Source organism: Zingiber officinale, chromosome 11B (assembly GCF_018446385.1).
Source record: "Zingiber officinale cultivar Zhangliang chromosome 11B, Zo_v1.1, whole genome shotgun sequence".
NCBI classification, from domain to species: Eukaryota; Viridiplantae; Streptophyta; class Magnoliopsida; order Zingiberales; family Zingiberaceae; genus Zingiber; species Zingiber officinale.
In genome coordinates this window covers 66,764,917-66,837,005 of record NC_056007.1, presented here as the reverse complement: position 1 = coordinate 66,837,005, position 72,089 = coordinate 66,764,917, and the positions used below count along the sequence as shown (strand labels likewise).

The following is a 72,089-nucleotide window of genomic DNA, read 5'->3' as shown; positions in this document are numbered from 1 at the left end:
CTATTTGAGGTGGGTACCCTTTGACTTATCTTTTGATACTGTCTTATGATATGTATAGTTTATATATACTTACTAGTGGTAGATAGTAGATTACTCTCTCTCTTGGTCTTAGCTAGTTGATACCTATCACATGCCTCATCTGCTAGTTGCTTTACTTCAGGATTGAATATTTTATCTCTTGCCATGTGTATATATGTTCATAGAGATGCATATCTATAGTGCTCTACTCTACTGGATTAGTTGCTTTATATGTGTGATACATGCTCTTGGATTCATGATACTTACATCATTGTTATATGTGATGTCTTTGGATTTATGCTGTTTATATCATGGTTATATATATGCGTTTACCTTTTTGGCACACACATATATGGAGGAGGCTATGTTCAAGTATGACATACTTAGCATCATGCACCATCCCGCATGATTGCATGCTGGGCGATTGACGACTCCATTATTGTTGAGCTCGTCGGCCGGCTACACGGGCCTACACACAACGTGACCACTGCATGGGTAGTGGCACAGCACCCAGGGTGTGTATGGCAGTTGCTCTGTAGTGATCCGCTGGTCCGCTCATGGGTAGTGTGACTGCAGCGTGGTAGCAGACAGGGATCCCTCCCCGTCATTGCGTACCGGGAGTTGAGAGCGTTACGCTCCCTCACTATGTTTGAGGTAGGAGGATAGGTGTACTCCGACAACATCCCGTCCATTCGATCACTCATCAGGGGTAGTGACGACAGAGTGCACGGTGTCACAACCCTACCTACTCGGTCTCGCCATCGTATGTGAGACGGCTGACTAGCGTCAGGGGTGACCATGTCATATTGCATCATATGCACATATTGCATTTATTGTGATTGTTGCATATTGGATTATGCACTTGGGTGACTGCATATGATTGACATGCATACAGGATACATGCTTATTTGCTCTGACTAGCTTTGTCTGTGTATGTCCACAGTCATTTGCCCAAGCCTCGCAGGTGAGTACAGTTTATTACAGTTATGCATTTTCTTATTATTCTTGCTATAGATTGTGCTTTATGCCTATTGTTAGTTATTACAGTTTATTTCATCTCTGCATATCTGTTGAACTATTAGGAGACTATACCGTAGGTTGTATGGTTAGAGAACTGTACTATTGATCCTATGGTTTAGGAGACTGTACCTTAGGTTATTACTGGTGGATGTATATTGCTGTACATGTCTATTGGTTTACCTGCTGAGTTCTTTGAACTCACTCCGTTGTTACTATTTTTCAGGTTGAGGCCGTCAGGAGAGATTCCAGTCGCTAGCCCCTTGGTCGCGAGGATTTCTAGATATCGTCAGATTTGCTTTTATCTTATATACTTGTGATGTGGGTTTGTATTGTGGACTTTATGACGAACATTGGGTTTACTACTTTTGGTTTTCCGCTGCGGATATTTTCATTACTTCGTGGATTTCGTTTCTTCGTTGTAGTGGAGTAGGATGTGTACGTATATCTTCGTTGATTTCTATATCATCTTTTCTTTATATAACTGTGTGGATTGTTCATATTATATCTGTGTAGAAATGTTGAATATAACTGCGTGGATTGTTTACTATTTGTGTGTATTGTTCCGGCCGAGTGTGGCCGAGGTATAGATATATGTATACTGAGATTCATATTGTCACCCGTACAGGGGAGATGCTGTCGAAATTTCTTCGGACAGGGACTACCTGGGGCGTGATAATTTATTTGGTATCAGAGCAGGTCACGAGACTTGCTAGGTATTCTGGATTTTCGGGATTTTATCTGATACCAATTTATTTGGTATCAGAGCCCTGTTCCGATTTCGGATTTTTGTGTCCTGGAGTTTGCGAGCGTATCTGGTATTTTTGGATTGTACGGATTTCGTCGATTTTATCGTTTCGGAATTCCGAGGTATTTTGACGAGGTTCTATTGGGGGCTAAGCAGCGACAGGACATCTCCATACGACAATTAAGGTAAATTTGGTGATTTTATAGTTCTTATGCCTATAGTGTATCTTGGTAACATTTTGTTTACAGATATGACACATACATGTGTTCTAGTACTTAGACGTGGTCGCACACGTAAGAGGTCGATAGATTCTCCGGAGACAGAGTCTTCATAGAGATCTGCTCGGGTCGAGCTTGTCCGTTAGGGACAAACTCGTCAGGATATTATAGGCACGTCGGATTATTAGATCCCGACGGTTCCGACTTCAGAGGTACATACCTCGACTGTACCACTAGTGGTATCACCTTTAGTATACCTGACACCCCCTCGAGTCGTGCCTACTATTGCGTACTTAAGGTACGAGATGAGGTAGAGATCTGGTGGGACACGCAGCACTCGATTATAGGCGAGCAGCATATTACCTGGATGAGATTTAGGGAGGCATTCGAGAGTCAGTATTTTCCACGGGCGTATCAGATGACACGTCGGCAGGATTTCCTTAGTCTTCGACAGAATAACCGCTCAGTAATGGAATACAATGTCAAATTTAACCGATTGGCCAGATTCTGTCCTGAGTTGGTTGCCGATGACAAATCTCGTATGCTTCAGTTTGTCCAGGGACTGGACCGGCATCTTCAGGTGAAAATTGTTGATTTTGGTAGTTCATCATACATAGAGGCACTGGATAGGGCTCTTATGATTGAGTCAGCTTAGCAGAGAGCAAATGCGGACAAGAAGAGAAAACAGACTGATCGGACTTTCGGATAGATCTAGCAGCCACAGACTACGGGATAGCAGCAGAGCAGTCACACCCAGACAGGTCAGGGTACTTCTGAGTCATCGGGACGACCCTAGAGGTCAGGACAATCTTCATCTGGACATTTTCGGTCTTCTAACAAGAACCGGAACAGTCCACCGGTGACACTGCACCAGATGCGGATCCCGAGATCACATCACCTCTGCATGCTTCCTGGGATAGTCAGTTTGCTCTTATTGTAAACTGCCTGGGCACATCAGCCGAGATTGTTCGCTGAAGGCCCAGCAAGTATCTTCCGGAGTTCTGTTCCGGGAGGACAGTTTGGTCAGTCTGGGACTCAGCGAGGCGGGCCGAAAGGCCAATCTTCGTATCGTCAGCAGAGGATAGCTCCCCCTATAGCAGCTGCATATGGCATGCACGGGCAGGAGCATTCCGGTGTCCTTGTGGAGAACCCCACGGTATTCCGCCTTCGTATTCTCCTGTACTATTCGTCAAGAAGAAGGATGGTACTATGAGGTTGTGCATCGATTATAGGCAGTTGAATGCAGTGACTATCAGAAATAAGTACCCCTTGCCACGGATTGAGGATTTATTTGATCAGCTTAGAGATACATCAGTGTATTCTAAGATTGATCTGCGGTCTGGATATCATCAGCTGAGAGTTAGAGATTCTGATATTCAGAAGACAGCATTTCGCACCAGATACGGACATTACGAGTTTTTGGTAATGCCATTTGGGCTTACCAATGCTCCAGTTGTATTTATGGATCTGATGAACCGTATCTTTCTGGAGTATCTGGATCAGTTTGTGATTGTATTTATCGATGACATATTGATCTATTCGCGTTCCGAGGAAGAACATGCGCAGTACCTTCGCATAGTCTTGGAGACTCTGCGACGACATCATCTGTATGCGAAGTTCAGCAAGTATGCATTTTGGCTTCCCTCAGTTGGTTTTCTAGGACATGTGGTTTCTAGCCGAGGTATCTCAGTAGATCCTCAGAAGATCGAGGCTATCACTAGTTGGGAGCAGTCGAAGTCAGTCCAGGAGATTCGCAGTTTCTTGGGCTTGGCTGGATATTACCGACGATTCGTTGAGGGGTTCCAAAGATTGCTATCGTTGACACGTCCGACCGGAAGGCGTGAAATTCACGTGGTCGAGGCTTGTGAGACCAGCTTCCGGAGTCAAGGAGATTAGTATCAGCACCAGTTTTGGTTTTACCTTCTGGTGATGACGGATTCGTACTTTACACAGACGCATCTCTTCAGGGCTTGGACGCTGTTTTGATACAGCACGGTAGGGTAGTCTCCTATGCTTCTCGTCAGTTGAAGGAGCATGAGAAGAACTACCCAGTACATGATTTAGAGCTAGCCGCTATTATCTTTGCTTTAAAGATTTGGCGACATCATCTTTATGGTATTACTTTTGAGATTCTTACTGATCATAAGAGTCTCAAATATATTTTCACACAGAAGGAACTCAATCTGCGACAGAGGAGATGGATTGAGTTCTTGAAGGATTATGATTGTACTATTAGCTACCATCCGGGTAAAGCTAATGTGGTTGCTGATGCACTTAGCAGGAAGTCCAGAGGGACTTTAGCTTGTCACCGAGTTTTAGTCACGAACTTGATTCAGGGATTCTCCGAGTTGGGCCTTGAGGAGCAGGGACTGACAGAGCAGGGTATTATTGTTACCATGGTTGCTCAGTCGTCGATTAGGATGAGGATTCGAGAGGCTCAGGCCGGAGATCAGCATTTACAGTTCATTGGCAGCCAGATAGCTTTCGGACAGCAGACCGAGTTTACACGAGATGACGAGGGTATTGTTTATTTCCGAGGTAGATTATGTGTACCTCAGTCTCACCCGGTCATGGAGGAGTTACTTCAGGAGGCTCATCGTTCTAGATTTGCTATCCACCCAGGTGGGACCCGTATGTATCGGGATTTGAGGCGTTCCTATTGGTGGAACGGCATGAAGAAAGACATCGCGGAGTTTGTAGCTAGATGTCTTGTCTGTCAGCAGGTGAAGGTTGAGCACCAGAGACCTGCTGGTTTACTTCAGAGGATCCCTATTCCAGAGTGGAAGTGGGAGCATATTACTATGGATTTTGTGGTAGGATTGCCTAGGACTCGACGAGGCCATGATGCGATTTGGGTAATCATTGATCGATTAACCAAATCCGCACACTTTTTAGCGATCCGGAAGACTGATTCTCTAGATCGATTAGCAGAGTTATACTGTCGTGAGATTATTAGATTACATGGTGTTCCTTTGAGCATCATATCAGATAGAGACCCACAGTTCACGTCCCGATTCTGGCAGAGTCTGCAGCAGGCTTTGGGCACACAGCTCCGTTTCAGTACGATATTCCATCCGCAGACAGATGGACAGTCAGAGCGAACCATTCAGACTTTGGAGGACTTGCTGAGGTCTTGTGTTATGGATTTCGGAGGCAGTTGGGAGGACCACCTGCCATTAGTGGAGTTCGCCTACAACAACAGCTATCATTCGACTATCCAGATGGCACCATTTGAGGCGTTGTATGGTAGGCCTTGTCGGACACCCATCCTCTGGGAAGAGGTTGGGGAGGCCCAGCTGTTAGGACCTCAGAGAGCTCAGCAGGAGGCAGAGTTAGTTCGCACTATCAGACGGAGGATGTCAGAGGCTCAGGACCGTCAGAAGAGTTATGCTGATCAGAGACGGAGACCCCTGGAGTTCTCCATTGGTGATCATGTGTTTCTGAGAGTTTCACCCACGAAAGGGGTGAAGAGATTTGGTCTCCGAGGTAAGCTAGCTCCCCGATATATTGGGCCATTCCAGATCTTGGAGAGGATTGGAGCAGTAGCTTACCGTCTGGCGCTACCACCATCTCTAGCAGACATTCACGATGTATTCCATGTATCTATGCTGAGGAGATACGTATCCGATCCGACACATGTTCTGTCAGATATATCAGTTCCTATTCAGCCTGATGTTACTTACGAGGAGATTCCAGTACGGATTCTGGACCATAGGGAGCGTCAGTTGCGAAACAAGACTGTCCGGCTGGTTAAAGTCGGATGGCAGCATCATTCAGACGAGGAGGCTACTTGGGAGTTGGAGGATACGATCCGAGCCCGATACCCTCATCTTTTTACTTGAGGTATGTGGGTTAGAGTTTTCTTTCAGCATTTATACTGTTTGGTTATGTTATAGTGTTGGCTATTGGTTATAGCGAAATTTGGGGACCAAATTTTTATTAGTAGGGGAGGATGTGAGATCTCGGAAAATTTAAATAAATAGGGTTATTTCAGAAATAGCCTTATAGATTTTTTCCGGAATTTTTAGAAATTTTCTAGGAATTTTTCGGAACTCGTAAGACGAATTTTGAGGGGATCAATTTCGGGTTCGAATAAAGCCTGTTTGGGATACCCGTTTAAGTGAGGAAATGTTTTTAAATATAATTTCTTTTCTTTTATTTCCTGTTTCCTCCCCAAACGCCGAACCCGTGCTCTTCTCCTCTCCTTGCGATTTCCTCTCCTTCCCCGACCCTTTCCTCTCTCTGTTCACTCTCGCGGACAAGCGACGGCGACGGGAGCAAGGCTCCAGCTCCGGCGATCTTCCTTCACCAGCGTCGGCGGCCGTTGAGCACAGATCCAGGCGGCGCTGTTCCTCTCCAGATCGCAGACATGGCGTCGCATCTCCTCTAGCCGACCTTTCTTCCCCGATTCGACGCCACTGGATTGATCCAGATCCACCCGATCGTCGGCGTGGAAGGGTCTTTAGGGATTCGATGGTAAGAAACCTCGACCGATCCTTTCTTCTTTACTTTCTTGTCTCTGCCCTAGATTACCGACGCACCTCCTTTTCTTTGAGGTTGATTTAGGTCACGGATTGGAGATGTTGGGATCATTGAGGTGTCGGATAGGGGCTAGAAGGATTGTTGCTTGATTTGTGATCTACACTGGTTGATCACTTCTCTTCATCCGATCAGTGAGGTGAGTTTTGATTACTATGATGTTCTGGTGTTGTTGTGATTCGATTGAATCCAGTAAGGTGAGGTTCTGTTCTGTTCTAAGATTGATTTAGGATATTGAGATGATTGTGTGATCGATTCTTCCTTTCCCTTGCTCACCAGAGGTATCCAGTTGGTGGACAGCAGCTACATTAGGGCTGTGAGGTTCTGTTCTATTCTTGCTGTGGTGTTTCCTTGCCGGCAGCACTCAAACCAGCATCAATAGTAGCTTGATTGAGGTATCTGTAGGAGTATTTGATACATGAGCAGGTTATGGATGGATTATACTAGTTGTTGATTGTGTGTAGGTTTTTGATCTTGTTGTAGAATGGTTAATTTAGGTTTATGTGTTGAATTAGGGATAATTAGATTACATGACTACTAGATGGTTAGTGATTATGTTTAGATTTAATTGTTTAGATTAATCTAATGGAATGATTAGGGTTAAGGTTATTAATCCTAGTCAACCGTTAGATTTCTAATCTAACGGGTGATTAGGGATTAGGTAATTAACCTTAATTGACCATTAGATTTGATTAGGTAGGATGAGCTGGATATGATTAGGGTTTTACCCTAATTTAGTTTTAGGGATTTTATTTAGCTATTCATTTGATTTAGCTAAATAAAACTGTTTGTTTGACACAGGACTCTGATTCGAGACGGGCATCTCGACTTCGGATTTGGATTGTACCTTCTATTTGAGGTGGGTACCCTTTGACTTATCTTTTGATACTGTCTTATGATATGTATAGTTTATATATACTTATTAGTGGTAGATAGTAGATTACTCTCTCTCTTGGTCTTAGCTAGTTGATACCTATCACATGCCTCATCTGCTAGTTGCTTTACTTCAGGATTGAATATTTTATCTCTTGCCATGTGTATATATGTTCATAGAGATGCATATCTATAGTGCTCTACTCTACTGGATTAGTTGCTTTATATGTGTGATACATGCTCTTGGATTCATGATACTTACATCATTGTTATATGTGATGTCTTTGGATTTATGCTGTTTATATCATGGTTATATATATGCGTTTACCTTTTTGGCACACACATATATGGAGGAGGCTATGTTCAAGTATGACATACTTAGCATCATGCACCATCCCGCATGATTGCATGCTGGGCGATTGACGACTCCATTATTGTTGAGCTCGTCGGCCGGCTACACGGGCCTACACACAACGTGACCACTGCATGGGTAGTGGCACAACACCCAGGGTGTGTATGGCAGTTGCTCTGTAGTGATCCGCTGGTCCGCTCATGGGTAGTGTGACTGCAGCGTGGTAGCAGACAGGGATCCCTCCCCGTCATTGCGTACCGGGAGTTGAGAGCGTTACGCTCCCTCTCTATGTTTGAGGTAGGAGGATAGGTGTACTCCGACAACATCCCGTCCATTCGATCACTCATCAGGGGTAGTGACGACAGAGTGCACGGTGTCACAACCCTACCTACTCGGTCTCGCCATCGCGTGTGAGACGGCTGACTAGCGTCAGGGGTGACCATGTCATATTGCATCATATGCACATATTGCATTTATTGCGATTGTTGCATATTGGATGATGCACTTGGGTGACTGCATATGATTGACATGCATACAGGATACATGCTTATTTGCTCTGACTAGCTTTGTCTGTGTATGTCCACAGTCATTTGCCCAAGCCTCGCAGGTGAGTACAGTTTATTACAGTTATGCATTTTCTTATTATTCTTGCTATAGATTGTGCTTTATGCCTATTCTTGGTTATTACAGTTTATTTCAGCTTTGCATATCTGTTGAACTGTTAGGAGACTATACCGTAGGTTGTATGGTTAGAGAACTGTACTATTGATCCTATGGTTTAGGAGACTGTACCTTAGGTTATTACTGGTGGATGTATATTGCTGTACATGTCTATTGGTTTACCTGCTGAGTTCTTTGAACTCACCCCGTTGTTACTATTTTTCAGGTTGAGGCCGTCAGGAGAGATTCCAGTCGCTAGCCCCTTGGTCGCGAGGATTTCTAGATATCGTTTTCTGTATTCGCTTTTATACGTATACTTGTGATGTGGGTTTGTATTGTGGACTTTATGACGAACATTGGGTTTACTACTTTTGGTTTTCTGCTGCGGATATTTTCATTACTTCGTGGATTTCGTTTCTTCGTTGTAGTGGAGTAGGATGTGTACGTATATCTTCGTTGATTTCTATATCATCTTTTCTTTATATAACTGTGTGGATTGTTCATATTATATCTGTGTAGAAATGTTGAATATAACTGCGTGGATTATTTACTATTTGTGTGTATTGTTCCGGCCGAGTGTGGCCGAGGTATAGATATATGTATACTGAGATTCATATTGCCACCCGTACAGGGGAGATGCTGCCGAAATTTCTTCGGACAGGGACTACCTGGGGCGTGACAACTTGAGTTATCCAAGTTAGGGTTGGTCAATCGATTAGTCGATCGATTGAACCAGAGCTTAATCGATCAGTTGATCGATGGGAGAGCTTCGCGAGAAACGACAACCCAATCGCTCAGCCGATCGACTGCGGATACGCTAATTGATCAGACAATCTATTGGAGGTCATTCGGGCGAAGAGCACAGTGTGCTCCCCAATCAATCAATCGATCGATTGGGATACTCCAATCGATCGGTCGATCGATTAGGCATTATTTTCTCGCAAGATTACGAGACAACTTAAATCAATCAGTTAATCGATGCTAGGTTTATTTGCGAAAGCACAAAGGTGCTCTGAATCGATCAGTCGATTGATCAAAGCCTCCCCAATCGATCAACCGATCGATTGAGATGTGACCGTTATGCAGGATGCAGGGTTTGGACTACTAAGATTGTTGGGATCTAACGTGGCAATCAATTGGGAGTAGGCCCAATCGATTGGGATCCCTAAAAATGCAGATATAAAGGTGACGACGAGTTCAAATGACATAAGTTTTTTTTTTACACAACACTTCTCCCATTCTTCCGCCATTTCTTGAAGTTGCTTGGAGCAAGGTGATGCTGCATTTTCAAGCATCAAGAGGCAATCTTCATCAACAAGATCAAGCAAGAAGAAGGTTTTATCTGTATTCTTGTGTATTTACTTCTTGTTTGAGTTGTATCTTGTTGTTATGTCTTGTACGAGGTTTCTCTACCTCCAGTTGTTCCGAGAAGGAGAGTTTACATAGTGGGGAGTGTGCTCGGTGTGTGGATCCTTGGATTAGTCACCTCTTCTTGAGGTGGATACCAAATAAATCCTTGTGTTAACATTGGGAGCTTGCTTCAAGTCTATTCCACTACAAATCATCATCATCGAAGCACGAGAAGCTATTCACCCCCCTCTAGCTCCGAAGTGACCCAACAATTGGTATCAGAGTGAGATCGCTCTTTATCGGACTCATCGTCGGAAGGGTAACGAGCTAGAGGAAGAAGAAGTTGAAGCACTAAAGCCAACAAGTCAAAGATTTCAACAAGCTCAACTTCAAGATGAATTTTCGAGATGGACTTGGATTTGACACAAAGGTGCCTCCACCATTCACAATGACGAGCTTCGATTCTTGGAAATTAAGGATTGAAAACTTTTTTATGATACAGATAGAGCAATGATTTGCTCTAATGAAAGATTTTCAAGATTCAACAAATGATAAAGGCAAGATTATCAAAAGGAGCAAATGGAGTCAAGAGTAAATCCAAATATGTGAGGTCAATGATAAAGTGACCAAGCTATTGGTCAATTTATTGCCTAGCAACATCTTGAGCAAGATAAGAGAATTTGAGGATGCCAAGGAGCTTTGGATAAAATTGGCAAGAATCCATGAAGATCCCTCCACTATACAAAATCAAGAAGAATCCAAAGAGGGCAACTCATTGGATCAAGAAGAAGAAGAGTCCGAAGTTAAGAGATGCTCAACATCGAAAGAAGAAGAAGGTTCATCCTCTAGAGAGAATGAACACAAAGGCAAATGAGCATACTCCTTATTTCATGTTCATGAGGATGAAGATGAAGAGGCCTCCACCTTAAGGATTGAGGGGGAGCGTGGAACATCAATGTCAAATCAAGAAGAAGTCTCTTCATCCGGATTAAATGGAGAAAGTGTCACCCCTATAAGTAAAGGTATAGAAATTTCAATTGTAAATAATAAATATCATATCATTTATTTTGAGTGTAGGAAAAAAGGACACTACAAGAGTAAGTGCCCCAAATTGACCAAAAAGAAGAGTCAAGTGGCACTAAAGGACAAGGAGAAGCCCAAGGAGGTCGGCCCTATGGTACACAAGGGCAAGAAGAGGTATACAAGGGCAAGGAGCACATTGTGTATTTCTCTTGTAATCAAAGTGGACATTATTAGAGTCAATGTCCAAAGGAAAGAAACGGACCAAGCTTAAAGGAGGAAGTACAAGTCAAGGGAGAGCTCTTAAAAGAAAACCTAAGGTATCTTTTATTGATGCAATTCCTTTAAGTAATGATAAAAAACATGCTAGAAATAATTTATATCATTTTGATGCAATTTATCATAAAAATAGAAAACATAATAAATTAAGGAAAAATATGTATCATATCATGCTAAGACTACCCCACCTAAGGCTAGGAAGGTAGATAACAAATTAGGTAATAATTCTAAGGATTTTAGATATATGCCTAAGAAAAAGAAAACTCGAGGCTTTAATGAAAAATCAAAATTTAAGGAATTAAAGAGTGAAAATCAAGTCTCGAGGTCAAGACTTGATAAATTAGAAAGGACTCTTAGAAAAGTTACAAATGAAAAATAAGGGTCCAAGAATAAAAAACTAGGTTTACGAGAGCAAGGACCATCCTATGGACATATAAGTTTGGGATACAAATCTAAAGCCAAGAAGGATGCAGCTTCATATTATAAGATTCTATATAGTTATGGAACCAACCCTAGGTTTAGTGGTCAAGTCAAGACTACAAGGGAGGCTATCCCTAAAGTTAACCTTAAAAGGACTAATGTGATTATGACTTCTAAGAAACCTAAGAAAGTCACTAAGAAGGTCACAAGAAAAGTTATCCCTAGAGTTGACCAAGAGGAGTCTAGTATAACCAAGGCTTCTAGAAGCCTAGGAAGGTCATTAAGAAGGTATCAAGGGAAGTTATCCCTAGTGAATACCTAGATCATCCAAGGAGTACCAATTTATTTTGGGTTCCTAGGAGTATGTTCTCTACACCCTAAATGGACTTAGAGAGTGTCAACTCCAATTAGAAGGGTAGTAAACCTAACCTTGAAAAAGTTGACACTTGGAGGACATTTTCAAGGTAGTTGTACTCCTTGAAAATAAAAATAGTTTAAGTATTTACTCTTTGGAAGAGTAAAATGTGTCAAAATTTGGAGAAATTGGACATAATTAAAATTGGCACAAATAGATAGAGTCAAAGAAATGTCAAGTTAGGATTTTGACATTTTCTTGGAAAGAAAGGGCAACTTAGGATTAATTTTGACTTAGCAAATTAATTAGAGATACTTGATAGATAATCCAGGTATATATATATATATATATATATAAATAAAAATACCATGTCATGTCATGTCATGCATATGTCATAGTAAGTTTTCTTTTGAAACTTATTCATTTTGATGTATACCATAATTATTTTTATGCATTACTTTAAGTTTCTTATAATTAATGACAATGACATTAATCAACAAGTGATATCTTAGGTAGATGATCAATCTTACAATGCCTAGATAGATATGCATGAACCCTTAAATTAGGGAAAACCAAAGTTTACATCTCACAAAGACTATAACTTGACTTCTATGCGTTTTAGTGCACATTAGATACAAGTGAGATGTTATGATGGTGAACAAAACTCAAGATATTGATTTAGTGCATCTTTTGAGTTTTAGTGTCATCTAAACACATAAGTATGTGTTATTCAATCATTGGGAAAGCTACTGTATAAGTTATGTATATTTAGCCTAAGGAACATGGTTGGAAATTGGTTTTGAAAATCATTTCAAAATACTTTTGGAAAACCTTGGTGAAGGCTATCTTTTGATAGACATCATCATTACATAGTTAGACACAAACTAGTAAGAAACTTTGAAGTTTTTTTTAATGGTTTCAAGTTTTGTGTCAATCTTTGAAAATATGATGTATTTTCTTATAAAACTATTTTTCCATGATAGTATATGATATAAATAATATCTACATCATTTTTTATGATTTTTAGAATTTTGTAGAATTATTTGTGTATTTCTGAAGTTCTGCTAAAATTTGATTTCAAGAAATTAGAAACCCAATCGATTAACTGATCAATTGGGGAGGTTCAATCGATTAGCCGATCGATTGAACTGGGTTTTCTGCGAACAGAAGCTAGTAGAATCAATCAGTTGATCGATTGAACCCTGACTGAATCAACCGGCCGATCGATTCAATAGCTTTTCATGACAAGCCTTACTGAATAGATTAGTGGATCAATTGAAAGACTTCAATCGATTGAGTCTCAACTTCAATCGATTGAAAAAACTGATTTTTGGCTGAAACGGTCTGATTTCAGTCCATTAAGCCACAGTTAGTCATGTTAACCATCTCTAACCCAAAGAAATTCTTTTGTGAATATTTAAGGGTAGTTTTCTTGATGAAAACAAGAAAGGAATAGTCCAGGAAGATTAACTTGAAGTTTAGGATAAGGTTTGCATTCAATATTGATTCTTAAATCTCAAAACTTTAAATTTTGAGTTTCCTAAAGTCTTAGGAACTCCAAGTCATTGTTGGTGCATTAATAAAATTTTAGAGCATGTTTTGATGGGGAGCTACTTCTTAAAGACATGAATTTATTTTTCACAAAACTATGGAAGGTTGTAAACCTTTGTTATCGTGAATGCTCAAGGTTGAGCATTAGAAAATAATGGAAGATTAAATATCTTCATTGTGAGTGTGAATGCTCTTGGAAGAGTATTGGAGACAATAAAGGGTATGTGACCTTCATTGTGATGTTGTGAACAACATATGAGGTTGTTGAATAACATGTGGATAACGCTTCAGGGGGAGAGTTTTTGATGTGTACCAAAGGGGGAGAATGTAGGGTTTAAGCTAGGAAATTCTCCATGTTCACAAGGGGAGATTATGAAACCTTTATGTTAAGGGGGAGGATGAAGGAAACCCTCATTCATGCTTTGGCATGAAGAAGAAGTTAAGGCTATGAGATTAACCTAACTTAAATATATTGTCAAACATTAAAAAAAGGGAGATTGTTGGTGTAATTTTCCTAGGTCAATGTTGACCAAGTTGACTAATCTTGAATTGACTCAAGCTTGAGTTTTGATGGTTGAGTTTTTTATGTTTGACAATATATAGCGATTGCAAGTGTAGTCATCCATTTGGGGAGATTGTTGGAGCAATTTTCCTCTAGTCAATGTTTGACCAGTTTGGTATGAAAAAGAGTCAAGTAGGTCAATGTTGACCGGATACTTGGCTAGGAAGTCCTAACTAGAAGTTAGGCAATAGCAAGTCTAATGGGGAGGTTGACAGATGATGAAAATCCAAGTGAGTCAGTGTTTACCGGACACTTGGTGTGGAAAGTCCTTGTGAGTGAAGTCAGACAGATGGAAAGTCCTAATGAGTGAAGGTAGATAGTGAGAAAATCCTGATGAGTGAAACCAGACAATTTAAAAGCCCTAGTGAGTGAATATAGGCAGTAAGGAAGTCCTGGTGAGTGAAGTCAGGCGTGTTGAAATCCAGGTGGGTCCAGGGTGACTAGGCACCTGGTGTTTGGAAGTTCAAGTGGGTCATGGAGGACCAGACACTTAGCACAGTTAGAAAAGTCCAAGTGGATCAAGAGTTTGACCGGACACTTGGTAACGAAGTCCCAGTAGGTTAAAGTTGACCAGATGCTAGACATGAACAAGTCCTAACAGGTCACGGTTGACTGGATTTTGATTTTAGGACCCTAGGCTTGAGTTAGTCAAGTTAGGGTTACTCAATCGATCACTCGATCGATTGAATCAGAGCCCAATCGATCAATTGATCGATTAGGAGAGCTTCACGAGAAAGGACAACCCAATCAATTAGCCGATCGATTGGGGCTATGCCAATCGATCAGTCGATCGATTGGGTTACGCCAATCGATCAGACGATCGATTGGAGGCCACTCGTGTGAAGAGCATAGTGTGCTCCCCAATCGATCAACCGATCGATTGGGATACTCCAACCAATCAGCCAATCGATTGAGGCTTATTTTCTCGTGAGATTGCGAGATAGCCTGAATCGATCGATCAATTGATTCTGGGTTTATTTGTGAGAGAACAGAGGTGCTCTGAATCGATCAGTCGATCGATTGGGATATGATCGTTGCATAGGATGTAGGTTTTAGATGGCTGGGATATGACGTGACAATAGATTAGGAGTAGGCCCAATTGATTGGGAGCCCTAAAAACACATATATAAAGGTGACAGCGAGTTTAAATAACACAGGAAGATCAAGCAGGAAGAAGGTTTTATTTGTATTCTTGTGTATTTACTTCTTGTTTAAGTTGTATCTTGTTGTTGAGTTTTGTACGAGGTTTCTCCACCTCTGGTTGTTCCGAGAAAGAGAGTTTACATAATGGAGAGTGTGCTCGGTGTGTGAATCCTTGGATTAGTTATCTCTTCTTGAGGTGGATACCAAGTAAATCCTTGTGTTAGCATTAGGAGCTTGCTTCGAGTCTATTCCACTATAAATCATCATCATCGAAGCGCAAGGTGTTATTCACCCCCCCCCCTCCCCTTGCTCCAAAGTGACCTAACCATCTTCACACAGTCAACAACACAGTCACCTGCCCAGCTCGCCATTTTTTTAGTTTTCAGACCTGATCATTTATAATGTGCAAATGATGATTCAGTGAGATCATGTCGTCATATTCATACTAACACAAGGTTTCATGCTATGTTTACTAGCCCAATGGGAGAAAAACTAGAATTGATTTTTTACTTCCATTCTTCAATAAAAAAAAAAGGAACCTAACGAAGGACAACCTTCCATCTCCTCTAAAAACTTTAAAAGGGGGAAGGAAAACAAAAATGGAAGAAGAAAATACAAAAAGAAAGTGTGGTTTATCTCATCTTCTTCGATTTCTCGGCTGATATGGGTAAGGTTTCGTGGGTCCCCGAAAAGGAAAGGAAAGGAGGTAATGAAACCAAGGAGATAGGCTGATATCGGCCGGGATATGCCGCAAAGGAGGTATGTTAATCTCGGCCGGAAGATGCCCTGGAGGAGATAGGCTAATAACGGTCGGGATATGCCTCCAAGGAGGTAGGTCAATATCGGCCGGGATATACCTCCAAGGGAGGTAAGTTTGTATCGATCCAAATATACTTCCCCAGAGGAAGATTCGCATTAATTGGCATATACTTCAAAAGAGGTAGGTCAATATCGGCCGGGATATACCTCCAAGGGAGGTAAGTTTATATCGACTGAAATATACTTCCCAGGAAAAGGTTCATATTAATTGGCATATACCTCAAAGGAGGTAGGCTAATATCGGCCGAGATATAGCTCCAAGGGAGATAAGTTTATATCGACCGAAATATACTTCCCAGGAGGAAGATTCGCATTAATTGGCATATACCTCAAAGGAGGTAGGCTAATATCGGCCGAGATATAGCTCCAAGGGAGATAAGTTTATATCGACCAAAATATACTTCCTAGGAGGAAGGATCGTATTAATTAGCATATACCTCAAAGGAGGTAGGCTAATATCGGCCGGGATATACCTCCAAGGGAGGTAAGTTTATATCGACCGAAATATACTTCCCAGGAGGAAGATTCGCATTAATTGGCATATACCTCAAAGGAGGTAGGCTAATATCGGCCGGGATGTACCTCCAAGGGAGGTAAGTTTATATCGACCGAAACATACTTCCCAAGAGGAAGATTCGCATTAATTGGCATATACCTCAAAGGAGGTAGGCTAATATCGGCCGGGATATACCTCCAAGGGAGGTAAGTTTATATCGACCGAAACATACTTCCCAAGAGGAAGATTCGCATTAATTGGCATATACCTCAAAGGAGGTAGGCTAATATTAGCCGGGATATACTTCTAAGGGGAGTTAGAATTATATCGACCGAAACATACTTCCCAGAAGGAAAGCCAGGACTGGTCGGTTGACCAGTACCCTGGAAAGATACCTGATAAAATATAACCTAAGGTAAAGTAACATAGAAGGTTGTCAATAGAAGTCTCTAGTCATGATTAACTTTGACTGATGTAAGGAACATTGGTACATTAAGCTATCCATGATATCATAAAAGCAAGAAGGGCGGGAAGAAACAACAGAAATACTTTAAAGAAACTCGTGAAGTAGAATAGGGGTAAATATTTCAAATAATATAATTAATAGAGATATCTGCAATACATGACTCTATGACAGGTGTTATATATTTTGGCGGAAAATGTGTTTTTAGATTATTTTGCAGGTGCTAAACGACAAAGAAGGTACATCTGGGGTACAAAAAAGATTCCTTAAAAGTCATCCGCCACAAGTACACAGCTGACGTCATCTCATAACAAACTCTAACAAACCGGGGTCCACTTCATGACTACGGAGGTTATATGAAGTGGTATAAAAAGGGGAATCCTCTCCGTTGGCTAGGTAAGTTCACATCATTGTGCACATTCATAACCCTAATTTTTCAACTACTGTTCATCTTCTTCCTCCTTCTTCCTCACCGAGAGAGATCACTGACTTGAGCGTCGGAGGGCCTAGCCAGGGATTCCCACCCCGGTCTTAGGTCACTGACGGTAGTGTTGGTTGGTCTCTTGTGCGCAGGAAGTCTTGAAAGCTTCAGATCTGGGTTTTTCCTCTTCAGATTTGGATTTCTTCTTCGTCATCGGGTGACTCTGTTTTTCCCGATCCGCTTTGGGTTTCTCAGATCGGTATTCTGTGGACATTATCCTTCATCGGCGCGGTGGGTTTCTTTCTTCCGGATCTCCGTCTCGTTCAGCTTCTTAGACAGGATCAAATTTGGCGCCGTCTGTGGGAACTTCACCTGAATCTGAGACTACAGGATGGAAGAAGCCGGAAAATCAAACCTACTCACTATCAGTCGTGAGGATTTGGATTTCCTCATCAATTCTCATGTTCAGAAAGCCTTACAACAGCAACAACAACAACTTCAAGCCCACACCGGAGCTACTCTACCAACAGCTCATAATCCAGCAATATCAACTACCGAGCATCGGAAAGGAAAGGAGCTGGAAGAAGAAGAACATGCGTATTTTCCTCCAGCTGCTGTTTCTCCGACAAGACGTCCACGAGCCTTTCTTCGCACTCCCATGGATCAAGGGGGCAGGAGGCCCGTGTTTTAAGAGTCCTCTGGTGAAGCACCAGATAGAGAAAAGCGTAAGATCAAAATGATAACTAGTGATAGTTCACCAGAGAAAGTCATCTCCCCATTCTCTCAAAGTGTACTAGATGATCCGCTTCCTAAGCGATATCAAAATCTTCAGATCGGAGAATACACTGGAACAACAGATCCAGAAGATCATCTGTTGAAATTCGAGAATGTAGCATTATTACAACAATTCTCTGACGGGGTGAAGTGTCGGATGTTTCTCACTACCCTCGGAGGAGATGCACAGCGCTGGTTCAAGAGATTGCCAGAGAAGTCTATTCAGAAATTTAAGGATTTCAAGAAAGTCTTTTTACACCATTTCTCCAGCAACAAAAGGTATCATAAGACTCCTTGGAGCTTGTTTTCAATTAAGCAAGCATCTAAAGAGTCCATTCGAGCATACATTAAAAGATTCAATCAGGTAGCTATTGATGTACCTAATGCTACCACTGAAATATTAGTTAGCGCTTTCTCTCAAGATTTAAATGATAATGATTTCTTTAAAGATTTAGTAAGGAATCCTCCTGTTAATTTTGATTCCTTGATTGAGCGTGCCACCGAGTTCATTAATGTGGAAGAAGCTCAAGTTGCTCGTAGAAAGGAGGGTGTTTCCTCTTCTCCTACCCAGGTTAAGGAAAAAGCTCCAACCCCTGTACCTCCACCAAGAGGTCCTAGAATAACTCATCCACCCCATCTAAAACCAGAGTATCGTCCATAAGCTGTACAACATGTGGAGATACAGCCGGAGGCACCAAGGAGATGGTGCACTTATCATAAAACTAACAGTCATCATACTGAAGGCTGTTTTGTTTTAAGAAATAAACAAGCTAATAGGGAGCGTTATCAGAGGCAAAACTATTATCGACAGCAGTACCCCAGGCAGCAAAGTCCACTCAAACTGGAATATCGCCCGGTCGAGCCTCGGTAGGAGGCAATACCAGTCCCGGCCGGTACTAACCAAGTGTCAGAGAAAGCACCTTCTGAAGCTGCGACGACTCGGCAGGAAGAAAACAGGAGCAATGCTGCTCGGGGCAATATCAATATGATTACGGGCGGACCCACTGATGGGGACTCTAATAGAGCTAGAAAAGCACATGCCCGAAGACTGGAAATTCATGCCGTGGGATGTAGTATGGAACGAGCGGCCGGTCCCGAAATAAGTTTTGGGCCCAGAGATCTCGAGGGGGTAGAAATACCCCATGATGATGCCCTGATCATCAAAGCTGTGATAGTCAACTACGCCATTGCTCGTACCTTCATAGACACGGGCAGTTCTGTCAATATTATATTCAAGAAGGCTTTCGATCAACTGAAAATTGATCCGAGTGAACTTCAACAGATCGTTACTCCTCTATATGGATTCACAGGCAACGAAGTACAACCGTTAGGCCAAATAAAGTTGGCCATATCTCTGGGAGAAGATCCTCTGATGAGAACAAGAAGATCTTATTTCATGGTAGTAGATGTTCCATCCTCTTATAACGTGATACTGGGTTGACCCGCCTTAAACGAGTTCAGGGCGGTCGTTTCTACTTTTTGTCAGAAGATTAAATTTCCGGTGGATGACCAAGTCGGGGAGGTGCGAGGTGATCAGAAGACAGCCCGAAATGTTAGGTAGAAATAATTCAAACTGAAGCTAACACCGCCCGAAAGATTCAAAGAATGGAGGTTAATGCCATTCGAGAGAAGCAGCCCGTCCTGGTTTATGAAGAGAAGGAAGAAGTTCATATCCAGACCGGTCGGCCTGAAGCTACTACATATATTGCGGCTGATCTTGATCCTGCTCTGAAAGCCGAACTGGTGCAATGCCTGAAGAAGAATAATGATGTATTTGCCTGGACTCCCAAAGAAGTCTCGGGCGTTTCTCCTATAGTCATGGAGCATTCCTTGCATGTCTTCCCAGATGCCCGCCCGGTCATGCAAAGAAAAAGGAGTTTTAGTGCGGAACAAAACCAGATCATCAAAGAAGAAATAACTAAACTTATGGAAGCCGGTTACATCAGGGAAGTACAATTTCCAAGCTGGCTAGCTAATGTGGTGTTAGTTTCTAAGCCTGGAAACAAATGGCAAGTATGCATTGATTTCCGGGATCTCAACAGAGCTTGCCCAAAAGACTATTATCCATTACCCAGGATCGATCAATTGGTAGACTCCACGGCGGGATGCGAATACATCTCTATGCTAGACGCTTATCAGGGCTATCATCAGGTTCCCTTAGCTAAAGAAGATCAAGAAAAGGTCAGTTTTATAACATCTGAAGGTACTTATTGTTATAATGTTATGTCTTTCGGACTAAAAAATGCAGGAGCAACCTATCAAAGGCTTATGAATAAGGTCTTCCAGAAGCAGATTGGTAGAAATATGGAAGTATATGTTGATGACATCTTAATTAAGTCTCTTCAAGCTGCTGATCTATGCAGGGATGTAGAAGAGACCTGCAAGACATTGAGGCAATATGGGCTCAAATTAAATCCGAGCAAATGTTTATTCGGCGTGAAAGGGAGGAAGTTTTTGGGATATATGGTGTCCGAACGAGGGATAGAGGCCAACCCGAGCAAGGTCAAGGCACTACAGAACATGGAGCCACCACGCAACATGAGAGAAGCTTAGAGACTGACAGGCCGGATTACAGCCTTGTCTAGATTCATTTCTAGGTCGGCCGATTGTAGCTTCCATTTCTTTAAAATACTTAGAAAGACTAATAAATTTTAGTGGAATGAAGAATGTGATAAGGCTTTCCAAGAATTGAAAGATTATTTGTCTACTCTCCCTGTATTGGCTAAACCTATAGTAGGAGAAACTCTTTGGGTATATTTGTCGGCTAATGAAAACGTTGTAGGCTCTGTATTAGTCAGACAAGAAGGAAAGGAACAACAACCTGTATATTTTTCTAGCCATTTATTAAAAGGAGCTGAGTGTAGATACACTACACTAGAAAAAGTAGCTTATGTCCTAGTATTGACTGCTCGAAGGTTGCGCCCATATTTCTTAGCACATGAGATTATTGTATTAACCAACAGTACTCTTGGACGGGTGTTACTCAACCCAGAGGCATCAGGTCGGCTGATCAAATGGACAACTGAACTTGGGGAATATGACATTCAATATCAACCTCGCTCGGCTATCAAAGCACAAGCTCTAGCAGACTTCATCATAGAAGTTCAAAGCCCTGAGGAAGAAAGCATTTGGAAAGTTTATGTAGATGGCTCTTCAACTAGACAAGGCAGCGGAATTGGTGTTCTTCTTATATCTCCAAGGGAAAGAAGGATGAAGATGAAACTCCTTGACGTCGGGCAAGGGGGGCAAGAAATATTTCCAAGCATGAGACCAAGGAATGGGTCCTGGAAACTTTAAGAAGAAAAAACGAGATTTCCAGGCTTTGAGAGATGAGGGCATATCCTCAAAAAGAACCATTTTAGTCCGTGAATGAAACAAGAAAACACCCGATTCTGAACATTTGGGATAAGAAAACATGAAGAAATTTTGAGGAGTAGGTGGAATATCTCGCAAACAAAACAGCATGCAAGTACCGCATAGGTAACGAAATGCGTTGGGGGCAAACTGTTGCAAAGGAATATCAAAATACTGGCTTATTTCAATCAAGAAAGGAGGCATGGGGAACCTTAAATCTCCTATCAACTGATCCCTGAAAAAGGTTATGCAATTAACAGGAGGACGATGAGGACGATCATCCGGTTTGGGGATTACGATGCCATACTCTCGGGGAATTTCATACTGACGACGAATAGCTAGCCTCACATTTTTATCAAAGGAAGAAGACATATGGACATACCAAGGAGCAATTGCTTCCTCAGCCATGGGCAAAAGTATAGGCTAGTGAAACAATAGATTACTTACTGAAGGCAAGAAAGGAGATCGCCGAGAAACGGTGAGCACGGGGTTTGGTTGGAGACTGCGACAAGAAAAGAACTCTAGAGAAGAGAAAAGAAGGAACAAAGTTTAAAAGGAGACGAAGGGTTTAGGGTTTGAAGAGCACACAACCATCGTTAGATCAAAATATTTTTATCTCAGCAGACACTGAGAATCACAAGAGAAAGGCGAAAGGCCCACGTGACGTGGCGGTCAGAAAAAGTATGTGTCATACCATCATAAAAACATTTATATTGGATGTGATGGATCGGATCACGCTGGGGTTGGTAATGTCTCGGGGTACGCTTCTAACATTCTCTCACCCAAAGAAGAGCCAATCACCAGCTAGGAAGCTTCGAAAGAAGACGTAATTAACCGGACATGATAAAGTGAAAAGGACTGATTTTCTTGACTAAGTCCAAGCTAAGGACAAAAACATTTAAGGATGGAGATTTAGGCGAATAACAGATTTTGAATTAACGTCCTTATGAAATACAAACTAATATTGATCAAAATAATTTTATATTAGCCGATATAACTTTGGTTATGCTAGGTAAGTATAATATTGATTTCAATCAATGAAACAATATTGGCTGGCATAATATTAGCTATGATATAGAAGTATTCCAACAGTTAAGATAGCCTCAGCCATGATAAATGACACGTAGGATATGCAGAGGGGTAATGAATACAACATCATATTTATTCTTGTAAAGTACAGAAAGACTCAATAGAATCACTTAATTCAATACGAGAGTTTGTTTTTATACTTAGAATCTGATCAAGTACATAACATTACATTTTCCTCAGAACAGTAAGCCTCAGATAGATAACAAAGTTTACAAACACAAGCTCTTGAAACGCTTAGAAAATTTCAATCCCACTGGATTCAAACTTACCATGGAGCAGAGATGGAAACATTTTACTTCGCCCAGGCTTGTCAAGGCGCATAAGTGGCAATATTTTGCCTGGGACGAAGAAAGCAACAAAGTAGAAAAACTCAAGGGCAGGGGGAAGGAGAAAGGTCCATTCAGACCATAATGGAAAAGTAAATGTAAAAGTCACTTCCCCTCTCAAGCCCTAGAGCTCTGCAAGTGGAGCAACCAAGCTCAGCCCAGGGGTAACATGTGTTGTGCCCTTCTCACAACATCCATGGGCCATTGAGCCGGCTCTCCATAAGTAGTGAAAATCCCTCTGAAGTCCCTCGAGCCTTCAGAAACTGGGCACCTTTGGATGAAAAGTCTGGACTGCGAAGCTTCATCTCTTAAGACAATCCCTTGAACCCTAGAGGTAGCCGGAGCAAAAATCCCAATAAACTCATATATAGATCTCACCTTGTCCGACAAAAGTCGCCCCCAAAGAGGAGGATCTCAGACCATAACCTTAGCAATAAAAGGTGGCAAGGAAGGAAAAGAACTGAGATGGGTGGTGGATGAAGAGAAGGTTGTAACCCTATTTAAAGGATCAAAAGGCTCACAGGATCACTATACTTGGTTTAGTGAGACAGTTGTACACAAAATCTGTGAGGTCATTTCAATATCTGGAGCAGAGTCACGGGTAGGAAAAGACAAAACCAGACTTATGTCTAGTCAGTCGTCTACACCTCCTTCAACTAGACTTGAAGGGAAGGCTAGTGATATGGGTAAGGTTTCGTGGGTCCCTGATAAGGAAAGGAATGGAGGTAATGAAACCAAGGAGATAGGCTGATATCGGCCGGGATATGCCGCAAAGGAGGTATGTTAATCTCAGCCGGAATATGCCCTAGAGGCGATAGGCTAATAACGGTCGGGATATGCCTCCAAGGAGGTAGGTCAATATCGGCCGGGATATACCTCCAAGGGAGGTAAGTTTGTATCGATCGAAATATACATCCCCAGAGGAAGATTCGCATTAATTGGCATATACCTCAAAAGAGGTAGGTCAATATCGGCCGGGATATACCTCCAAGGGAGGTAAGTTTATATCGACCGAAATATACTTCCCAGGAGGAAGGTTCGTATTAATTGGCATATACCTTAAAGGAGGTAGGCTAATATCGACCGGGATATAGCTCCAAGGGAGATAAGTTTATATCGACCGAAATATACTTCCCAGGAGGAAGATTCACATTAATTGGCATATACCTCAAAGGAGGTAGGCTAATATCGGCCGGGATATAGCTCCAAGGGAGATAAGTTTATATCGACCAAAATATACTTCCTAGGAGGAAGGATCGTATTAATTAGCATATACCTCAAAGGAGGTAGGCTAATATCGGCCGGGATATACCTCCAAGGGAGGTAAGTTTATATCGACCGAAATATACTTCCCAGGAGGAAGATTCGCATTAATTGGCATATACCTCAAAGGAGGTAGGCTAATATCGACCGAGATATACCTCCAAGGGAGGTAAGTTTATATCGACCAAAACATACTTCCCAAGAGGAAGATTCACATTAATTGGCATATACCTCAAAGGAGGTAGGCTAATATCGGCCGGGATATACCTCCAAGGGAGGTAAGTTTATATTGACCGAAACATACTTCCCAAGAGGAAGATTTGCATTAATTGGCATATACCTCAAAGGAGGTAGGCTAATATCGGCCGGGATATACTTCTAAGGGGAGTTAGATTTATATCAACCGAAACATACTTCCCAGAAGGAAAGCCAGGACTGGTTGGTTGACCAGTACCCTGGAAAGATACCTGATAAAATATAACCTAAGGTAAAGTAACATAGAAGGTTGTCAATAGAAGTCTCTAATCATGATTAACTTTGACTGATGTAAGGAACATTGGTACATTAAGCTATCCATGATATCATAAAAGCAAGAAGGGCGTGAAGAAACAACAGAAATACTTTAAAGAAACTCGTGAAGTAGGATAAGGGTAAATATTTCAAATAAGATAATTAATAGAGATATCTGCAATACATAACTCTATGACAGGTGTTATATATTTTGGCGGAAAATGTATTTTTAGATTATTTTATAGGTGCTAAACGACAAAGAAGGTACATCCGAGGTACAAAAAAGATTCCTTAAAAGTCATCCGCCACAAGTACACAGCTGACGTCATCTCATAACAAACTCTAACAAACCGGGGTCCACTTCATGACTACGGAGGTTATATGAAGTGGTATAAAAAGGGAAATCCTCTCCGTTGGCTAGGTAAGTTCACATCATTGTGCACATTCATAACCCTAATTTTTCAACTACTGTTCATCTTCTTCCTCCTTCTTCTATACCGAGAGAGATAACTGACTTGAGCGTCGGAGGGCCTAGCCAGGGATTCCCACCCCGGTCTTAGGTCACTGACGATAGTGTTGGTTGGTCTCTTGTGCGCAGGAAGTCTTGAAAGCTTCGGATTTGGGTTTTTCCTCTTCAGATTTGGATTTCTTCTTCGTCATCGGGTGACTCTGTTTTTCCCGATCCGCTTTGGGTTTCTCGGATCGGTATTCTGCGGACATTATCCTTCATCGGCGCGGTGGGTTTCTTTCTTCCGGATCTCCGTCTCGTTCAGCTTCTCAGACAGGATCATCGGCCTTAACAACTAAAGTTGATTTCCGACCTTACAGCCAATGTTGATCTTCAGCCTCACAACTGATATCAACTACTATATTTGTTATCATTGCTAAAGCTTGAGTGATAGCTAGTGCAATGTGTGTATGGTTGCTTGAGTTTGTCTACGGATGAATTATCAGTGAGCTATCTTCTACGTTAATGAAGTCTTCGAATCTTTAAAGAAGAAAAGGGAGGGAATCATATCAACTAAACTATCTTAGAAGCCTGAGAGGGAAAAGAAGAGTTAGAATGGAGGGAAGCCTGAGAAGAAAAAGGAGAGTTAGAATAGAGGTCAAGGATGCCCTGACCAAGTCACTCTAACGCTCAAGTCAGTCTCTGATGGGAAAAGAGAGAGAATGCATAATAGAAAATGAGGAGAAGATGCAACAGTTCAAGTGTGAGTGTTTGTGTACTTTGCCCATGAGAGTTAGCTCCTTTTATAACACTACTAGAGAAGGAATTGTAAGGGATCGGTGGCCGACAAGAAGGGGGGTTGGATAGCTAGGCCACCCCCAATTTCAATCACTTCTCTATAAGACGTTAGTGCGCAAGCTGAATATACTAAAACTAAAACAAGAAATAAAATAAGAATACAAACACTAACATGATTTCTTTACGTGGTTCAGAGATTGCTTGATCCTACTCCACGGTGTGTCCTTGAGGTGGGTCAACCTTTGATCTTTCGATGGATCAATCCCTGGCAATCTCCGGCTAGAGCTTACTCCTTCTCGGTGGAGTACAACCTCTCACAAGGCTCTCTTCCTCTTACAAGATGGAGACTTAGATTAGGAGGAAGAGAATGAACTTGGAAGCTTTGGGCAAAGGCTTAGGAGTTATTCAAAAAGTATGAGTAACCTCCTTCAAGCCCAAAGCTTCCTATAATAAGAGAAAAGAGTTGATCAACATATCAACTCATCTCGGCACCAGTCGACTGGTGTTACCGTTGGAGGTAGTCGACTGGTGTTACCGTTGGAGGTAGTCAACGGCTACTTCGCAGCTCCAATGGTTTGCCAACGGTCACTTACCAGTCGACTGGTAAAACTACCAGTCGACTGGTCACTGATGGCTGAGCGAATAGAATGCTTCTGTTTACTCTCAATCGACTGTATAGTCGACTGGACCAGTCGACTAGAACTTCAATCAGTCGACTGGTCCCGATAACACACTCACACTCATCCTCTCCGGAGTCACCCTCTTGAAGCTCTCTTTCTCGGCCTTCATCCCTTAGATGCACTCAAGCCCGCGGATCCTCTCTGTGCCATCGTTCACGTTGCCTTGAAGTCCGCTTCCCTCGGCTCCACTTCGTTGCTCCTAGTCCGGCGATCCCTCGGATGTCTTCCACACCATCCTTCACCGACTCAAGGATCCGAGCCCTAGGATAAGTTTCCCAAGCTTAGCTGCACCAAGCTTCTCATGTGTGTTTGACCAAGTCCTGCACGACTTAAATACATATGAAAGTCTAACTTAAACTCTTTGACACACACATCAAAACCATGATCGTACCGATCAAACCTAGGTCGATTGCACCAACATTCTCCCCTTTTTTGATATGTGACAATATGTTTAAGTTAGACATAAATAACAACATGAAAATTAAAAACAATATATAAACATGAAGCATAATTTCCAAGCTCCCCCTTAACATATGCTCTCATCCTTAATTTTCAACTTAAACCTTCCCATTTCTCCCCCTTTGACACCATCAAAAATCGTACCAACCAAGTACACATACTATGGTATCAATGTGGACTTACAAACACCTAACATCAGCTCTTGAAAGTGTTGGGAAATAGGTACCAGTCGATTGCTAACTGTCATAGTCAACTGGCACAAACCCAATTCGAATTTCAACATTCTGAAGGCAACTTCAGAAATGCATAAAAAATTCTAGAAAATTTGAAAAAGCATGAAATTTTGAATACATATTTCTTATAATGTTCTTTATCAAGAAAAAATATGTTTCTATGAAAATTCATCATATTTTTTAAGTTTTGATAAAAACTCAAATAATTTAAAAATCACTCAAGTTTGTATCAATTTGAATCTTAGTTTTGCAATCATATGTTTCAACATAACTATACTACAGTAAATAAAATATAGAATTATTTTCAAAATATTTAAAATATCCAACTATGATCTATGGGCAAGATGTCCATTAATTAAACATCTACTTTCCCCATAGTTGACCTATGATCACTAAAATTTGATACATTTCATAACTCATCAAAATGTCATAAGCATAGGTGAATTATTTGTATCATTCTAGTATCTTACATTTATGGTTAGAAAATAATGCAAGTCATTGTGAGATAAAGGCAACCTCTACTTAGCCCTCTTGATAATGAATTTCTATCAAGGCTAAGTGCTCCCCCTTAAGGTCTCAAGTCAACTATCTTTCAATGGATTTGAATTATGATTTCAATGGTTGACTAACCCAAAATCCTCTAACCCTTGCGGATTGATTTTGGTATCCAATAGAAATTCTTTCTAATTGCATTAACCAAATATTTCTTGGGGATCCATTTTTTATCTATGGTCTTAGTTTTGATTGCCCCTAGCAAGTAGACAATGATAGGTCTTTTCATTGTTAGGTTTATTGTATCCTAACCCATATTTCTTAAAACTCGCCCTTTGACTCTCAATGATCATATTTAAAGTTTTGGATCCAATTCCAAATTTTCTAAGGGTATTGGTAAGGTATTCTACCTTTTCCCTTAAAACCTTATTTTCTTCTACTAAACATAAATCAATTGAATTTGTAGAAGAAGCATGCATATCATTGTCCTTAGAACACATGGATTCTAATTTTTCCTTAAGCATGCAAATATCATGTTTCAAAGATTTGTTCTTTCTTTTTTCCTTAAACAAATCATCATTTGTACTTGTAATAATTTTAATTAAAACATGGGGAGGAAGATTATGTACCTCACTTACCGGGAAGTCCGAATATGAAGTTTGACCTCCCCTTTCACTTGAGCTCCCTTCTTCATCTTCACTTGAGCTCCTTCCTTCTTCTTTTTCGGATGAGGTGGAAGCAACATCATCAATTCCCATTAGAGTAAAATGGGATACATGGTGCTCTTCTTCTCCCGATGGCGATGGATCATCCCATGTTGCTTTTAGGTTTTTGACCTTCTTCCCTTTTTCTTTTGACTTCTTCTTCTCTTCCTTCTTCTTTTCTTCTTTCTTCTTCAAGAGAGGACAATCATCCCTCATGTGTTCTTCTCCTTGGCAATTATAGCAAATGACCTTTCTAGTTCTACTCTTGCCTCTTGAATTTTTCCTAGCATGAGATTTGTTAGTAGAAAAAGATTTAAATACTTTTCTCATCTTCCTTATCATATATTCCTCTTGATTGCTATCTATTGAGACACTTGACTCCTCGAAATCGGAAGATGATTGAGATGGAGTTTTCTTCTTCTTCCCCTTTCCCTTGTTTGCCACAAGGACTACTCCTCTTGATCTTTCTCCATCTAGCCCTTCAACTTGTGTCTCATGAAGCTCCATAGTTGAAAAAAATTCATCTAGAGAACTCTTCTCTAGGTCCTTTGAAATGTAGAACGAGTCTACAATTGAGCTCCATGTCGAGTTTCTTGGGAAAACATTGATGACTTTCATCATAATGTCCCGGTTGGAGAGTTTCTCGCCTTCACTTGTTAGTCCACTTAAAATTTCTTTAATTTTAGCATGAAGTGAAGATACTTTTTCTTCAAGTTTAATGTTGTTGAGTTGAGTTCGGAGAAAGTCTCTTCTTGCTAACTTTGCCTCCGATGTGCCTTCATGAAGCTCTATGAGTCTTTCCCACAAATCCTTGGCACTTGTGTAGTTCCCAATCCGAGTTACTTCTTGTTGAGGAAGAACACTCAAGAGATGGTGCATTGCTCTTGAGTTTGCTACATGCTATTCTCTTTGTTTCTTGCTCCATCTTACTTTTTCAATTAACTCATTATTTTGATCTCTAGGCATTTCAAAATCATTTTCTATGATTAGCATAATATCAAAATCAGTTTCAAAAAATACCTCCATTCTCTTCTTCCACCAAGAGAAGTCTCCTTCGAATTTGGGTGGATGAATGCTTGAACCGACCATTTTGATAGTGCTCTTCTCAGCGATTAGTCCGTTGAAGGCGTCCTCGCTCAGATACCACTTGTAAGGGATCGATGACCGGTTAGAAGGGATGTTGGATAGCTAGGTCACCCCTAATTTTAATCATTTCTCTACAAGACGTTAGTGCGCAAGCGGAATATACTAAAACTAAAACAAGAAAGCAAATAAGAATACAAATGCTAACAAGATTTCTTTACGTGGTTCAGAGATTGCTTGATCCTACTCCTCAGCTTGTCCTTGAGGTGGACGAACCCTTGATCCTTCGATGGATCAATCCCTGGCAATCTCCGGCTAGAACTTACTCCTTCTCGGTGGAGTACAACCTTTCACAAGGCTCTCTTCCTCTTACAAGATGGAGACTTAGATTAGGAGGAAGAGAATGAACTTTGAAGCTTTGGGCAAAGGCTTAGGAGTTATTCAACAAGTATGAGTAACCTCCTTCAAGCCCAAAGCTTCCTATAATAAGAGGAGAAAGTTGATCAGCATATCAACTCATCTCGACACCAGTCGACTGGTGTTATCGTTGGAGGTAGCCAACGACTACTTCGCAGCTCCAATGGTTTGCCAACGGTCACTTACCAGTCGACTGGTCACTGCTGGCTGAGCGAATAGAATGCTTCTGTTCACTCTCAGTCAACTGCATAGTCGACTGGATCAGTCAACTGGGTTACACACTCACACTCATCCTCTCCGAAGTTGCCCTCTTGAAGCCCTCTTCCTCGGCCTTCGTCCCTTAGATGCACTCGAGCACGCAGCTTCTCTCCGTGCCATCCTTCACGTTGCCTTGAAGTCCGCTTCCCTCGGCTCCACTCCATTGATCCTCATCCGACAGTCCCTTGGATGTCTTCCACACTATCCTTCACCAACTCAAGGATCTGAACCCTAGGATGAGCTTCCCAAGCTTAGCTGCACCAACCTTCTCATGTGTGTTTCACCAAGTTCTGCACGACTCAAACAGACAAATCAAATATATATGAAAGTCTAACTTAAACTCTTTGACGCACACATCAAAGCCATGATCGTACCGATCAAACTTAGGTCGATTGCACCAACAGGAACTATATCTTCTTTATTAATTAGACGTTATATCTCAATATGGAAAATGTCACAATGTCGTATCTCCGTAGTATCATACAGTCATGTGGCTATATTCCATATCTATATAATCATATTATTCCACATACCTTGACAATCCACACATTATCCCATGTGTTATATCACTTATGGTGTCAGCCCATGAGATATGAGATCAATTGTATCGAAGGGCCTGACCCATTAAGTAAAAGGAGAATCAGATTGGGGAGACTGAAAGGAATAAGTAGGGTGTTCTATAGGAGGGAGCGTCTAGTTGTTTAGGCCGAGCAAGAAAGGAGCTGAGCAAAGCAATGAAGACAAGCTGAGCGGCGTTGGCCTGTCAGATAGGCTGAGCTGAGCTGAGCTGTGGAGATGAGTTAGGTTAGAAGAGTCGGGGGACCTGAGCACAAGGAGTTGGGGGAAATTGAGACCCAAGGGTCAGGATATATCGAATGAAAGGAGTCAGGGGAGCTAAGCCGACTGAGCTGGGCAGTGTGTTGGGTTAGTGGAACTTAGTTGAGTGGCGATGGCTTGTCAGATCGGTAGAGATAAGTTGAAGGAGTCGAGTAGACCAACCTGGAGGAGCCAGGGGAGTTGAGCCCAAGGAGTCAGGTAGATAGAACTAGAGAAGCCTAGGGAGCTGAACTCCTAGAATCAGGATATACCAAACGAAATGAGTTAGGGGAAGTTGTGCCCTTGGGGTCGGGATAAATTGAGTCGGTTCTTTGACTTCTCCCTTTGTCCACTCGATGATCGAGTGGAATTTTTAAGGTCATTATCAATGTCAATTCATCTTTGATGTAGGTGGATGGTGTGATCCCCCACCAACCTGAGAAGATGTCTTTGCGGCCATGGTAGATCAGATGAATAGGGTTGAAGAGGATTTACAAGAGGAGCAAGATTGCCAAAGCCCTTCCGAGTAGAGTTGAGAAGGGCGTCGGTCATAGTCGCCAAGTGGAGCTCAAAGTGTCAGGTCGACGTAGCTTCTTGCCTAAGACGGTCGAATGGAGGTGATCTGGTTGACCCATCTGAACTTTGACCTCCATCTCAGCAAGACTATCGACTTTCTTGATACATGTGGAGACTTTTGATACTCCTCATATCAGTTGATCTTTGGCCTCACAACTGATATCGACTACTATATCTATTATCTTTGTCGAAGGTCAAGTGATAGCTAGTGCAATACGTGTATCTATAATCAATTACATTTTGTCCGAGCTTCTGGTGCATGGTAGTGTGCCTGGATTGGGTAGGGGTCAATTCCCAGGGTGTTACTGCCTGTGGTAGTTCCCGCTATGCGCCTTCCACTTATGTATTTAAATTTACCTTCCTCCATATTCGTGGGACCGAATCTAGGGGCCGCTTATGTGACAATTATATATCTTTTCTGATTACAGTAACATAATTATTTTTTGCATTAAATTTGAAAGTTTGATAATAAAAATAAAAGGCATCCTTTTTTTTTTTTTTTTGCCTTTCAAGATTACATCGGTGTAAAACAAGGCAAACAAGACATTATAATACATGAATGAAGTTAAAAAAAAAAATTATTCTCGTTCCCTCATCCTTGAGGTGATAGCAAGATCTAAAGGGTTTGTGGTGGGTTCAAGTTGAGGCGACAACCAAATTTTCTGGTTGCGATGTTAAGAAGCGATCAAGTGTAATCTTAACACCATTACTAAGGCAAAAGGGTACTTTGAAATTGATTAGAAACCACTAAACCTTGAAATCAATCATTTGACTAGGTCGCAATTAACTCGACCAAAGAAATTACATAAGAGACGAAGCAGCCACCTCCACTCAATTGTGAAAGTCTCTTGTATTCTAGATTTATTTCTTGGGAAATCTTGAAAAATTAATATTTTAACTATTGTTCTTTTGTGATCATAGATAGTACGATGTGGGTGTTAGGATCCTTCGTACTCGGCTAGAGAGGGGGGTGTGAATAGCCGACCCCAATTCGTTCGATTCTTTCTACAATGTCGAGTTAGCGCAGCGGAAATAAAACAATAGAAGCGACACGGAAAGAAATCAAACCTCAAACTCGATGGATGTAACGAGGTTCGGAGATTAGGGCTCCTACTCCTCGGCGTGTCCGTAAGGTGGACGAGTCCGGTCAATCCGTCGGTGGATGAGTCCCCGGAGAACCGGCTAATATAAACTCCTTATGGGTGGAGAAACCTCACCACAATCACTTGCAACAGCAAGCTAAGAGTACAAGAGAATAGCAAGAAAAAAATGAATGTAAAACAAACAAGCTTGCCTTCTCGTCGACTGAGGTCCCGGATGAAGTAGCAACTCCACGGACAGATGCAACAGCAAGCCAGTCGAGAAAACTGTCGGGGAAGCTCACGCGAAGCTTCAGCAGCGGTTGAGCTCAGCAAAGCTCGGAGCACCAGAAGAAGCAGAAGCTTCAGGCAGGAGAGAACTTCCAGAAGGAAGAAGAAGAAGAAGGAGGCTCGCAGCAGCAGCCCTCCTTTTATAACCTGCGAAGAAGGCGAAGAAAACACAGAAGAAATCTAGCCGTTGCGTCGCAACGGCTAGTGCCTGGATCGGTCTGTGGACCGATCAGGCTCCATGTGGATCGGTCCCCAGACCGATCAGCTTTCTTCCTGACCGCCACCTTCATGGGTTGATCGGTCTATGGACCGATCGGGTGGATCGGTCTACAGACCGATCCCAACCTCAGCGACATCGTCTCGATCGGTCCCGATCGATCAGGATGGCCTGATCGTCGTGGACCGATCACCGCCTCTCCTTGCCTCTGTTGCTGGCGATCGGTCACCGTCGATCAAGAATCGAACAGAGCTTGTTGTCGATCGATCACGGACCGATCGGAGCAAACAAACATCCTTGGATCGGTCGGTGACCGATCCGAGCTTGTATGGCCCAAACCAAGTCCCAAGACTTCAACCAATATCCGGTCAACCTTGACCTATTGGTACTTCATCCCAACATCCGGTCACTCCTTGACTGCTAGAACTCCTCGCCAAGTGTCGGTCAATCCTTTGACCTACTTGGACTTTCCAACACCAGTAGTCATCACCTGATCCATCTGGATTTTCCTTGCTCGGCTTCACTCACCAGGACTTTCACCTGGTTTCACTCACCAGATTTCCACACCGCCTAACATCCCAGTTAGGACTTTCTCCTGCTTCACTCACCAGACTTCCCTTCGGCTTCACTCACCAGGACTTTCCACACTGCCTAACATCCCAGTTAGGACTTTCTCATTCACCTAGCTTCACTCACTAGGATTTTCACCTGGCTTCACTCACCAGGATTTCCCCGAATGCCTGGCTTCACTCACCAGGACTTTCACCTTCACCTAGCTTCACTCACTAGGATTTTTCCCCGTGCCAAACTCCCTGTTTGGACTTTCCGCGTGCCAAGTCTCCATACTTGGACTTTTTGCGTGCCAAGCTCCCTGCTTGGACTTTTCCAGTGCCAAGTCTCCATACTTGGACTTTTCCAGTGCCAAGCTCCCTGCTTGGACTTTTCCGTGCCAAGTCTTCATACTTGGACTTTTCCCGAATCAGGTCAACCAGGTCAACCTTGACCTACGGTTGCACCAATAATCTCCCAAACATCTATTCTTGTCCCATATCAAGAATAGAACTCTCTCACGAGTGTCAAACATCAACATGCAACTCAACTAGGTCAATCTTGACCTAAGGTTGCCTCAACAATCTTCCCAAGTCAAACATCAAAATACAACTCGAGTCAAGTCAACTCGAGTCGGGTCAACCAGGTCAACCTTGACCTAAGGTTGCACCAACAATCTCCCCCTTTTTGATGTTTGACAAAATCATAATCAAGTTAGGTTAACCCGATAACCTAACTTAGGTTTTCCAACCATCTTCCAATGTCCAATGTTCTTTCCTTGAACATTCTCTGGACAAAACCCCTTAGGTTAACCCGATAACCTAACTTGGGTTCTCCAATAATTCTCCCCCTTTTTGACACACATCAAAAAGTATTCCAATGTTCTTCCTCGAACATTCCTTGACAATCTTCCCCTAGCTTAGGTTAACCCGATAACCTAACTTGGGTTTTCCAATAATTCTCCAATGAACACTCTCCCCCCTTTTTTTTTTTTGACACACATCAAAAAGAAAAAGGAGGGTATCAAGGTCAAGAGTTTCTTCCTAATGAAAGTCCCATACCTTTCATTGAAACTCTTATTTTCCCCTTGATACTAAGCTCAACAATTCACTTAGTGATAATCCCATATCACTAATCCTCAAGGAGTAAAAACTCCCCCTAAAAGTCAACTCCCCTTGACTAATAGTTAAAACTCCCCCTAAAGGCCAACTCCCCCTTGACCATTGCACCAACAATGTCTTGGAGAGTTTCAAACCTTTATAAATCTAAAAACCAACTGTCAGCCGAAATTTCAGACATGCAGTCGAATTTCAGCACATTGGCACGCTATCAGACCTCACTGGATCGGTCACCAGACCGATCCACAAGACTCTGGATCGGTCCAGGTGACCGATCCAGCCTTCTGGATCGGTCCAGAGACCGATCCAGACACTGATCACAGGGATTTCTGATTTTTCTTCTCCCGAAATTCAGAAACCCCTAATAAATTCCAGAAAATTCGAAAAATTGTGAAATTTTGAGGATACATTCCTCATAACATACATTATCATGGAAAAATAGTTTTCTATGAAAATAGTTTCCATTTTCAAATCTTGATACAAAATTCGAAAACTTTGAAATAGTTCAAAGTTAAGTCATCTTTGTATCATCTTGCTCAATGAAGAATGCTATCACTAGGAAAGCTTCATCAAGGTTTTTCAAATCAATTTTAAAATGCTTTTAAAACCATTTGAATTTAGGACCATAATCTTTGGGCTAGATGTACATGACTTGTACACAAGCTTTCCCTATGATCCTCCATTTCTTGAATTAGGGTCATCTAGGTACAAGAACTATGCACCTTGATCCTAACTCATGATCCTAATATCTCACACACATCTAAAGTATATCAAACACATTCAAGTCAATTTTGATGTGAGATATGGGTTTAGGTTATCTTAGACTAAGTTCTCATGCATTTGCTAAACTACACTTTGATCTCAATATCAAAATGTGTTTTTATCCTTAAATCAATTCAATTGATTATTAATGCAAGAGATGATGACATGGCATAAAATGGTATCATAAATGAAAACATGTGCCAATGTCATGATGTCATGGCATAAAGTTTGAAACTAAACTAACACATGACATATAATAACCTAAGCATTATCATGACATTTCAAATGATCATAAATTAAATATGATGTCATGACATGGCATATGGCAAACAATCATGGTAAGTTAGCACAAATGAAATACCTATATTACCTATCTAAGTATCCTTAATCACTTAGCTAATTTAACATTTAATCCTAGATTGCCCTTATATCCCTAAGGGAAACCAAAATCCCAGTTATGGTATTTCCCTAGGTTTTCCTCAAATTGTGCCACTTAAGATTAAAAATGATATTTCCACCATTAGGCACATTTAGCTCTTCAAGGAGTAACTAGTAATTCTATTTCATTTTCAAAGGTTAACAAAACCTTGAAAATGCTCCTTGAGTGTCAATTTCCTCAAAGTTGGGTTAACTACCCTTCTTATTGGAGTTGACACTCTCTAACCCATCTATGGGGTAGAGAAAATGCTCCTAGGAACCCAATACCTATTAGAGCTCATTGGGTTCACTAAATATTCACTAGGGATGACTTCCCTAGCAACCCTCCTAATGACCCTCTTAGGCTTTAAAGCCTTGGTCATTTGGGTCTCATCAAGGTCAACTATAGGGGTGACTTCCCTTGTGACCTTGGTGGTGGTCTTCCTAGTCCTAGATTTTGTTCCATAATCGAATGGAACATTATGGTAAGTGGGCTTGACCAATTGGGACTTAGGTTTGTGACCCAAACCTTTCTTGTCCTTGGGCTTTGAAATTTGACCCTTAAACCCTAGAGATGACTTCTCCAAGTTCTTAAGAGCCTTTTCCAAAGTATCAAGTCTTGACCTCAAGACTTGATTCTCCTTCTCTAATACCTCAACTTTTGATTTGTCATTTTTCTTTGAGGCATTCCTAGGCATGTGTCTAGTTGATTTGGGATTCCTACCTAGGTTCTCCTTAACCTTAGATGAGTTAATTCTAGGGTTAGCATTTCTAGAATTGTTCTTATCTAGGCTAACATGCTTGGCTCCTAAGCACATGTATCGATTTCTAGTGTTAACATGCTTATCATTATTGACAATGGCAATAAGACTACTAGCATGCATCCTACTAGAATTGCACGAATGAGCCTTAGAGGATACCTTAGGGTTTGCCTTCGCTCCCCCTTTACACGTGCTTGATCTTTTGTCAGTGTGAGATTGTCTCCCCCTTGGACATTGACTCCTATAGTGTCCCCGTTGCTTGCATTGAAAGCACACCACGTGCTTCTTGCCTTTGCGTGTTGGGACTCCGGCTACCTTGACCTTTGGCGTCGGTGGAGTCTTCCTAACTCTCTTTGGACATTTGCTCTTGTAATGTCCATACTCCCTACACTCAAAGCATAATATATGTAATTTATTTGAAACTAAAATGCTTGAGTTACCTAGGGTTTGGGATGGATGACTCTCTCCTTCATCCCTTCCGGAGGTGGAAACTTCTTCTTCTTGCTCCGAACTTGAGCAAGAGGAACTCTCCTCCTCTTCTTCCTTGGATGTTGAGTAGCCCTCAACTCCCAATTCACTCCCTCCATGATGTGAGCTACTTGGCTCACTAGGCTCCTCTTCATGGCTTGAAGTGGAGCTCTCCTCATGATACTTGGCCAAATTATCCCACAATTCCTTGGCATTGTTGTATTTACCTATCTTACACAGAATATTAGTAGGTAATGAAAATTCAATTGTTTTAGTTACCTCATTGTCGATCGTGGATTGGTGGACTTGTTCCTTTGTCCACTTGTTCTTCTCTAGAGGCTCTCCTTCTTTATCCATTGGAGGAGAAAACCCTTCTTGTACACAAAACCAGTTCAACATATTAGTCCTAAGAAAATACATCATCCTTACCTTCCAATATGTGAAGTTGTCGTTGTAGAAGGGTGGAATCGTGATGTCTTCTCCGAATTGATCCATCTCTAGCTTTGCTCCCACGGGTGTTGATCCGACGAAGAGCGACCTCGCTCTGATACCACTTGTTAGGATCCTTCGTACTCGGCTAGAGAGGGGGGTGTGAATAGCCGACCCCAATTCGTTCGATTCTTTCTACAATGTCGAGTTAGCGCAGCGGAAATAAAACAATAGAAGCGACACGGAAAGAAATCAAACCTCAAACTCGATGGATGTAACGAGGTTCGGAGATTAGGGCTCCTACTCCTCGGCGTGTCCGTAAGGTGGACGAGTCCGGTCAATCCGTCGGTGGATGAGTCCCCGGAGAACCGGCTAATATAAACTCCTTATGGGTGGAGAAACCTCACCACAATCTTTTGCAACAGCAAACAAAGGAGTACAAGAGAATAGCAAGAACAAAATGAATGTAAAACAAACAAGCTTGCCTTCTCGTCGACTGAGGTCCCGGATGAAGTAGCAACTCCACGGACAGATGCAACAGCAAGCCAGTCGAGAAAACTGTCGGGGAAGCTCACGCGAAGCTTCAGCAGCGGTTGAGCTCAGCAAAGCTCGGAGCACCAGAAGAAGCAGAAGCTTCAGGCAGGAGAGAACTTCCAGAAGGAAGAAGAAGAAGAAGGAGGCTCGCAGCAGCAGCCCTCCTTTTATAACCTGCGAAGAAGGCGAAGAAAACACAGAAGAAATCTAGCCGTTGCGTCGCAACGGCTAGTGCCTGGATCGGTCTGTGGACCGATCAGGCTCCATGTGGATCGGTCCCCAGACCGATCAGCTTTCTTCACAGAAAGCTGCCCACCTTCTGTGCGGGTTCTGATCGGTCTATGGACCGATCAGGCCACAGCTGGATCGGTCTACAGACCGATCCCAACCTCAGCGACATCGTCTCTGATCGGTCCCCAGACCGATCAGAGGACCTGATCGGTCCTGTGGACCGATCACCGCCTCTCCTTTGCCTCGTTACTTGGCGATCGGTCACCGATCGATCAAGAATCAACAGAGCTTGTTCGATCCGATCGATCACCGCACCGATCGAGCAAACAAGACACCGGATCGGTCCGGTGACCGATCCAGCTTGGTATGGCCCAAACCAAGTCCCAAGACTTCCAACCCAATCCGGTCAACCTTGACCTATTGGTACTTCATCCTAACATCTGGTCACTCTGACCTGCTAGAACTCCTCGCCAAGTGTCCGGTCAATCCTTTGACCTACTTGGACTTTCCAACACCGAAGTCCGATCATCCCGATCCATCCGGATTTTTCCTTGCTCGGCTTCACTCACCAGGACTTTCACGGTTTCACTCACCGGGATTTCACACCGCCTAACATCCAGTTAGGACTTTCTCACCCGGCTTCACTCACGGGACTTTCCACCTGCGCGGCTTCACTCACCGGGACTTTCCACACCGCCTAACATCCCACTTAGGACTTTCTCATTCACCTAGCTTCACTCACTAGGATTTTCACCGCTTCACTCACCAAGGCCTGGCTTCACTCACCAGGACTTTCACCTTCACCTAGCTTCACTCACTAGGATTTTTCCCGTGCCAAACTCCCTGTTTGGACTTGCCAAGTCTCCATACTTGGACTTTTCGCGTGCCAAGCTCCCTGCTTGGACTTTTCCAGTGCCAAGTCTCCATACTTGGACTTTTCCAGTGCCAAGCTCCCTGCTTGGACTTTTCCGTGCCAAGTCTTCATACTTGGACTTTTCCCGAATCAGGTCAACCAGGTCAACCTTGACCTACGGTTGCACCAATAATCTCCCAAACATCTATTCTTGTCCCATATCAAGAATAGAACTCTCTCACGAGTGTCAAACATCAACATGCAACTCAACTAGGTCAATCTTGACCTAAGGTTGCCTCAACAATCTTCCCAAGTCAAACATCAAAATACAACTCGAGTCAAGTCAACTCGAGTCGGGTCAACCAGGTCAACCTTGACCTAAGGTTGCACCAACAGTGGGTACAAAATATTAGTTAGTGATCCTGTCTGAAAACTGGAGAGATAACGTACTGGGCAGGTAGTTACACTGTTGACTATGGAAGACTTTAAATTAGAGAAAAAGGGCTTCTTCTTCCTCTCTCACACACCAAAGAGAGCAGACAGGACGTCAGCGTCAAAAACCAGGGACGAGGTCCTTAGTGTAGGCTCTTCGACGCTCAAGTTAGTATAGTGTCCGAGCGCGAAAATGGAGAGATGAACAGTAAATGCGTGTACGTAACTAAGATTGTTGTAAGGCATGTATCCGGCCAATGGAGATGACCTCCTTTATATACCACCTCTCATAACCTCCGTAATTATGAGGCGGTAGAGAATATCGACTGTCAGATGTTGTCGGGTATGGGAAGATGTATAACCTAGGAGATGTACCATCAATGTCTGAGCAATCTTCCATTATCCATCTATGCACCTCTTTTGTAACTTATGTCATTAATGGAACGATTGAAAGAATATACTGTCATAAACTGTTGGTTGATGGAAAGTGTAATCATCTTCAAGAAGGTTCTAATGAATGCTTATATTACAATAGAGGAATATTTTTTGACAAAATAGTTATTATTTTGACAGATTGTTGTGATTCACTGACCATGTTGTTTGTTGAATGTATCTCGATTGAATCTTTAAACCGGTTGACTAAATAGTCGCCCTTCCCTTAAACTGCTCGGTTATGTACTAGGTGATGTTGGAGATTTGCTCTGGAGGTAATATAAAGCTAAGTCTCCTAGGTCCGATCGATTCTTTGATCGATGGACCATATATCGAGATACTTGCATCTGAGAAATAGGCAAATAAGTTCCAGAAGATTCAATTGGTACTTTAAGTCGATCGTCCAGATGATCGAAGACTTGCCTTTGAAGTGAGAAATTGAGATATAGAAGTCCGACTGAGTTTATAAGGAGAGTTGCTAAATCTGACCGAAATTATTACTGACCGTTTATATGGTGGATTGTCATATGAGAAAACTGTCGTAACTAAGACTGTCGTAAGGCATGTACCTGGCCAACGGAGAGGACTCCATTTATATACCATCTCTCATAACTTCTGTAATTATAAGGTGGTAGAGACTATCGAGTGTCAGAGGTTGTCAGGTATGGGAAGATGTATAACCTGGGAGATGTACCATCACTGTCCGACGAATCTTCCATTATCCATATATGCACCTCTTTTGTAACTTACGTCATTAATGGAACGATTGAAGGAATATGCTGTCATAAGCTGTTGGTTGATGGGAAGTATAATCATCTTCAAGAAGGTTCTAATGAATGCTTATATTATAATAGAAGAATATTTTTTGACAAAATAGTTATTATTTTGAGATGTTGTGATTCACTGACCATGTTATTTGCTGAATGTATCTCGACTGGATTTTTAAATCGATTGACTATATAGTCACCCTTCCCTTGAGCTGCTCGGTTATGTACTAGGTGATGCTAAAGATTTACTTGGAGTTAATATAAAGCTAAGTCCCCTAAATCCGATCGATTTTTTAATCAATGGATCATGTACGAGATATTTACCTCTGGACCATATATTACTTTCACTTTCACGTCCTATTCAAATCCACTCATAACATTCGGTATCAATCAGCATTTGATGAGCTCTTAAATTCGTAGGCAGATGTTTGTGGACTCCGAGATCAAACCATATGCTTCGCCAACTACAGATTTCTTTCTGATCACATTCATCTTCTTATGCCATGGTTTCTCCAAGAATTGGATGCGTCTTACCTCTTCTTCTACCTCTTTTTGGCCTCCTCTTCGATCTCTGTTCTGCAGCTGACACCATCTCCGCCAACAGCTCTCTCTCAGGGAACCAAATCATCACTTCCTCCGGCGGCGACTTGGTGCTGGGCTTCTTCAAGCCGGGAAGCACCGATCGGTACTACGTCGGCATATGGTACGGCAAAGTCCCTAAGATCACGTCCGTGTGGGTCGCCAATCGGGAGACCCCCGTGGCCGACCCCTCCACTTCGGTGATCAAAATCTCCGACGACGGCAACCTCGTCCTCCTCGATGCTTCCGGCGCCCTTGTATGGACCACCGCCGCCAAAACGACCTCCAACTCCACCGTCGCCGTGCTTCTCGACTCCGGCAATCTCCAGCTCCGTGATGCGTCCAACTCCTCTATGGTCGTGTGGCAGAGTTTGGACTACCCCACCAATACCTGGCTCCCCGGCGCCAGACTCGGGCTGAACAAGATCACCGGCGTGACGCAACGCCTCACGTCCTGGAAGGACAACGAAGACCCTGCGCCTGGCATCTTCAACCTGGAATTGGACCCCAACGGGACCAGTCAATTCTTCATCGTGTGGAACTCCACCATCAATTACTGGAGTAGCGGGACCTGGAACGGCCAGATCTTTAACCTTGTTCCGGAGATGGATTATTACCATGTCTTCCAATATATCAGCAATCCCGCGGAGAACTACTTCACGTACCCGTTCGATAATCAGGATAGCATCTCGACGTACGTGATGGATGTATCCGGGCAGATCAAGCAGTTCACGTGGCTAATTAACTCGCAGTCGTGGATCCTCTTCTGGTGGCAGCCGAGGCAACCGAGGCAGCAGTGCCAGGTTTACTCCTTATGCGGAGCTTTCGGCAGCTGCAACGAGAACGTCCTGCCCTTTTGCAAGTGCGTCAGGGGCTTTAGGGCCAGGAACCAGAGCGACTGGGATTTGGGCGACCAGAGCGGGGGATGCGTCAGGAACACGCCGCTGCAGTGCGGCGAACGAGCCAACTCCTCCAATTCCCAGAGGGACAAGTTCCTCACCATGGACAACATGAGGCTGCCGGTGAACAATCAGACTCTGGACGGTATTGGAAGCGATGAGGATTGTCAATTGGCCTGCTTAAACAATTGCTCTTGCACGGCCTACTCCTTCGCTGGCGGCAGGTGTTATGTTTGGCACGGCGAATTGCTCAATCTCCAAGACCAGTACAGCCAATCGGAAGCCAGCACGCTTCAACTTCGTTTGGCTGCCTCGGAGCTGCCGAGTCCCAAGAGCAACAAGAAGATAGTACTTTGGGCCGTAGTCAGTGCAGCCGTCGCTGTATTGGTTTGTTTAGCTCTCATTTGGTTCGTCGTCTGGCGCCGGCGGAGCTCAAGGTTGATGAGAGCATCCAATGCCGTGGGGGGCGGTCTCGTTCCTTTCCGGTACAGCGAGTTGCTGCACGCGACCAAGAACTTCTCCCACAAGGTCGGCGGCGGCGGTTTCGGATCGGTGTTCAAAGGCTCATTGCCGGACTCGATCCCCATCGCGGTGAAGAAGCTCGAAGGGCTTCACCAGGGCGAGAAGCAATTCCGCACTGAGGTGAGCACCGTCGGCATGATCCAACACGTCAACCTGGTTCGCCTCATCGGCTTCTGCTCCGAGGGAACCAACAAGTTGCTGGTCTACGAGTTCATGCAGAAAGGGTCTCTAGACACTCATCTCTTCCGCTCCGCTTCCACGGATTTGACATGGAAGACGAGGTACCAAATTGCAGTCGGAACCGCGAAAGGATTGGCCTATCTACACGAGCAATGCAGGGACTGCATCATCCATTGCGACATCAAACCGGAGAACATTCTGTTAGACGATTCATTTGCTCCCAAACTGGCGGACTTTGGCCTGGCTAAGTTCATGGGGCGAGACTTCAGCCGGGTTCTAACCACAACGAGAGGGACGATAGGCTACCTCGCGCCAGAGTGGATCACCGGCGTGCCGATCACGGCTAAGGCTGACGTGTACAGCTACGGGATGATGCTGTTCGAGATCGTGTCGGGGAGGAGGAACCTGGAGAACCCGGAGGAAAGCAACGCTACAGGGTTCTTCCCTACTCTGGTGTTCAGCGAACTTTTGAAGGGGAACATCGGGAGCTTGCTGGATCAAAGATTGGCAGGCGATGTGAATTTGGAGGAGCTGGAAAGAGCTTGTAAACTTGCCTGTTGGTGCATCCAAGATGATGAGAGTTGCCGGCCGACGATGGGGCAGGTGCTTCAAGTTCTGGAGGGCTTTCTTGAAGTCGCCATGCCGCCAATTCCTCGGTCGCTCCGACTTCTTACTGAAACGCCGGAGAACATCAACGTCAATGTCTTCTATCAAACTCAATACGTCTCCTCGAGCCAAAGTTCGCAGAGCAAGAGTGGCACCTCAAACAGCTCGCATACCAGAAGCAATACGTCGAACAGTTCCGGTGCAGGAAGATTTTGAGGTCTGCCCTCCTTTTAAGTATTGGAGTTCTCGTTCAAGTGCTTACACCCAGACTCTAAAAGTCTCCGTGTGATGTTATTTCATTTCAAATCAGAAATTATGATAGCAAAGGTGGAATCCATCATCGTCAGTCTCACAACTATATGTAAGGATTTCAAAGAAACTATCTGCTTGAGAGACATGTTAATGGGTTCAGTAACATCCATTGAGCAATAATGATATGGTCGGAAAGCGAACGTAATTATTTCAGGACTACAGAATAGTGAAAGAGTGTTAAATTGTCGTTCAAATATTTACAATTCAATCTCTGATTACAATATATTTATTAAGAATTTATTTTTTCAAATGGGATATACGCAATCATAAGATATTAGATTTCTAGACCGTCTGCTATAAGCACTTCTTGATTTATCCTATAACTAATGAAAAATTTTCTGATCAGTCCCCTCAATGACCAACTTATCAAGCATGTGTCCTAAGCAAATTGATTTATAAAGTGAGTCTTGTCGTCTTCCTGACTTCTTGAAGTGGATGCTTCTTAACGATTTAAGTATGAAATCCTAATGTTTAGAAAAATAGATTGTAGGTAGGAGAGACTCATGCCAATATATAGGGAGAAGAAACTTACCATGAGAGGTTAGTAAGGTGGTTTACTGTAATCTAAAAAGCTAAATTCCCAATGCATAGCTATGGACGAAGGTGACAAAAAATTGCACAGGTCATACTGCTCATAAAATTTAGTTGCAAAATGAACGAGTAATAACAGTAGCAAACTGAAGATGTTGCAAGTAAAACAGTTCACATACCCAACTGCTCAGCATAAGTTACAGCAGGATAGTAGAGCTTTTAAAAGGAAATATAGAAACTGTTGTGTGAATACAGAAAAACTTGTAGAAATATGATAGAAAAACAGATCTCTGAGCTTATCTTGATTACAGAAAAAGCCTCAACTTCTTTTTGAAACCCAGTCGTTCAGTCCATAGTTTACAGAAAAGAGGTCATACAACTCAAATGAAGATGGTCTCATCCTTTTATATGGGTTGAAAAATGATTTTGTTTAGTTGAGTCCAAACACACCGTACCCAAGCTGGGCACCATGCCAAGCTAGATATTCAAAGAGCATACTAATGCATTGTTGCATATCTTTGCCCAGATTTTCTGCTATACAAAACCAACCAGTTAAAGTCTACACCACCGGAGGCCACATCTCCCTGCCAGATTACATAAAGGCTGAGCGCTTTGGTTCATAAGGTAGGTGCCCGGAAGTTGACACTCTGCAACGATCAATCTGGTTTTAATAGAACTTATAAAACCTAAATCGCATAGATCCTAAGAATAGTACGAATTTACATATAAGAAATATAACAATTAATCATTCTCGCCTTTTGCTTCGGAATTTGCATATAAGAAATACAACAATTAATCATCCTTGTTTTTTTGCATCGTCCAGAATTAAACCCTAAGAAAGAAAAATAAGAAAGAGCGGAAGCAAAAGAAAGATTTTCCAAGGGACGGCACCGAAAAATTCTAGGTTTAATGAAGAACCATGAGTTATATCAAGATGATGCTCTAAATTCTTGGGGTCAACCCATATATAGTGAACATCTATTATCAGCTTATAGATGATAATAAATGTGAGAGTATAGGTTCTACAAATAAAGTATATATCCAACAACCGAAATCCAAAAAAACCTAAGTTAAATCACATTATTAGATTCAATTTATACTCATACGTACTACTTACAATTAAACCCACCAATTAGAGATAATAACCCACGATTTTAGCTCTATCAAACTCGTCGGTCCAGTTTAGGTCCATTTTGGATCCCTAAATTGAGACCTTGATTAGATTTGGGTCTTGAGAAGATAGGGTTTAATTACTACTCAGTAATATTGTGCTAACACGTGTTTTGTAGGTTATTATTTGATTTATTGGACTAACATGCTTTATAGGATAAGAAGAGCAAAAGAAACCTCGGGTGAATAGTACCCGAGGCGCCTTCCAAGGATAGAAGGCGCTTTCATAGAAGGGGCCTTCAAACACTAATAGCGCCTTGGCACTGTTCATAGAAGGCACTTTTAGTGCATGGAGGATGTCTTCCACAAGATAAAGTTCAGATTTCGTCAAAGATATGGACTGTTGTTCTAGATCAAACTTGCCACATTAAAGGTATCATCAAAGCCTTCGAAGGCGCCTTCCATGCTCAATAAAGGGAGTGCTTGCCCAAACCATGATAAAACTCACTCATACGAACATATGTGCTTCCGATTGGACTTCCGAACACTTTGACTTCCTGCTATAACTTTGTTACGATATTGTTACACTTGTCTATTGCTAAGAAGCCGCCCAAACACTGATCTCAAGCCGACCATCTTCAAAAAGAGTGTTTGGTAATCTTTCATTTGTGTACTTGATTACTGCAAAAGGACAAGTGCAGTGTGTTGCACCTGTTCCGAAGTTCTTTGTACTCGATTCCCTCTTCCGGAGGTACCGGAAGAGTATTTTAGTGGATTACCCATCGATAGTCTGCAAGACCTGGTCTTGGAGTAAGAGTTACCGAAGACTCCGAACCAAGTAAAACTGACCGTGCTTGTTTCCATTTTCTTAGTTACTCTGTTTAATTTATGTGTTTTTCTGCTGCGCACGTTATTTTAAAAATGAAAAAGATTTATTTTTCAAAACCACGTGATCCACCCCCCTTTCTCACGTGTGACTCGATCCAACAAAACTAACCAGTTAACGTCTACACCACCGTAGTGTAGGGAACTAAGCACTAAATACATAGAAATCACAGCGGAAAATAGCTAGTTCTTTTTCAGAAGATCCATACAAAGGAAAACCACATACTAAGTTTCATGAAGAGAGTTTATACCTTTGATGCGTGAACACGAACTCCCGACAGCTAGGATCTCAGCACGATCAGGTGTCCGTGCCTCTTTTAGTATCCACATGAATAAGCCTTCCGTCCGTCTCATGAACTCACGAAGTGGAGAAGAAAATCAACTAAAGATTGTGCTAACATCCTCTTTGGAAGTTTCGGGCAAGAGTGGAAGTAGGAAGAAGAAGAGCAAGAACACACTATCTAATCATGAAAATGGATCAAAACCCTTTTTGTACTCATTTATAAAATTACCTTAATGTCAATTGTCGTAATTGACATTAATATATGTCTTCATCCAATGCATCCAATGCATGAGCAATTCAAAATTGATTACTCTTCATTCAATACATGATCAATTCTAAATTAAACACTTCTCTTCCTTCATGAATTCAAATTCATCAAATCACTCAATGAGTCTAACTCATTAATCATCAATCTGAATTGACTCAATGAGTCTAATTCAAATTGGACTCAATCCAATAGTTGGATCCAATTGAGTCTAACTTAATGAGTCCAATTTGCATTAGACTTAATCCAATAATCCATCATATGAACCTATTTCTAAATCAACTTGTTCTTTGTGTGTGACCCAATAGGTTCTCATAACGTTGGCAATGCCTCTAAAATTATTTTAGATACATAAATAATGGGTGGTATCTAGTAAGACATCATTGCTACCCAAGTGACGAGAATATCGAGATCCGACTTAATCTTTCTGTGTCTATGATCTTGTATGACTCAATCCTTCAATCCTTGATATCTAAATTGATCAATGAGACATAGACCGTATCATCCTTTTATCAATTTCTATATTTTTTGATCTCAAAGTAGACACATTAAATCAAATAAGCTTAATATCCCATATTGACTTATTTGAACATGACCATGTAATCTTGTGTCCTACTAATCAAGGGGCCCACAGATATCGCTTTCGTTATATGGAAGAGATAGATCTTATTTACATCATTCACATCCCTTCGCATAACTTATTGCATATCCAATGATTGACTTTATGGTCCACCCTGTTGAAGGTGACGCTTGTCGAAATTAAAGTATATAACTCCTATATAGGGAACCCTAGTGACTTCAGGTGTAAGGACTATTCATACTAATAGTTACTATGAGAATAATTATGACACTCATATAATGATTTATAAAACATTCTTATGACAGGTCATTCAGTATATATTCTCTAATATATACGCATGAGTCAATCTGATATCTCACGTCCATGACTTGTGATATTAAGTCATCCGTTGACCTATATGCTAGTTTCAACGTATTAATATTATCCTTTTATATTAACGCTTGATTAGGAATAGTTAAAAGTAAAATTCTATATATATCTATAATATTTTACTATCAATTCAATCAATTGATATATTGTAGACTAGAATCTTCTACTTTAGAATATTATTATATTTATTCATTCGACATCGAACTGAAGTAATATAATATTAATCAAATAAAATATAATATAAAGAGTATCCTTGTCAATCATCTCATAATTGATATTAGGGTTAATACAAATTCGTAAAGCCAAATCTCCGCTGGAATATAATTTAAAGACTGAGCGCTTTGGTTCACAAGGGAGGTGCGACACTCTGCAACGATCGACCTCGTTTTAGCTCTACCAGACTCGCCGTCTCTTCTACTTCCTTTATTAATTAACCGGAGTGTTTGTCAGCCCGAGGATCGGGCAGATTTGCTTCCACACTTCTAGAAGACGCGACCAACAACTCGAAGCTGGCGCTGTAGTCCTTCGCCACTACTGGTCGGGCACGATGTCTCGCTTCGTCCTCATTCAGACGACCACGTTTGTAAATTTTCCGCTTGAGATAAATCTTTGACATTGCTCAGTCTTGCCCGTCGTCGACGTTGCTTGTCGTCGCTACATGCGCTGCTATCCAATCGGTTGAACATAGTAGTCGAGCGTGAAGGGCGCTGGCTGATGTGATTTTCTCACACTTTTTTCTTACATTTTGACATGTTTTCCATTAAGGTGAGGTGATCATTTCACCTCAACGGACTTCATATAAATCCATATTCAAATACGAGGATATATGAATGAGTTTAATTTCTTGGAGCCATGAGATTACATGGACGACGGTGTCAAGTCAAACTTGCATTTGTTGACATTTACTTATAGTAAAATTATTTTGAACGTAATAGACTATTGAAATTGAAATGACTGTTCCACTTTAATGGCTCAACACGAGTCAAAATTCAAATACGAGTTTTCAGTATTTGGGTTGATGATTTCACACTTTCATTTTAATTCTTGAAGATCCATTGAAGTGAAATGGTCATGTCATCTTAATAAATATTCATAGTCAAAATGCAAGTTTGGGATCACCGTTATTCTCAAGTAACTCCAAGAACTCATTCATGCCATCACATTTTTATTTTGATTATTGTAGGTTGACCATCTCATTTAAATGAAAAATACTAATCGAAATGCAAGTTTGAGAGTGCTATTGAGGTGAAATAATATTTCATCTTAATAAATCTTCATAAGTTTATTTCGCACTTACAATTTGAGTAGTTTAAAACCATTTAGGGTGCGTTTGATTCGGGATTATTCTCGATAACCTTGGTTATCCATCCAAGGTTATCAACAAAAACCTTATTTGGTTTAGGTATTCGATGATTCCTGAGTAATGTTCCATGCCCGACACGTCAGCAAAAGGGTCATGCAGCCCGGAATCGGAAAACCTCATAAAACTAAGGTTTTTCTTGATTCCGGGGTTAACGAATTTTTTTGACCAAAAATACCATCCGATAAAAAAAAACATGAAAAAAATAGAAAAATTGTAAAAAAAAAAAAAATGTTTAAAAATTTTTTAATTTTTTTTAAAAAAATAAATAATTTAAAAAAATAAAAAATTTTAAAAATATTTAAAAATTTAAAAATTTTAAAAATAAAATAAATAAATAAATTAAAATTAAAATTTAAAAAATGTAAAAAAAAAAATATAAATAATATAAAAATATAAAAACATTAAAAAATAAAAAACACACATAAAAAAAAAGTAAAAAAATATACAAGAACAAGAAAAGTAAAAAACATAAAAAATAAATAATAATAATAATATTATTATTATGTATAGTTGGTTTTGTAACTAAGGGTAATACGGTAAAATATTAAACTAGGGTATTCATTAAAACCTTCAAATAAATAAGTTTTTGTTGAATTACCTAGATTGAACCAAACAACATTTGGTTATGTTTTATTCACCATAACCTTGATTATGTGATTACCTGATAATCACATAACCAAAGTTATACATGATAACTTGAACCAAACGCACCCTTAAATATATCTCATAACTCAAATGTAAATTTGAAATCATCAATATAATCTCATGACTCTTTAGAAATTTATTCTGCATTCATATTCTGAATATTGGGATATGCAAATATTTATTTAGATGAAATAGATCAAACTGCAATAATTGAGGGCACTAATATACTCCTAAAACTCTAAAAAACCTATTTATTCAGACTCTCGTATTACAATTTGAAGTTTAATTAATAAATTAAATAAATTTGTTGGTTTGACTAGATAGATAGATAGATAGAATGAATGAATGAAAAAGGGCATTAGAGAGTTTTTATTTTACAATGATACACACAGTGGTCATTTAAAATTAGATTTTATTGGACGATCAATTCTCAATTAAAATATTGGTAGTTTAGAATTTTTATTAAATATTTTAGCATTTGCAAAAGACAAATGAGAGAAAGTGCTATATCTATCTACTTTGACAACGAACACGAGCCGCATTCAATATCGTAGCAATAAGGTAGAATGATTAAATGACCCACCACCGCTAGTCGTTGATATTTATAATGTGCAATTGAAGATACAGTGAGGCCACATCGTCATATTCATACTGAAGCAGTATTTCATGCTCTGTTTACTAGCTCAGAGGATCAAAACTGGAATTGGATTCTATTCCCATTCTTCAGTGAAAAAGGAACCTGATGAAGGACAACCTTCCATCCCCTCCAAATTAATATTTTGAAAGGGGAAAGGAAAACAAGAATGGAAGCAGAAAATACAAAAAGAAAGTGTGATTTATCTCATCTTCTTCGATTCCCCAGCCCTAACAACTGAAGTTTATCTCCGACCTTACCGTCAATGTTAATCTTCAGCTTCACAGATGATATCGGCTACTATATTTGTCATCCTTGCTGAAGCTCAAGCGACTGCCTGTGCAATAAGTGTATCTATGTTCAACTATGATTCTGTCTGAAAATTAGAAAGATGATGCGTTGGGTAGGTGGTTATGTTGTTGACTGTTATCTTCTCTCTCCACACACTAAAGAGAACAGATAGGACGTCAGCGTCAAAAATCAGGGGAGGGGTCCCTAACATAGGTGGTCTGGCGCTCAAGTCAGTATGCTAGCTGAGCAGAAACAATAACAATAGATGACTAAGCACAATTGAGAAACGTAATTTATAGTAATAATGTGATTTCGCTTATCTCACCAACGGAGAACACCCCTCCTTTATGTTGGATTGAGACGCACGTGTGGTTTTAAAAACTTTTTCTTTTTCTTTTTAAAACTAAGTATGAATGCAGCGGAATAACGAGAAAACAAGAAAAAGAAAAACCTACGTTCGGTTCGATTTTACTTGGTTTGGAGCCTTCGGCAACTCTTACTTTAAGAATCCACTAATAACCTCTTCCAAAATCGCCACAAGAGGGGATCAAGTATAAAAGAAAGAATAGAAAAAGTGTAACATGATATACTTTCTTTTATGCAAATTTAAGTACAGAAATAAAACTTCGTTACCCAACACTCTTTGTAGACAGTTGACTCGAGCTCAGTGTTGGACGACAATTCAGTAGTAGTCAAGTGTATTAGAGTCGTAGTAGAGCAGCAGTAGAAAGCCGGAGCAGTCGGAACATCAAACGGATGAGTAGAAGCTTGTAGAAGAGTTATGTTGAAAGCCTTGATTGAATGTCTCTTTTATAAGGGATGGAAGGCGCCTTCCATAGCATTGAAGGCGCCTTCCATAGCATTGAAGGCGCCTTCAATGCCAACTTCTATCCCTTAAAAATCAACTTCTTATTGTCGACGACTTCTTTGCCTTATCCGACCAAAGGCGCCTTCCAAGCACTCGAAGGCGCCTTCCGTCTCTTGGAAGATACCTCGGGTACTGTTCACCCAAGGTCTTTTGTGCTTCCTTTGTACTATAAAATGTGTTAGTCCGACACAAAAATATTAAACCTACAAATAAAGTTAGCACAATAATAATATGATTAATTTATGACTTAGACCCTATCCTCCAGACCAAGATCTAATTAGGGTCTCAATTTAGATTTTCAAAATGAAAATTGGACTGACGCCTACTATCCCCTCAATCGAGACGCGTTCTCACCAAACCACTCTCCTCCAGTGACTTACCTCCACTTATCAAGTGTCAAGTTACCTTTTTTGACATCCAATCTAACCCACTAGGTCTTCCTGCCAAAATCCTACATCCGGACTTCACAAATCGGGAATCAAACATCCCGATCTCTTGTTGGAATCGCACATCCGGACTTTCTCCCATCAGGAATAGAACATTCCGACCTTCTACTAGAATCCCACATCTGGACTTCTTGCCTCGTGCCAGGTCCTCTTGATCCGTCAAGTTAGTCAACCCTGCACACTCGGTAACAAGGTTAGATCATAAACACGTCTAACTTTAATCCACTTAGCATTCATCAAAATTCAGGTTTAATCATTAGTGCCAGTTGCACTAACAATTTCTCCCTTTTTGATGTAATGACAACCTGACTTAAAGTTAGAAAAAATATGCAAAACATGTATAGAAAGAGAAAATGATTTTAAGAGAAAGAATGAAATAGATAAGTTTTGTTGTCTTTATCATTTTTAGGGCGAGGTTTTTAGATTTTCTTTAGTTTTCTTACTTAAACACTAACCCTTCCCCTTTGACATTCATAAAAAAAAATACGCAGATAAATGTACCAAAAGCGTAAACACACAAGTAAGCATAGCAAGTAATAAATTTTCAAAGTCATCACAAAAAACTTGTAGGTCTATTGGAGGAAGGAGTTAATAAAATTTTTAAAGTATTTTGACAGAAATTTTTAGACTTTTAAAAGGTTTTCAACATATTAAAAATTGAGTTTGAAAAATAAACCATTTGTAAAAATAAAATATTTTTGAAAGTATTTTCAAAGAATTTGTCCAAGCAAAAGTTTTTCAAACACAATTTAAAAAGTTTGTCAAAGTTATTTTTCAAAGTAAAAAGATAACCTTTGTAAAAATTTTATAAAACTTTTCATTTGATCTGTTAAAATTTAACAGTCATTTGAAAGAGTATTTTTCAAAGTAAGTTTTGAAACAATTTTACAAGAAAATAATTTCAAAAATAATTTTTGAACCATTTGCAAAGTAAGTTTCAGTAAAGTTTCAAAACAATTGTTAAACCAACACTTTGCAAAAAAAAATATTAAAATTTTGAAGGTAGTTTTCAAATGTCCTCCCCCTGAACTTGACATTATTAAAGAAATATTTATTTAAAAATTATCCATAAATATCTAACCATTAGTTACTAATTAACTATCAGAAGATAGTGATGTTCACTTGGTTAGTCAAGTTAAGTACTAATGTGCAGTTAGAAATTGCTGAAAAAGGACTACTTAACTTGGTCAATGTATTGTTGTATTTTTTGCCCAGACTTATGTTGATGCACTGATATAAATATTTGAAGTCTAGGAAAAAGGCCTACACATCTTATGTCATTCTAAGTTTTTGAATACACAATCAAGGTATACCTAGTATGCTTATGAGATGCTCGTTACCTAGATCTATAGGATCATGCATTCTATGGGTGCAATCTAGGCTACGACCAAAATAAATTTTGAAATATTAAGAAAATGGGAATATTTAGAAAACATAAGTAATTAATTTTCCTAGAATTTTCAAATCACTTGAAAATTGTTTTAAGGAAAAACATATCCTACTCTTTCAAAAAGAAATTTCCTAGATTATCCAAATAAAGTGGTCAAAAAGTAACTGAATATATAGATCAAGTCAAGCAGATACACAATATATATAAGTGAAATGAATACAATTAAGTCTAGTCATCATCAACAGGCGGAGGTGGGACCTGATCAGTCACTCGTAAAGCTTGAAGTATCGACTACATCTGTAGGTCTAGCTGTCGAAATCCAGTGGCCATCTCCTCTCGGAGAGAGGTAAATTTGGTGATTATCTCCCCCCATAGAGAGGTGAACCCCTCTAAGACTGACTGCCAGATCTGTGTAGAAAACTTCTTAAATCTAGCAAGTCGGTCCTCTACAGACAGTAAAGTCGAGGGTTGGGTCGAGGTTAAAAGAGGTCCAATGAGCTCCTCCATCGTAAATGCTGGCATCTCCTCCCCCTCGGTCGGAATAATTGGTGGGATATCCTCCTCGACCTCGTCTGGAACGTTTGGCTGAGGGCCTACTCTCCAAGCCAGTCTCCCCTGAACGGTAACATCTATATGCACCAATGCAAGCTGACGCTGACCAATCTCATCATATGTGTTAAGGGAAGTAGACGTACCCTGGGTCATATCTACCTATGGTCAAAAATATGAAAGTTAAAATGTGACAGTAGGGCACATGAACCTGTCACCTAGTGATGAGACTGGATGCATGAATGACATTCTAAAACATATGTAATGCAATGTCGATGTCTAGTCACTAGCATAGTGCATAAAGGAAGAAAGAATGTGAGGGACGCATCATCGCAACATCGTGAGATGTAATTGGCAAAATGCACATGGTAAGAACTCTATACAGGATATAGTCCTAAACCCTAAGAGAGAGAGACCTAAAGTCAGTCACTATGGATAGTATCCAATGTAATATGGGAGTAGGGTTCGCCAAATGGCAAATCTCTACTAGGGTAACACAAAAAGGGCATGCAGATCTCCTAAATCTTAAACTATCATACAATAGAGTAAGTGAGAACCTAAAGTCCTTACCACCTACTCTGGTGGAGTATGTTAAGTTATCGATCTTAACTAGGTTATTATAAAATTGAGCACATAGGTCTAAGTTTACTAAATGACTATAGTAAACTAGCCTATCTAACTTATAATAGTCTATAACTTCTATAATAGGGGCATAGTAACGGGTAAAGAATGTCTTACTTAGAAACCTAGATTTTAATGCAATGTATGAATACTCTAGGAAATCTAGCCCAAGTCGTTCAGTAGAAAATATGGCATCAGTAGAGGAGACACTGCTCGAGCTGGGCTAGGCTGGAATAATGTTCCGTTGTTTCCGAAAGAAATATATATATATATATATATATATATATATATATATATATATATGAAATCTAGCCCAAGTTGCTCAATAGAAAATCTGGCATCAGTAGAGGGGACACTGCTCGAGCTAGGCTGGGATGGAATAATGTTCCGTTGTTTCTTAAAGTAATACACACACACACACACAAATATTCAAGAAAAAGCATACAAAATATGAAAAACAACTAGATGGATTGAGTTAGAGGGTACCTAAGAGGTAAAGTTGGGATTATGGAGAGAAAAAGTGGAGAAAATGGTGGAAAAACTGGCTCGAAGGCGCCTTCCCGAGAGTAATTTGCGAACAGAGCGAAGTCTCGTTTGTTGATAAAATTTGGGTTGAAGGTGCCTTCCACCCGATGGAAGGCACCTTCCATGTGTTATGGAGGGCGCCTTCAAGCGCATTGAAGGCACAGTCGGTTGGACTAGAATTTTGCCGCTATTCCGAGGATGCCTTCAATTGTATTGGAGGTGCCTTTGCCCCCTTTTTTTTAAGTTTTAATTTTGATTTAAAATTTTTAATTTAAGTTTAAATTTTAAGTTTTAATCTGAGTTTTTTAGTTTTAATTTGAGTTTTTAATTTTAAGTTTTAATTTATTTCAATTTAATTTAATTTATATTAATTTAATTTATTTTATTTTAATTTAATTTAATTTAATTTAATCCTTATTCATATCACCCAATATATATTTTTAATTAGGGGATCCTATAATTTTGTGAAATGAGTTGAGTTTGAATTTCAGGGTTTGGTTTAACTTTGGGTTCAACAAACATGTATTTTTTGGATAAACGTTTAAGCTGTGGTGAGTCATCTGAACATCATTAGAGTAACCACGCCTTTCATTTTTTTAAATAGTCCTGCTCACTGAACTTAGTGCAAAACTTTGGTCTAACTAGCTAGGATTAGGAAATGATAGTTTCAATTAGTTCCACTAAGCCAAATGCACGAAGTCAAAGCCATATTTTCTTAAACATGCATAGACAAAGCTTTCCTAATCTACTATCATCTAAAACTTCTCTAGTACTATTTGTCAAGTTAAACTTTTATCCCTAATTAATCTAGTGCTAGTTAAACTTTTATCCCTAATTAATCTAGTGCTAATTATCCAGCTGGACAAATTATTATTTTGGATGTGCCAACTAATTTGGAGTCTCCCCCTAAATTATTGAACTTGGGTTTAAATTTTAGGTTTGTGTCGATTTACTTTATAGTTATAATAAACTTGATTATAGTTTGAGTTTAGATTAATTTTATATTTATTTAATTTAAGTTTAGTTTTTGATTTATTTAAATTATTTTTATTTTTTAGGTCTTAATTTAGAATAGAAGTTTTAATTTTTGAGATTAAGATTGAGTTATTTAGATTTAACTTAGAAGGTTTAAGGTAGTGTACTTTATTTTTAGGTACATAGTATTGATTGTTTTCTACTTGCTTGGTTAGATAAGCTTTCAGAATCCAACCTTTAGTTAATTTTTTTATTTTGAGTTAGGGTTAGAAATGATTTAAAGGTAGAGTTAGACTTGTATCCAAGTTCAGATTTATTGTACACGGTTCTTTGGGATCCAAGTATCATGTTTAGATACTTGGATCCTGAGGTAAACTTTTCTAATTATTCTTTTAATTCTTTAACTTGACTTTTCAAGACAGAATTTTCTTCCTCAAGGTTTGTAGCTTGAGTTAAATTTTTGTTTTGAACTTGGTTAGTTAAGGAGATCAAGCTCAGTTATTCCTTAAGGATTCTATTTTCCTTAAGGAGGAGTTTAGCGTGTTACTCAGTTTTTGTTAATTTTTTTTATTTAGCCAAGAAATAATTTTAAAAAAAATTTGCAATATAATTAAATTTTACCCCAGTTGGTTCATCTGCATTGGATGTGGATCCGTTGCTCGACTCGTATTCTTGATCTGATTCGCCTCTGGTGGCCATTAGCGCTAGGTGACTTGCTTGCTTTGGTTCGTCTACTTCCGATCCATCCGAGGAAGACTCGTCCCAAGTCACCTTGAGTGCCTTCTTCTATTTTATCTTCCTCGTCTTATCTTCGTTGGGGCATTCATGTTTAAAGCGCCCTTTCTTGTTGCAGCCGTAGCACGTGATGTTCGCTTTTGAGTTGTTGGATGTGGACTTGGACATCTTCTTCATGTCGTGCTTAGAGAAGTTTCTCTTGCGTCTAATGAACATTTTTATTACCATGTTCATTAGCTACTCTTCTTCATTTGATTCTGAGTCAAACTCAATTTTTGCCTCGGGTTTAGCTTCATTCAAAGTAACTACAAGAAACACAATTCCATTCTTGACCTTTGTGGAGTTAGTTTATTCATGCAGCTCTAATTCACAAAGTAACTCATCTAATTTCAATTTTGAAAGGTTACTCGAAACCTTATAGGCATCTACAATCGATGCCCACAGTACAGTTCAAGGAAACGAGTTCAGAGTATATCTGAAAATGTCACGGTTCTCATGTTAATGTCTGATCATGTGTAGGTTATTGAGGATATCCTTGATCCTCGCATGTAGTTTGCTTGCGGTTTCTCCATCATGTGTTTTGATATTAAACAAAGAATTTAGAAGCAGGTCGCGTTTAGTTACCTTAGCATTGTTAGTTCTTTCGTGTAACTCGATGAGCTTGTCCCATAGCTCCTTTGCGTTCTCGTGAGGGCTGACTCAGTTGAGTTCTTCTTTCATGAGTCTGCACTGGATCATGTTCAACACCTTTGAGTAGATTTGGGCATTCTTCTTGTCTTTAGGATTCCATCTTTTTGGGTCGAGGGGAACTTTAGTTGCTTCGTCTATAGGCACCCTGTATCCTCGTTGGATGGTGAACCACTGCTCTATGTCTGTCTTCAAGTCAATCTCCATTCTCTTCTTCCAATATGGAAAGTTATTTTCGTTGAACAGAGGAGAGTGTATGGTACTAAACCCTTCAAGTTGAGCCATTTGAATTAGAATAGTTTAAGAATAAAAAGAAATATCGAAGACTCGAGTGGTGTTACACCAACCTCGAGTTAAAACTGAACGAGAAATAATTATATGAAGAAGTAAATTTTACCAATTCAAATAAAATACGAAAAATAAAAATCTGAAAAGAAATAAAATAGTTCCCCTAACTTGATTAGTGGTTGCACTAATTCAGAGCAAAACTTGGCTCTGATACCACTTGTTGAATCGAGAAGCACGAGAGAGAGGGGGGAGGAGAATCATGTCGTTTTAATTTTTTTATTTTTAAAATTAAGTACGAATACAGCGGAATAATGAGAAAACAAGAAAATACACGTTCAATTTTACTTAGTTCGGAACTTTCGGTGACTCCTACTAGAAGACCCAGGTCCCACGGACCTATTGATCGATAATCCACTAATAACCCCTTCTAGAACCACTGGAAGAGAGGGTTGAGTATAAAAGAAAGAATAGGAAAAGTGTAACAAGCAACACTTTCTTTTATGCAAATTTAAGTACAGAAATCAAACTTTGTTACCTAACACTCTTTGTAGACAGTTGACTTAAGCTCGATATTAGATGACTCCTCAGTAGTAGTCAAGTGTATTAAAGTCATAGCAGACTAGAGTAGTCGGAACATTAAATGGACGCGTAGAATCTTGTAGAAGAGTTGTATTGAAAGCCTTAGTCGAATGCCTCTTTTATAAGGGATGAAAGGCGCCTTCAATGCCAACTTCTATCCCTTAAAAACTGGCTTCTTATTGTCGACGACGTCTCAACAATAATATCTGATCAAAGGCGCCTTCCATAGCTCTACTCAAGGCGCCTTCCTTCTTTTGGAAGGCGCCTCGGGTACTATTCACCCGAGGCCTTTTGTGATCCCTTTACCTCGTAAAATGTGTTAGTTCAACACAAAATATTTAACCTACAAAATAATATTAGCATAATAATAATATGATTAATTTATGACTTGGACCCAGTCCACCAAACTAGGATATTGTCAGGGTCTCAATTTAGGTTTTCGAAATGGACTTAAATTGGATCAACACCTATTGTTCCCTCAATCGGGGCGTGTCCTCACTGAGTCACTCTCCTCCAGTGACTTACCTCCACTTACCAAGTGTCAAGTTACCTTTTTGATATCCAATCTAACCCATCAGGTCTTTCTGCTGGAATCACACATCAGGACTTCGCCAACTGAGAATTGAATATCCCGATCTCCTACTAGAATCACACATTCGGATTTCCTCCCATTGGGAATTGAACATCCTGATTGTTGGATTGAGACACATGTGAAAGGGGGGGGGGGTGAATCATGTGATTTTCAAAAACTCATCTTTTTATGTTTTAAAACAAAAGTACGCAATGGAAAAGGAAATAAACAGAAATAGAAAAAGACACGAACACAAGGATTTACTTGGTTCGGAGCCTTCGATGACTCCTACTCCAAGACCCAGGTCTCATAGACCTATCGATTGACAATCCACAATGCCTCTTCTTGAACTACCGGAAGAGATAGGGACAGTGTAATAGCCTACACTTCCCCTTTTTAAAGTAGTAATAAAATATTACCAATACATAAGAGTGCTCATGTGTTGCTTTCGATTTGCCGAAGATGATCAGATGACTCAGAAGAGCAGCTTGGTGGCAGATAGATTTCTATGAAGCAGCAGCAGGAGGTTGGAGTAGTCAGAAAGCTGATCAGATGTGTAGAAGCTTGTGTAGTAGTTGTGTTTGATAGCTTGGGCGAAACACCTTTATAAAGGGTGTGGAAGGCACCTTTCATAGCCTTAAAGACACCTCTAATATGAGAAATCTAATCCTGAAAAGCTCGATTCTTATCTGCGACGAAGTCTGAAGTTTATCCTATAAAAGGTGCCTTCCATGGCCTTGAAGGCGCCTTCAATGAATACTACAAAGGCGCCTTCCATACCATGGAAGGTGCCTCGGGCACTGTTCACCTGAGGCCTTTTGTACTCCTTTTACCCTGCAAAATATGTTAGTCTAATAATACAATGTATACCCTGCAAGTAAGGTTCTAAAATTTGTTAGGCGCTAGTCAAGCGGCAGAACAACACCTAGCGCTTAGGCCGCCTAGGCGGGGACTAGGCGCCGCTAGGCGAATTCCTGGTATCCCTTAATATATGTGGATTGTGGACAATGTCATATGCAAATGTGAATGTTGTCTTAAACAATTTTATAGCAATGGAGATCTAACTATGTATGCTGAAATAAATGCATACTTTCCAATACCAAAAATGAAAAATTAGAAAAGAAAACTAACAGTTTTGTGCAAAGAAAATATAATAGACTCAGTAAAAATGAGCAAAAGAAATAGTTGAACAGTAGAATATGTAGTAAGTCATCATAATCATGTAGTAAATAGTAGAACATATATCTAACTCGAATTTTAAAACCTTGCTATAAGCTAAAACAATTTTAGTGGTGGAAAATATTAGGAAATAGTAGCAAGAGTTCAATTCAAGATTATATCATTGTGAACCACTAAGCAAAATATAATTGTTGAATAACATAAGTCATGCCTTAATTATTCTACTTCTTCCTCTCCATAATTTTTAATAACTTGTTTTTCATCAGACACAAACTTAATATCATTATTGTGATCCTCCTCTTCTTCTTCGGATGCAAAATCATCTTCATGAAGTTTTCTCACTCTAGAGCTTCTTTAGGGTTGTAGATTTTCATCTACTCCACTTACTTCATCAACCATTTAATGCCAAGTGAGCCTGGAACCTAATTCAACTTCATCATGTTCCCCACCATCCACAATCCAACCTTGTGCATTTGAAACATCTTTTGCAAGAAGGATATCGACATTCCTTTCTTTTTCTTTTTTTTTTGTTGGTTAAAAAATCTAACGTTAAATTGGACAAATACTAGATTGTTCAACCTATTGTCATTCAACCTATTTCTTTTCTTTGTATGAATCTAAAAAAAGAGAGTAAATATTCTAGTTAGTACATGAATATAAATATTAAAAATTATAGCTACTTTAATTAAAGACTGAAAGTTAAAAACTTACTTCTTCAAATATAATCCAATTTCTTTCACACCCGAATGAACTTGTAGTTAATGAAAGTATCCTCAATGCCACCCTTAGCAAGTTGGGTGTGTGAGCACCTTATGTACTCCACCATGCACATGGATCAAATGTATCATCATTTTTTTCACATATTTTTGCTGCCAATATTTTTCCAAATAACCTAGTCTTATCTCTATATTTTACAAATTCCTTGTTAATAATTGTATCTTGTAGATCTAACTCATTGACATATAAAATTTCCATGCATTCAAAAATCCCCGTCGTGACCTCCTTGTAAAGAGCAATAGAACTATCTTTATAGTAAAAATAGGGATTCAACAAAAAGGCAGTGATATGTAATGATGCAGCAAGTCTATTCTTCATTTTTGACTCAATAATGACTATGATAGGTTAATAATTTGATTCCATATTGTTCAGGGTCACCTTGATATCTTCTTTAGCTTGAAGAAGCTCCCTATATAAAAACCCCATCGATGGCTTTCTATCTCCATCTACCAATCGAAGAACTCTTATCAAAGGAGCAAATATTTTCAAACAAAGTGTCACACCATCCCAAAAACTCATGCTCATCACTGTAGAGTAATCCAATTTTTCTTTGTTTGTTTTTGACCATTTATATTTCTCCCACATATCACTTGTAAACATGACCCTTAAACTAGCTTTTTTTTCAATCAAACTTTGCAATGTTAGGAAATTTGATGCAAACCTGGTAACTCCTGGTCGGACTATGTTTCTCTTCTTCATGAAACTTCTCATCAATGACAAAGTCATATGGTAAGCATAGATGAAAATGGTAAAATCCTTGAATTTCTCAATCACCTTTTTATATCATGGAAGTTCATCAATATTTTTAAGCATGAGATTAACAGTGTGAGTTGCACATGAACTCCAAAAGATCCTAGGTCATTTTTCTCTCATTAATTTAGCTGCAGCCATATTATTATTGGCATTGTCTGCTACAATCTGAACAATATTCTGAGCTCCTACTTGTTCAACACACTTGTCAACATACTCAAAAATAAGTTCAGCTGTATGTGCCTTGTCTGAAGACTCTTTAGACTCTAAAACTATAGTAGCCTCCTTGCAATTAACACACAAATTTAAGATGCTTCTTCTTTTTCTATCACTCCATGCATCAGTCATGATCAAGCACCCATTCTTTGCCCATTATTCTTCATGTTTCTTTAGCAATTATTTTGTTCTTTCAACTTTGACTTTCAACAGTGGCTCCCCGAGCTGATATTGAGTTGGAGGCTTGAATCCTGGTCCAAATTGACCCACTATCTCCATTAGTTGCTTGAAACTATCATTATCAACAACATTGAATGAGATTATATTTTCATAAACTTATCTCCCAATATATTGTTGAACTTGTTGAGTTCTCTCTTTAAAAAGAGTCTCATTTATATTTTTTTGACGAAGCAGTTTACTTCCACTTGAACTTACATTTTCTATAGCAATTACTGATGCATATCTATCCATGGGGTCAAGTGGAAGAGGTTTTTTAATTCCATCCATCCCTTCAATTTCAAGACATTCTTCTTCATCTAGAGAAATAGCCACCTCTACTCTACAACTTTGCTCTTCCATTATTTTGTTCTTCTTTCTGTTCCTCTCTTCTAAATTAGTCTATTTGCACTTATTTTTGTCTTCTTGAGATATTTTTCGACAACCATATACATTTGCAAGTATATTTTCAATGTGCTCCTTGATCCTATATGTAACAACCCAAATTTCCTCATTATGAGTCCTAATAGTACTTACAAATAATTAGAAATGCATTAGAAATATTCTAGAGGTTTTTAGAAATTTTTAGAGTATTTTTATGTAATTTTCGGAGTTCGTTTGGTATTTTTACCAAAAGAAACAAAGTTGAGGCAAAAAGAGGTCGGGCCAAGGATCGAACCAGAGACCCCTAGTTAAGCAAAGCCTTAAGTTGTTTCAGATGACCAAGAACCTAGCAGGGTCGTGCTGATCAATTAGAGGGCGAAAATAAATTTAAGCGGTAATAGGTAATAGAAATACCCTAGGTATAAAGAGGGATAAGTTAAGAGAAGAATTGGGTTTATTCTCTCGTGACCTAAAACTCTTCCTCCTCCCGACTGCGTGTGGCATTCCCTGCGTGGGCGAAAACAAAAAGGAGGAAGCTAGGGCTCCGTCTCCGGCGGCCGGCCAAGGACCCATCTCGAGGGCCTTTCACATCTTCACGATCACCTCATCGAGGAGAGCGCGTAGACGCGAGGAGAGCGCGTAGACGCGAGGAGTCGCCGGAAATTTCGAGCTTCTCCGAAACCCAAGAAGTTGATCTCGGCTGTGAGTCAAGGAAACTCGGTAAGTGCTTCTCACCTGCGGTAGGAGTAGCTTTCAGATCCTTGTTTCTGCTTGATTTTTGAAGCATGCTGTAAGGAGTGTTGCTTTTGAAGCTTGCTGCCGTGAATCTCAAAAAGAAAATAAATAAATTGTATAGATTAGGCATGTGGTTTAGATTCTTCAGCCCTTATAATTAGCATTTCAGACCTTGATTTAGGTTTTCTTTTTGTTACCTTAATGGGCATGATCGGTTCATATAGAGCCTTGCAATTTTCGGTTTTGTTGCCAGGCAGTGAGCATGAAATAGTTTAGATTGTTTTTTTTTAGCATGTAGTTTTGGTTTCGTGGTTACTGCGATGAACAGAAATGGTATATATATATGTAGCATCTTAGTTTAGACTTTCCTTGCTGTAATGTGTAGGAACAATCATCTAAGTGAGGATGCAGGAGAGTGGTTATGTGCCCTATTAGATCTCTTAGAGGCTTATGGGTAGCTGTAAGTAACGCAAGATTAAGGTCGTTATAGGATTTCGAATTCCAGAATTTGGATCCCCAGCACGCCAAGTTCTTGAAGAGATGCCGAGGCATTTTTTTAAGTATGAGAAGTATTAACAGATAATAAGTATTTTACTTGAAGAGGCTAGTACCCGACTTCCGAGGTTGTCATTAAACAAATCCAGGTAATCGATTCCGAGGTCTCGGCCCTGGTAAGACCAAGGTCTTCACCCTCGTAGGATTGGTGGCTCGCCACCCCAGTCTCTATTATGGAGCGCGCTTTGGTACTACGCCTGGGCCCAAGAGGAAATTTATTATTATTTTGAAGTATAAAAGTATAAACTTTGAATAAATGAAACAAGTTTTACATAGGTTTTTTTTTTTTTTTAAATTCCAGCAGGTTTTAGCTTGATTTGTGCTACAAAAGGGGCACGAACAGAGGAGCTTACTGTTAATTTTGTTGTGCTACGCATTGGCAATGAACAACCTTTGTTCTGGGAGTATTTAGCTAGATCTCTTTAGTAGCTAATTTAGACATGAAGTTTTGACTTCCTGTGGAACTCTTTAGTAGGAATAACTTGTGTTAACCATGCTGTTAGATCTTTTGTTACTAGTTTCTTTTCATGCAGTTTTAGAACCATTGATTGTGAAGTTTAGCATTCCAGTACAGACTACCTTGTTAATTCTGAGCATGAACAATTTTAATTCAAGTGTGCAGCCCAGATTTGATTTCTTTTGCATGTCCACGAGCAAGAACAACCACCAATTGCAATGCAGTTTTATCCCTTTTGCTGGCTTTGTTGAGAGTGAACGGCTTTACAATTGGCATTGCAGAATTTAGTTTTCTTTGATTTTTTTTCTGGACACGAACAACCATGTGTAGTTTAAGCATTTCAGTTTCAGATTTTCTTTTAGCATTTAGTTTTTAGTTCTGTTATAGTTATATATATGCACATTGAGTTTTTGTGAGTTAGACAGCGCTTACTAATGTAACGACCCAACTCCTGGGTACTAGGCTGTGAGCCGGATCGCTACATTAACTACTGAAATTACTGTGCCGTACTGTGCGGAAAACTGGGTAAAATAAAATTTCACTAACTGACTCTGTTAATCTGACAACTGATGCACCCATGCGGTTATAAGGAAGGATTCAAGACCCTTTCCGGTTGGTGTACATGTGCTAAGGAGGATTCTTGACCTCCCATCTGAGCTAGGAACTCAAACTAACTTCCCAGCTAGCTGCTGATCGATCCACGGATCGATCAAGCTTACTTCGATTCTATGCCCTGCTGGATCGGTCGGAAGGACCGATCCAGGTGTGTCTGGATCGGTCTGCGGACCGATACAGGCACCTGGAGACGCTGGGATGCCCTCTGTTCGATGCTGGATCGGTCGGCTGACCGATCCAGGCACCTGGAAATCTCCTCCGAGACTACTGTATCGAGCTGGATCGGTCGGCTGACCGATCCAGGAGGATACAGTAGCATACTGTATCTCGCTGGATCGGTCGGCCGACCGATCCAGTGGAACAGCTCAGACCCTGATCGGTCGGGGGACCGATCAGTGTCTGATTTCACTCGAGAGTTCTGATTTCAGCACTTTGGCGTGCCAAATCATCACACAACAGTTCTAAAACAATGGAGATACATTCTAGCATATAAGTACTAATGTTCTAAACGTGATAAGCTAAACAAGACATAGTCACTAAGCTAGAACAATTAGTAACAAGACTAAGTATGAAACTAGACATGTTAAGTGCTAAAACTGAAATAAAAGTGTATAGATCCCAAGGATCTTTATTCCAGACCCCTTGCACACACACATCATCGTAGCATCGCCCTCCAGCCTCCGCTAATCCACTTTTCTTTTACCGGTATCTGCAGTATAAGAAAAGTAGTATCTGTAAGCCAATAAGCTTAGTAAGAAACCATCTACCTCACAAAAGCATGCATACGATGCAAATATGATTTTAAATCATGCTGTTTGAAAAATATACTGAATATGCAAGCATGGCATGGCATGGTATCACACAAAGCATGGCATAACATATAAACTGAGCATGCTCTAAACTGATCATGGCATACTTATAAGCTGAGCATGAAACTGAACTAGTCAAGCATATATCTAAATCTGTACACGAACTCAAATCAAGTAAACTGAACCTGAACTGAACTGAAAGCTAAATTAGTGTTCTCATCACTGGTTTCAAATTTGAAAACTATACATATAATAGATGAAAATACTAAACATGCTGTTGGGCCCTGGCAACTGTACTTACTGTGCGCGCATCCCTACGAGACCCGGGATTGCAAGTTCCGAATCCAGCAGGGTTACTAGGTTATCTGAACCTAGGGACGACTGTGGGAGTCCAGCTCATGGATATCTGATCCAAGTACAGTGCCAACTGAATAAAAGTAAAATACTGAATACTGTTTTATTTTACTTTGCTGTTCTAGGTTATCTGAACCTAGAGGCTACTGTGGGGGCCTACCCAATGGATATCTGATCCATATAGCTGTGATAACTGATAAATAACTGAATAAAAATGTTTCTAATATATTTTACATGCTGTTAGGACGCCTATTGGTGCATCCTTCTGAACTGGGCATTCTACCGAATGCTTGGTGTGCACTAAAAGCACACCCTAAAACTGAAAACTGTAAAATTACTGAACTAACGCCAAAACTAACAAGCGAGAGCAATTATACTACAGGTGAGGGGTTTCTTATCTCAATCGTAAGGTTTTCTTACAATTCTATCCGCTAGGTCTTCCGGAAAACTGATCCTCTCGACGATCCGTTCACGTCTTCGCGTTCCTCTCGCGGAGATGAACCTTTTTCGTATTGGAGTCGTCGCCGGAAGGTGATCCCTTGACCCTTGGCTTGGTGTGTCGTGCGTGAGGAAGAGGAGAAGAAAAGAGAGGCGGCGGTGGTGTTGGGTTTCGGTGGAGAAGGATGTGCCAAACCAAAATAACCCAAACCCCAACTTAAGTTTATTATTTATATTAAGTGGTTTAATGAACCCAACTCTAATATAAATATATTTGGTTCTCCTTTCTTTCAGCACGGCCCTGCTGGGTTCACCGGTTACTAAACTTATCCGTAAACCATAGGTCTCGGGTTCGATTCCCGCCTAAGCTATTTTACGGTTCTAATTATTTTTGCTACTTCCGCTACTCGGAAAAATTCCGGAAAAATATCTAAAAATTCCAGAAAAATCGTACAATAATTCTAATATAGTTTTGAGAATTTTCGGGCGTTACAATCCCCATACCTTATAAAAAGTTCGTCCCCGAACTTAAAACAATTCTGGGTACTTCTGTCTCATGCTGGCCTCTGTCTCCCAAGTCGCCTCTGCTGCTGTGTGATTTTGCCAGCTGACTTTGACTAATGGTACTTCCTTGTTCCGTAATTTCTTTACTGCTCGGTCTATTATCTGAATAGGCCGACTGTCATAGCTGAGATCATCACGGACTTGTACCAACTGGGGCTCAATCACCTGGGTGGCGTCTGGAATATGCTTCTTCAGCATGGAGACATGAAATACGTTGTGGACAGCTGACATCTCCTGAGGTAGCTCTAGCTCATATGCTACCTTGCCCACTCTCTTTGTGATAAGGTATGGTCCCACATATCTGGGAGCTAGCTTGCCCTTCTTCCCAAAACGCATGACTCCCTTCATGGGAGCTACTCGAGAAAAAGTATCCCAATTAAAACTCTAGGGTGTATCAGCATAGCTCTTACGGCTCCTGTCTTGTCCTCTATCCTCTGGCGAATCTGTTGTATAGCTGCTGTGGCTATCTGAAGCTCTAGTTCCTTCCATTCACCACTCTCATACCAGTTGGTGATCTGCACCTCCGCCCATAGAGTGCCTCATAAGGTGCCATGCCGATAGTGGCACGATAGCTGTTGTTGTATGCAAATTCTGCTAGACTCGGATATTTGCACCAACTTCCTTGAAATCTAGGGCAAGCTCGGAGCATATCTTGAGTGCACGATTTACTTGCTCCGACCATCCGTCACGAGGATGGAAGGCATGTTGAATTTTACTGGGTGCCCATGGTGTGTACACACTTCCGGAAGTGTGATGTAAATCTCTTGTCACATGCGATATAATGGTTCGTGGGACTCCATGCAACGACAATCTCCTTGAGATACAACCGAGCTAGCTGCTCTATGGAATAGAATATTCGATAGCTAAGAAGTGGGCTGATTTAGTCAACTGTCGACTATTACCAGATAGCATCAAAACCATTCGTGGTTCGGGTAATCCCACTATGAAATCCATAGAGATATCCTCCCACTTCCATTCGGAATCAGATCGGTAGAACTCCTCCAGTCATGATGTTACGCCTTAACCCTCGGCGAGTTAGCGGATCGCGTGTCTGGCGATATCTCGCTTCATCCCAGGCCACCAAAATTATTTCTTTAGATCCTGATACATTTTGGTGGAACCAGGATGCATCGCATAGGGAGTCCTGTGAGCCTCGTCTAGAATCTGTTTTCGTAGTTCCTCCTGATCTGGAACACAAAGTCTGTCAGTACACTACCCCACTAGCGGACACTCTGAACTCTCCACTTTCTGATTCTGCTAACCCTTGCTTAATTTTCTGGATTTCAGGATCCTGCTCCTGAGCTGTCTGGATATCATCAAGCAAGGTAGATGCTAAGGACATAGTGGAAAGCTGCCCGACCATAAGCTCGAGACTAAAATCTGTAATCTCCTTCCTAAGGGGTGGTGACATAGCTACTAAAGATAATAAGGTAGCACTGGACTTCCTGCTGAGTGCGTCTGCTACCTTATTAGCTTTCCCTGGATGGTAGAGGATATCTATGTCATAATCCTTGACCAGCTCTAACCATCTGCGCTGTCGCATATTCAGATCCTTCTGAGTAAAGAAATACTTCAGACTTTGATGATCTGTATACACTCTGCACTGAGTCCGTACAAATAATGTCTCCAAATCTTGAGAGCGAACCCGCAAGCTCAAGGTCGTGAGTAGGATAGTTCCTCTCATAATCCTTGAGTTGTCTGGAGGCATAGGCGATCTGCATCAATACTGCTCCTAATCCCAATTTAGAGGCGCCACTATCTGTCTGTGTTTTCCGGTATAGCTAAAATAGGAGCACTTTGGTCAATCTCCGTTTTAGTTCGCTGAAGCTCCTGTCCACTGAAATTTCTTGTTCTTCCGGTGAGAGCTGGGAGGCTATCTGGAGAAGTCCTCTACGAATTTCTGTAGTAGCCTGCTAATCCCGAAAGCTTTTGATTTCACCTTTGGCTCGGTCTCTTCCGATACTTATCGCTTCTATTTTGCTGGGATCTACCATAACACCATCCTTGGAGATGATGTGACCTAGAAAGGCTACCTGGTCTAGCCAAAATTCACATTTCGTGAATTTGGCGTACAGCTGGTTCTGCTGAAGGATCTGCAAAACTGTCTTCAGATGCTCTGCATGGTCCTCCTGAGTGCCCGAATAGATAAGAATGTCATCGATGAACACGATGACAAACTTGTCTAAGTATTCTCTGAATACTCTGTTCATGAGGTCCATGAAAGTAGTTGGAGCATTTGTCACGCCGAAAGGCATGACTACGAACTCATAATGTCCGTATCTGGTCCTGAAAGATGTTTTAGGTATATCACCTTCCTTGACTCTAACCTGGTGATATCCTGATCTGAGGTCAATTTTAGAGAACACTGTGGCTCCCTTTAGCTGGTCAAACAGGTCATCTATCCTGGGGAGAGGGTACCTGTTTTTAATTGTGACCTGGTTCAAGGCACGGTAGTCTATGCATAAGCGCATGCTTCCATCCTTCTTCTTCACGAACAACATCGGTGCTCCCCATGGTGAGTGACTAGGGGATGAAACCCTTGTCAAGAAGCTCCTGTAATTGCTCATGAAGTTCCTTCAAGCCATGCGGTACGGTGCCTTGGAAATTGGATTTGTGGGAATGAGCTCTATCTCAAATTCAATCTCACTGTTGTCCACGTTGTTCTGCACCTTTGTGGGTAGTCACAAACGACTCGAACCTCTGATAGCTGTTGGTTCTTGTCCTGGCTGGTGTTGACTACATTTGCTAAAAATCCCATGCATCCTGAATCCATTAGCTGCTGTGCTTTCAGTGCTGAGAAAAACCATTTTGTCTTTGGTTTTCCCATGTACTCAAACTGTACTCCTGCTTCAGGTTGGAATATGACCTTCTGTTTACGGCACTCTATAGAAGCGCCGTATCTGATCAGAAAATCCATTCCAAAGATGACATCGTAGTCAGTCATTTCTAGCACTATCAGATCACCAAAAAGTTCCTTGTCTGCTATAATGACTGGCACTGCTCTGAGCCAGTGCGTAGATGCCATAATGTCTCCTGAGGGTAGCGTTGTCAGAAACTGACTATTGAGTACTTCTGGAGGTGTTGCTAGTTTCTCGGCAAATGCCCTGGATACATAAGAGTGGGTTGCCCCAGTATCGAATAAGACAGTTGCATTATGCTGTAAAATATTGACCTGACCTGTGACAACTATCGAGGCATTTGCTACGTCCTCTCTGGTCAGTGAGAAAATCCTGGCATTTGTGTTAGCTGTGGGGGCTTCTAATCTGCCCTGACTGATCTGTGGACCATCTAAGGCTGCATACATCTGGTGTAGCTGCGCTGACTGAGCTCCATACTGTATCGGCTGAGGCTGAGGAAGACTGTTCTTGTTCGGGCACTGCTTAGCCATGTGCCCTTCCTGTCCACATTCGAAACAACCTCGCGTACCCTTGCAGTAAACTCCTGGATGATGTTTCCCACAAGTAGTACATTTGGGATGTCTGGAATGTTTTCCAGCTGGTCCTCCTTTTGGGTCACTGCTTGCCTTGCGTTTCCCCTTCCAGTTGGAGCTATGTCCCTGTTGTTTCTGCTGAGTACCTGAGCTAGCTTGTCCCTTGGGCTCTGTGGAAACCTGCTTCTGCTGGATGATATTGTGCTGATAGTGCTCGGTGATCAGAGCACTACTCACTAGCTCCTCTGTGGTTTGTGGCCTATGAACGCCACCAGCCACATTCACTGCGATCTCTGGTCTGAGCATCTTCAGCATCAAGCGTACTCGTTCCTTCTCTGAGCTGACTAGTTCTGGACACAGACGGGCCAACCTGTTGAATTTCTTCACGGCCTCCTGAACTGATAGGTTGCCCTGACGAAATTCTGTAAACTCGTCATAGTGTCGGTTCGTGACTTGCATGTGAAAGAATTCCTCGAAGAATTCTTTCTCGAAGTTGGCCCATGTCATCGGTTTCTTGGCCGCCGGTTTAATCCGCTCCACCACGCGTGCGTCGTCTCTGTTAAATGTATGAGGCACACTTCACCTTTCGTGCTCGGCCTAGAAGCTCCATTGTGCTTTCCGGTGTTTTAAACCATGCCCGAGCATCCCATGGTTCATTGGTGCACGAGAAGTTCTCGGGCTTAATTCTCTGCCACCGGATAAGGTAAGCTTCTCTCTTAGCCCCGCCATCTTTGAGGCTCTGGAATACTACAGTGAGTGGTACAACCTCTGTGATTCTGGAGTCGTCAGGGTTCGATCTTGGAGTGGTCGGGGAGTAGTCGTTAGCCTTTAAGGAGGCTATCTCTTGCTGCGTAGCTGAGTCACTAGTGTTGTAAGGTGCGGGAGGCACCGAATCTTTGCCTCCCCCTCATTGTTGCTTTCGCGTCCTCGTACCATTTTCTAAATAGCGAGAACACATATATATAACTAGGCTATCATGTTATAGTTAACTACTGGTAGCATGTTAAATACTATCACTGTAAACATGAATTAATTAACTACTAACATGAGAGCAAAACATGAAGCACATATAACTGTTATGAAAGCTGAAAACAAAACTGAGTGAGAGATGGGCGTACGTGGAAGCGGTATTCGCAATGCTGATGGTTGTGTAGGAAGGAAGGAACATGTCTCTGATGCCACTCTGGAACGACCCAACTCCTACTGCTGTGAGCCGGATCGCTACATTAACTACTGAAACTACTGTGTCGTACTGTGCGGAAAACTGGGTAAAATAAAATTTCACTAACTGACTCTGTTAATCTGACAACTGATGCACCCATGCTGTTATAAGGAAGGATTCAAGACCCTTTCCGGTTGGTGTACATGTGCTAAGGAGGATTCTTGACCTCCCATCTG

The 72,089-nt window shown here is 40.9% G+C and overlaps 1 protein-coding gene across 1 annotated transcript; it reads left to right on the top strand.

Moving 5' to 3' along the window:
• The first annotated feature begins 41,296 nt into the window (after positions 1-41,296).
• On the top strand, positions 41,297-44,175 carry LOC122033351 (G-type lectin S-receptor-like serine/threonine-protein kinase At2g19130). The gene has a single exon (XM_042592357.1). The coding sequence runs from the start codon at positions 41,428-41,430 to the stop codon at positions 43,924-43,926; it is 2,499 nt and encodes an 832-aa protein (XP_042448291.1). The 5' UTR covers positions 41,297-41,427; the 3' UTR covers positions 43,927-44,175.
• The last annotated feature ends 27,914 nt before the right edge of the window (positions 44,176-72,089 follow it).

What these genes read in the sequence shown, in the direction of transcription:
- LOC122033351 (XM_042592357.1), top strand. Translation starts at nt 41,428, where the DNA reads ATGGTTTCTCCAAGAATTGGATGCGTCTTACCTCTTCTTCTACCTCTT.